Source organism: Gallinula chloropus (genome assembly GCF_964237585.1).
Source record: "Gallinula chloropus genome assembly, chromosome: Z".
NCBI classification, from domain to species: Eukaryota; Metazoa; Chordata; class Aves; order Gruiformes; family Rallidae; genus Gallinula; species Gallinula chloropus.
Genome location: NC_140089.1, coordinates 68,012,838 through 68,084,926, shown reverse-complemented (window position 1 = coordinate 68,084,926; position 72,089 = coordinate 68,012,838). Strand labels below are relative to the sequence as shown.

Below are 72,089 nucleotides of genomic sequence, written 5' to 3'. Positions count from 1 at the left end.
GGACAATGCCATTAATAACATGCTTTAATTTGGTCACTACTCTGAATTTGTCAGGCAGTTGCACTAGGTAAATACTGTAGGTTGCTTCCAACTGAAATATTTTATTCTGTTCTATAGCAGAGAGAGCAAGTTGGATTGCATGGAAACATCACTAGAAACAGCCAGCCATGAGTTAAGAATGGCTGGCCATGCATGTCACACCTAAGGACTTAGTCTGGGACCCTCTCCCACCCTGGCAATAGACAATGCCAATGGGAGAGTGAACATGTAAAAATGACTCTCCATAACACATTTGCAAATTTCAGCAAGCTGTGGATCAGCAATGCACTAAGCCGAAGTTGGCATCATGGCTTATAATAACTTCTAATTAATTATTTTTCTCCATTAATTTATTCAGTTATTTTTGGAACTCACATAAGAATTCAGCATTTGAATCATAGACACAAGGACTTTTCTTTCCAGCTGGAGGTAACTTTTAGTAACTTCATTTATTTCCCTTTCTAAGGTTGGACTAAGTCATTTAAAAGCTACATCATTATTGTTAATACTGGTGCTGAATCTGACCTTTTAGCAGTTATTAATTTTCACTACTTTTAATACTTTTTCCTATTAGAATAAGATTCGTTGGTTGGCAAGGTGGTAGGCTTAGTAATTGTATTTCTTGTGCTATCAGTTTTTGAATGGTTTTGTTTTCAAAGATTATTAACTTTCTATATCCAGTTTTGTTCACTTTTAGAGAGAGTGCACTTGCTAAACTCCTCAAAAAGTTTCACATTCTCTAAGATTTACTTATGTCATTGCTGAAACTAAAATCTGTTCATCCCATTTGAGAGACAGAATAATGACTAGTTTTGTTTTATTGTCACATACAATGAGAACTTGACCTTTGCATCTGAGCACAGGTTGAGTGGGATAAATTATTCTTCAGGGCATCTGTGTAATCAGACCCTAAATGAAATCTGAAGCTTTAGTAGTAAGGGAGACATTTGTCTAAGTCAGGTGCTAAACCTTTAACCCCATTTCACATCCAAATGCATGATAAGCTATTTGGCAGCAGACAACAAGAGAGCAGACACCAGTCTGACCTTTATAAAGTGGGATGAGTGAAATAATTACTAGTTCAGACCCTGTTATTGGAAGTTAAAGAGTAAACAAGTTGAGAGATGTGATGAAAACCCTTTAAATTTCATGTAATTAACACAAGGCATTAAACCCAATTTGAGACCATGAATTCACACGCATTCATTAAAAAAGCTAAGCTGTTGAGAAACAACTGCCAGTTAAAATAATTCTTTGTTCTTTAAGACCATATATCCGGCTGACCTGTTTAAGATGGCAACTATCCATTGTAAGTTCTCTCTTCTAGATAAATATACGTGAATAGTTCTCTTTCTCAAAAAAATAGGACACCTTTGGAATAGTTACCATTTCCTTATGCACATCTCTAAGCTTCATGTGATAAAAGCACTTGAGAAAAATTCCTGTCAAATGGTTACTCATAATGTTATGCCAGATCTCTGAAGGAAAGATCAAACATTCTAGTGGACAAAGTATATTTTCTAATTTAATAATGTCATGTTTCCTTGAAGTATTGTTACTGATGGAGAAGAGAAATAAATTTTATTTTCATAAATTATCAAAATACAAGTACAATTTTGGATTATTTTTTTGAAATCATCCCATAGTGAGACAGTCCTTTCAAGCCAGAACATACCTAAAGAATTGAAGAATGATGGAGGCAGTAATTTTTGTATTGGCAAAGTAAAATGACCCAGCCTCCCTGCTTAAAATATATTTGAGAGCCAAAACAAGTGCCCAGGATTTAAAAGCAGTTCAACAAAGTCCTGAAGCTGTCAGTCACATACAGATAGTCAGAAAGTGAACAAGGAGGAACAACAGACTAAAAATCACACCCTGTATAAAGTTGCAAACAAGACAATGCTTTAATGTGGTCTTGAAGGTGGCCTAAAGTTTCTGCGTGTATTGGATTTGCATGGCAAGGTTTTGGTAGTGGGCAGTCTAGAGGGGTGGCTCCAGTAAGAAGCTGCCAGAATCTGACCCCAGGTCCAACGTAGCCAATACCACCGAGCTCCAAGACAGATCCACTGCTGTCGGAGGCCAAGCCCAGGAGTAGTGTCTCTGAGGTAACACAGTTAAGAAGGAAAAAAAAAAATAACCAAGACTGATTTGAGCTGCAGAAGGGAGTGAGATGTGAGAGGCGCAGCTCTGCAGACATGCAGTTCAGTAAAGAAGGAGGGTCAGGATCTGCACCAGGCACCAGAGCAAGATTTCCTTGCAGTCTGTGGAGAAGACCACGGTGAGACAGGCTGTCCCCCTGCAGCCCATGGAGATCCATGGTGAATCAGATATCACTTGAAGTCTGTGGAGGACCTCACACCAGAGCACGTGGATGCACCCAAAGGAAGCTGTGACTACATGGGAAGCCCACACTGGAACAAGTTCCTGGTAGGACCTATGGCCCCATGGAGAGAGGGGCCCAGGCTGGAGCAGGTTTGCTGACAGGACTCGTGACCCTATGGGTGACCCACCCTGGAGCTGTCTGGTCCCGAAGGTTGGCACCCCATGGAAAGGAGCCATGCTGGAGCAGTTGCTGATGAACTGCAGCCTGTGGGAAGGACTCACATTGGAGAAGTTGATGGACTGTCTACTGTAGGAGGGACCTTGGCTTTTAGGAGAAGAGTGTGAGGAGTCCTCTCCCTGAACAGTACAGAGCATCTGAGGAAAGTGTAATGAACTGACCACATCCCCCATTCCCTATCCCCTTATGCTGACTGGGGGAGGAGGGAGAGAAATTGGGATTGAAATTGAACCTGGGAAGAAGGGGGGGATGAGGAGGAGGTGTTTTAAGATTTAGGTTTATTCCTCATTACTGTGATATGATTGGTAATAAATTTATTTTCCTCAGTGTATTCTGTTTGGCCCATGAGGGTAATTGCTGAGTGGTCTCTCCCTGTCCTTATCTTGACCCACGAGCCTTCTATTATTCTTTCTCCCCACTGTCCAGCTGAGTATGGGAGTGACAAAGCAGCTTTGGTGGGCATCTGGCCTGCAGCCTGGGTCAACCCACCACACTGGAGAACTACATGAAGCAACAGCAAGTAACATTTTGCTCATGAACTGAGCAGCAGCCATATGTTCTTGTTACTAAAAGACTGCTTCCTCATCTTCCTAACAGAGGAAATACTGTGCTGTATACACACAGAGAAGTAATATAGGGTACTGTAATTTCTGCAGTCTTAACATGAGGAGAAATGTTCACACTATTCTATCAATGCTAATTATCTTATATTATCATAACACAAATTTCAGTGATCACTGAAATGCTCAAGCATCTTTCTGTGGTGAGCTTTGTGTAGTAGCACGAGGAGACGCAAGAATACTACTATAGTCTCCTGGAGAATAAATGATACAGCAGGCAGAATGCCACTCAACTACCCTTAGGCAGTGCCTCGAGCACTTCAGCTACAATACCCACAGTGTCTGCAGGACTACATAAAAAGACTCCTTACTAACCTGACCACTCAAACTGAACATTTAAATTAAATGCAGAATTTATAATACATTTTAATCCACTATCTGCCCCAATGAAAACAACTGAAGATTGGAATAACAACGTTCAAAAGCCTAGACAATATGTCTTTCCTGTCTTCAGGCATTCAGTTTTTTTTGTTCTGAAAAATCAAACTGTTTCAAATCACTCCTGAGAAATGCCCTAGAATTCTGTTGTCTGCTAATTATGTCTTCATTCCACTAATCTGCGAACATTAATACTGAAAGAGGACAGCACTTGTAAACAGCCAGGACATTATTTAGGCTAACTAGACACATGAAGTTCCATACCATATTAGTCTGTAGCTTTTCAGTCATTTTAGTTATGTCACTATTAAACAGTTTTTAGATCCTGGGCATGAGTGGGCAGTGAGGAGGTATGGAGTCAGAAGAGTACAAAAGAAGGGTTACCAAAAAAAAAAAAACCACATGGGAAAGAAATGTATGGAAAAGAAATCTTTGGAAATCACACAGAAAAATTGTGTGATCTAGATTGTTAAACAGTTTCACATGTCATATAGATTTGTTTGACTAGTCAGGAAGCGACAAATGGGTAGCCTCAGGCAACAATGTCCACCCCCAGAGCTAACAGGAACAAAGACTTATATTTAAAACCCAAATACTATGACCATTTCTGAAATAAACTCTTTCCAAAATAAGGAATTTATTTAATTCTCTGTGCCATGTTTCTAGGAAAGCTACATTTGCAGAGCAAACTCTGATGAACACTGCTGAAACACCACAAGCCAGATTAAGTTTTATGATAGCTTGTGAAAATTATCCAACTTATCTACTGAATTTCATATTAGAGTTCAAAGTGGTTCACTGGAGACCACGTTGCCCGTGTAATATATTAGAAGCCACAGGTAAGGGCTTGCAAAACACCCACAAGGACCTCCCAGCATATTCTCCCCACAAGGAAAGTAAGCAAATCATCTTATCCCAACGGAGAGCAGCGTGTTACTGTGCCAACTGCCTTCTAAAGGCTCAGTCAGCCATGAACCAAAACCAGCTCGTGGTCACATCTGTGTATACTAAAAAGCTAACATCATGGCAACTTAATGAAATGATTGGCTCAAAATGTGTAAGCTGCCAAGTGTCAGAAAGAATGTTGTTTTTAGAAAATAACAGACTAGCAACTGAAAATGTTATAGTACTGCTTTATTTTCTCATCTCCTCAATTCTGATCACTCAGTATCCAAGAGGATACAGCATACATGGGAAATGGGAAAGCATTGCCAAAGTGCCTAGAGTCACTGAAAACCCTATATATATATATAAAAAAAAAAAAAAAAAAAAAAAAATCAAGACACAAGTTGTCTTTGGAAAAAAAGAAACATTTGCATCAAGAAAAAACAGAACCAGTGGGCATATACTGAAATTAAAAGGCAACAAACTGACCAAAAGTTGTTCTGTTTGCTATTGCATATTCAAAGTTAATACTTTGTAAGCACTAAATAGGTATATCAATAAAGTTACCCTATGCCCATAGTAAAAATTTGTATGCCTTTCCATTTTTTTAATTAAAGAAAACAGGCCTTCAAGCTATATCCAGGCAAGGAAGAGACTGCCTTTCCAGATATACCACGATGTAATGAATAGATTGGGAGTCTCTTTGCTATGGAGTGCTAGCTTTTTTGTTTGACATTATCTGTTCTCTTAAAAAAAAAGAGTGTGCAATATGCAATATCAGCAGTGTTTAATATGCTTCTGGGTATTTACATGAGATGAATACTGTAACCTTTTTAGGTGTCGCAATGGAACAGTACTAATTCCTTTCCTCTTTTAAAAAAACATTGTTCAAGTCACTTGACAAAAAAAAGTTAGACAGTCTGTATTCTAGCCAACTGACCTTTAAAATGTATTTGTTTGACTATCAAGCACTTTTTAATAAGTATGGATTTGGCACTAGACACATTCTTGCATAATTCCTGTTTTCATAATACATATGATGGAGTTCAGGAGCTATTAAAGAAAAAAATCCCTTACAAAGTAGTCTTTGTCAATAGCTTTCCAGTTACTGAGTTTCCTGCGTCCCACCTTTTTGCCAGCAAACATCAGCACAAAGAAGTCCTTCATTCTCCCAGGCTAACAATGCACTAGAGAAGGTACTGATTTTTTGAACCTACTGTCTTTTCACTCAAAAGGTCTTAACAGCTCAAACTTGTCTTGCCCTGCTAAGACAGTGTGTGCATGCATTGGGACATCAATAACATCTAAGTTATTAATATTATAGGTGGTCTAAATAAAGATATATTTATTTATACATTAAAAAATTCTATGAAAATTACCTATAAACTTTATAGACAAACAAATACTTTTATCAAATATATTTGTCAGTATATTGATTCCTGCAAAATCTATAAAAATCCAATTTGAGGACATTTGATACTGAATCTTACTAATGGTACGTGCAGTAGGAGGGGGGAAAGGCTTAAATTTCATTACAGTAAGGACCCTAGCCAATCCCACTATAGAAGGCAGTTCCCAATCTAAGTTAAAAAAAAAAATGTTTTAATTAAGGAAAATGTCTGACCACCTCCTGGGCAGGTAAAAGTAAGACAAATTCCAGAAAGGAATACCAAAACTTTATAGATTTTTTGAGTGCTACTCCATACTGATTTTAAGATTCTGACTGAAAATCCACTACAACACCTTTGCAAGAATTTTTAACAGTTAACTTTTTCTTCTGGTATAACAAATCAGTGGCTCCTAATTTCCAACCCAGATTGTCTGAATCAAGTTTCTAGTTGCTTTAGTCTGTTATGTTTCATCTCATAGACAACAAGGCTCCTATTGCTGAAATTTCTCTCTTCATAATGACGAAGGCATCTCTTAAAATACTCTGAGTGTTACGCAGACCTTTTGTTATGGGCATCATTAAAAACTACACTTGCAAATTAAAAGGACATGTCCTGTAGGAAACCATGACATTTAGACATTAGACAGAGTAGCTGAAAATTCTCAACTTTTATATAACACAGGAGACTATCATTTTAAACTTCGGTTCAAAGAACCTTTTGGACAAGCTACCCAGGTTGAAGTGAAATAACTGTAACTGTGTAAAGATGACAGCCCTTATCTGTGACAGTTTGTTGGGATTCCTAAATCTGCTTGCCAAGAAAAGAGTTAAAGAAGGCAGCAATTAGGAAGCAGTTATAAAGACAAAAGTGTTCACGGGAAAACAGGAAGGGTGAAATACCTCAAGAGGTTACAGTCAGAGAAGTAAAGACAGTTTTGGTTTTTAAAATGGGGGAGGCAAAGAATCCATGAGGTTTTAGGGAAACAGGACACTTATCTCAAGGTAACAGGTGAGGCACGCAGAGGTTGGTGCTGAATAGCTGGAGCTGATACAAGTGTTGATGCCTGGACATTAGCCTGGAAGAGGTATGGATCTCCCTGGTGTAAGGCTCCAGGGAAAAGCTCACCTATTAACTGAAAGAAATGCAGGCAGAAACAGAACCTGCAGATATGTTCTTGTGCTTTTCAAGAGGCGTGGTGCGAGCTTGGCACGTACAGGAGGTTTGGCAGCCCTGCAAAGGCAATTGCAGCACTCTGCACGGTGCCAGTTCAGTGAGATTCACGGGCAACTGGTCCAAGCAAAGGCAAACCAATGTCTCAGTGAAAACCCGAAGGATGATTAATGTGAGGCATTTTGAGCATTACTAGCAGGGTGTGTGTAAGATATTAAAAAAAAACCAAACCCAACATTATTCTTCTTTACTTTCTAGGGCAATGCCTCTGAAAAACTTCCTGCAGCATCAGGACAGCCTGCAGTGCAGCAGCAAAACTACCATTTTCTCAGCCCTAAATCCAAATGCCAGACCCCAAATATGCAGAGGCCCCAGAAGAGGAACTAAAGGAAGAAGATACAGTAAAACAGAATTACAAGTGTGATGTGTTTCAGCAGCATCAAACAGAGGAGAACTATACTAAATAACTAAATATAAGATTTCTAGGATCCTTCAAAACATAGGCAATGAAATAGGATCCCTGAGAGAAGCATCATTAATGTCTGCAAGGGAAGGAGCAGGTGCAATAGAGAAAAAAGAAGGGAAATAAAAAAGGAAAAGAAGGAAAAAGGAAGGAAAAGGGAAGGAAAAGGGAAGGGAAGGGAAGGGAAGGGAAGGGAAGGGAAGGGAAGGGAAGGGAAGGGAAGGGAAGGGAAGGGAAGGGAAGGGAAGGGAAGGGAAGGGAAGGGAAGGGAAGGGAAGGGAAGGGAAGGGAAGGGAAGGGAAGGGAAGGGAAGGGAAGGGAAGGGAAGGGAAGGGAAGGGAAGGGAAGGGAAGGGAAGGGAAGGGAAGGGAAGGGAAGGGAAGGGAAGGGAAGGGAAGGGAAGGGAAGGGAAGGGAAGGGAAGGGAAGGGAAGGGAAGGGAAGGGAAGGGAAGGGAAGGGAAGGGAAGGGAAGGGAAGGGAAGGGAAGGGAAGGGAAGGGAAGGGAAGGGAAGGGAAGGGAAGGGAAGGGAAGGGAAGGGAAGGGAAGGGAAGGGAAGGGAAGGGAAGGGAAGGGAAGGGAAGGGAAGGGAAGGGAAGGGAAGGGAAGGGAAGGGAAGGGAAGGGAAGGGAAGGGAAGGGAAGGGAAGGGAAGGGAAGGGAAGGGAAGGGAAGGGAAGGGTGCACCACACTGAGAGATTTCACCAGCTTTTTAATAATAATGCACATTTTAAAGAACAACTAAAGCACTAAAACATATGGAAGAATCCTGTGCAGTTTATTATTCACATTCAATTCATTCTAGTGATACTTTTTCATTAAAAAAATAAACAAAAATTACTGGTATTCCATACAGCTTGAACTCCTACCTATAGAAAAACATCATGCTCACATATTCCCTGCAAAAGAATGGCAATTAGAAGCTGGATTGATTTTTGTTTGTTTACAAGCATTAGTAATCACCAGTTACAATTATAGGTCTGAAAACCTTTAGAGCTTTTTGAACAAAGAATATAGTACTCTAGTCCAGATTCCAGGAACATGCCTTGGATTATCTACATTATATCATACCTATTCTCCATACTTTTTTTGAGGCAGCTGTGGAATAAAAGCAAAACACGCCTACAAGCTCCCCACAGACATTGACTGACAACTATGAAAAATAGATGATGACAAAGTTCCTAATTTAACCTACCAGTTTGTTCCTCCCAAGAGTAAAATAAAATAAAATAAAAATAAAGTGACTTCATGAAACCAAGATTGCAATTAGCACCTGTTAAGCTTTTATGGCAATCTGAGGAAATATCAGTCCTATTACTCTGAAGAGTCCTAAAATGGAGTCCAAAACAGAAGAGTATTTGTGCTTTTACAGAGGCATTGCAGATGCAGAAGCTTACCCATCCCATCAGCCTCCTTCCTGGAAACCGCAGCAGTTAACCACAATTTAAACTAGAGCACAGTATTGTGAAGCAAGCGCCCTTACAGAAAATGTTGTCTGCAATGTTTAGAGGGAAATACTAACAAGACTAAAGGCATTATTGATGACATATTACTATTTCAATTTTCCTTGGGTTCTTTAAATGGGGAAATGCTGGTGATGCTGGCAAGACCATAGCAAGTTTGCATCAGTGAAGATAAGCTTCTCATCCTAAAAGGTAATACAGAACAGTTCAGTTTCAGCTGAAGGTGTTTAGTTTTTTTCTAGTTCTCTCTTCAAGTAAACTTGCAAGGGGTTTTCTGAATGCAGAGCACCACATGGTTCTGTCATTGCTTATTGCAAATTAACAATCCTTTAAGAAATCTTGAAAGATCATTTTCTGCCTCCTGAGCCCATGTTGGCTTTCAGCATTTCTTCACATAGAACTGTTGGATACCTTTTCCCTCCCACAGTTTTATGTATCATTTTGGCAAAGATAAAAACTTGTCATCAGCAGAAAACAACTCAGCCAAATTCAAGCCTTCAAAGCGATCTATGGAAAGATCGCTGGTAAACCCCTATCCACCCACCAGTCACCATCTCTATTTTCCAAGCCTTCTCTTTATTTAATTTTAATTAAATAAACAGAATATAGAACTCAGCTAGCCTCTTTACAGAATCTTTTTATTACCTTCTTGTGTATTATTTTAATTTCTCTTGTTCATATGTTCATTTATAATGCAGAATGAAACCATATGAAGTACTAACAGGGTGCAACAATTCCCACAAGGCTGTAACAGGCATTTAGACAGCCAGAAAAGGTTCCACTTCCTTCCAATTACTCCACTGATTTTTCCCAAACAATATCTAATCTCATGGCTTGCCTTTCTCCACGCACTTCTCTTTTTGCCTCATCTTTTTTTTGTATTACTTTCAACAACTTAACTTACTCTGGTAAACTTGCATAATGGTCTTGTGTAACGTTAACACTAAAAAGGTCTTGCTACTCTTGGAGGCAATTAAATGCAATCATGACCATACTTGGAGAACAGCCTTCACAAGAGCTAGACTTGTGCAGATCATACTCTGGTAACAGAGAATGCCCAAGTGTTTGATACATCAGTATCAGAAAAAATTCCAAGAAAAGATGAATTTCTGCAGTAACATTCAGCCTCATTTGTTCAACACTTGTCTCAAGACAGTTTCTATTCTGTGCTAAGCCTTTAGAATGGTATCAGTAATGTTGCTTAAGTATACTTTTATCCAGTCATTGAGACAACCTACCTGTACCAACAGTGGTGGCCACTCTTCACTGCTACACCCATGACATGCTGCAGCACCACCACCATCAAGAAACATTATCCCCACAAGAATAAGGGCAATCCTTTGTCCAGGCTGGATAGCAGCAGATAATACACTTCTTTAATTTCTAAATAAAAATACAAATGAAGTATGACAGAAATTCCTCAAGTCACACACCAGAGATAACACAAAAAATGAGAGGTCCGCATGCTCTCTCTCCGTATTTAGCAATCAGTGTCATCAGACACCTGTCCCACCTACATGAGCACTATGTGGAGTGCCCTCAGATAGCATCACACTAGTCTCTGCTACTCTTAGGTGTCAATAAAATACCCCATGAGTCAAAGCTTTAGGGCAAAATTTTAATTGCATGCTATGAACATGCAGGGTTTTTTTTCAGTTTTCATTTTCTTTTTTTTTTTTTTTTTGTCTATTTAGGACAAGAAATTAAAGTTCTTCCCATGTCACTGTCCTCTCAGTGTAATTTATCCCCATCTCTGCTTTGACTTTCAATGTGTCAGGAATAAGGTAAAAAGGAACCCAAAACCAAAACCAAAACCAAAATTTTCCCCTGCATGTTAGACTTCTTATTCAAAAAGTTTTGAGGACAATGCCCCTCCTGCCTCCTTGACTGCCTAATGTCTCATATTTAAACATTTAGAGATTTTAGATAAATATTTATCCATTTTCTTTTCTTACTTCCCTTCAGTTACTTCATGGATGATTACCCCTCTTACAATTCCTGTGTCAAGTTGTTTTTCCCCTATCTTGAAGAGAATCTCTTCATGCATATATGTCACAGCATTTCTTTCAGAGATATACACTGAGAATCAGAAAATTTCAGAGCATAAAATTTCTTTTCAAGCCTTTAATTTTCCATATGTATATTTCTAAGGTTATAATTCATTGTAACACACTTTAAGATCAGAATATTTCTTCATTTATCTCATTAGTCATGTAGGATTTTCACTCCCTTAAATATATGTTTCCAGTTGAGTCTTACTAATATTTTTGCAGCTTAAATATACAAGCAAGCTCACCAAAATTGCTCAAGGTCATCTGTAACCTCTTTTTACCCCAATATGTTTTTCACACACCTACAATGAGGAGAAAGCCATAGCTTTGAGCTAAGCTAATGCTATTAACAGTCCTAGCAAAGATCATGAGAACAAGTAGTTCAGACTACATCTCCATGGCTCCTGGGAGGTTTGCAAGCTGCATTGAAAGCTACATTTCTTCACTGTTACCAGCCATACCACATCAAATTACATCTAGGATATTATAGAGTGCTGCAGTCTTACCTACATTTAGCTTCACAAACATGCAAAAAAATACCAGGCTCATTTATATCATGTAAAGTTTATCTACACGTTTTTCACATCAACACAGCAATACCCTCACATCCTAAAAACTGTTCAGTTCATTTCAGGAGAAAGGTAGTACCCTGAAAATGGGAATAGAAAGGGATTCAGCTGGGATTTAGCTTGCTGAAATTACATATAATGTTTCCCACCTTAAATAAGAAAAATAGGTCTGCCAAGTTTTCACAGTCACTCCACCTCTGAATTTAAATTTCTTTTTCATGGTTTCAGACATCAGGTTTTTTCCTTGATAGGAATCTGAAAAAAATTACAAAATCAGATGAAAAATACAATGAATATTGCAATATTTGGCAGTGAAATTGCCCTGATATTGCAAGCCTGACTTCCAACTGAATTTTATGGGGTGAGGAGAGTGAAATAACTGTATTTTATGCCAATATTACAAAACTGAAGTTACATCTAGGAATATTTTATTCCAGCTGGATTCAAGTGTCTAAATAAAGGTGTTTTCTTGATGGAAGTCAGGTACCATATTATTTCAATGTTGTATTGTTTTTCAAAATAATATTGGAATGTGTATGAATTTGATGAAGTTAAACTTTCTAGATAGGTAAAGAAAATTTCTTCAGATGTTATAAAGCAAGTTTATTGTCTTCTTTGATTCTATTTCCTGGTATAATAGGAAACAAAACCTACCAAAAATTATTTATGCTTTTAGATACCTGTGAAATGAGCAAACAGGCTGTCTAGAATAAATAAATCATTAGTTATTTTATATTAGTTAATATTTGGCAGATATTTTGATTGTATTCAGGCACAATACCAAACAAATACGCAGAATGGCTTGGGAATTCAGACAATAAAACAATGCCCAGCAGAAACCTTGAATCCTTTCCTAGCTCTAAGAACATGAGCTCTATCATGGTAAGCACACTCAGATAGTCAGCCCATCATCACAGAGCAATAGACAATCCTGTCGACAGAAAAACTCCATCCATTATTACTGAAAAGAAATATATGAGAGGAAGTCAACAAAGGAAATTTTAAGCCTATTTGACTAAGCAAGAAGTAGTCTGTCCTGTAACAAGACTATAACAAGACTGTCTTAAATTAACAAAACTCATGACAGGTCTTCCCCGTGTGAGTTTAAACAGGTGGCCCTGTACTTTCATTAAGTCATATAGTGCACTCCATGTCCCTAGTGTATTAAAAAAGTATTAAAAAAGTATTATTATTTATTATTTAGTGTATTAAAAGTATTAAAAAAGTATTAGATCTTTTATAAAATTGGAAGAGTGCACTAGAAATACATCACCTGAGTATATGGTGTCCCTTGCTCAGGTAGACATGGTGCAACTTTGCTGTGCAGATTTGTACAATTAGTCTTGCATTTGCTCAAGTTAGTTAAGCCTCTCTTAACCCTAAATTCAGAAAAAAAAAAAAAAGTTGTTTTCCAATAGTCGTGTTGTTTATCTGCCTCATAATCTGCTATCCTCAGTTTGAAAGCACAGAAATGGGCTGCTGTTGTTTCTGTTTAATCCAGATGTGTAGAAATTCGGAATATATACTGGAAAAAGCATTAAGATGTTTTGAAGCCTTAGGACAGGCTTTGTAGTCATTATCCCAGAAGCAGCTACACAGTGCTGTGTATTTCCATTTGCCTGAATTACTTGTTTGAGCTGAGTTTATGGATGAGGTAAGTTTATGTACTGCAAATGTCTAAAGTCTGGAGAGATCTCTAGCTGAGGCTCACGTACCTGCATGACACCTCAAGAAGAAGGCTTTTGTGTCAAAGCCAGACTAGTCATCTCTGCACTATGTTATGAAAAGATGGGCAGCACAGTTGCAAACATCCCATTGATTTTCTGCTTAGACAGCCTAAGTTTGGTTGGGTTTACTAGTTTCAGCACACCTGGAACCAAGCTCAGTTCAGAGCACCTGTCTCTGCACCTACCTTTCTTTCCATTTCTTGAAGGGGTGCTTATTAAAGAGTTGCTCACAAATCTGGGGTTTTTACATAATAACTGAAGTGCTGGGCAAAAGCCATTGTGCTAAGGACAAAACATGTTTTTCAGTGAAAAACTGCTAAGATAGCAGAGTCAAGTACTCAGGAGCTAGGAAACACTGCAAAATGATAGATACTCATGCAACATTAATTCACAATATCTTTTCTTTTGCAAAACCATTAGGTTGGGACCTAATTACGTAAGCATGTACTATTAAGTCCACAGGATGCCCAAAGCATTCAGCACTATTTTCATTTCAATAGAGGGAGTGGACAGGAACAAGGACAACATACACTGTTGCTGATTAACATTAAATAGAGTTCTTCATCTTAATACCTTGGCTTCCCTACTCTCCCACAAAGAATAAACATTAAGTGTCCTCAATAATATATTAAAAAATAACGTGTCACAGCTTTCTGTAACGTGTCACAGCTTTCTGGTCACAGCACACTAAGAAAAGGCTTCCATTTCAGGAAAGGCTTTCATTTAACAAAGCTCTTATTTTCTCTCTCTCTAATTCGAGAACTTGTTTATAAGACAATGATCTTTCTGGCACATTTTGGGTGGTTTGTAGCCATCTTTTGCAAAAGATAAAGAACAACATAGTAGCTGCTGTTGCTCCAAGCTCATCTTACCTCTGTGAAGGTGAATTAAGAGAAAAAGAGGGTTTAAAAGAAAAACAAGCATTAAAAAGCACCGTGTCTGTTCCTGAGGCTGATTTTGACTTTCAGCCTTGCTGCTACTGCAAGACACTATACTTTTATTAGCTACTCCAAAATCTCAGAATATTGTTCACATCACAGCATGTTCTTAATGTCTCAAATACAACTTCAGAGCATACAAATAAATGCAGTAACAATAAAGGAATAAAACATCTTTGCAAAGTTCAGAAAACAAACGGACTGAATGATATGTTTTCCCAGTTCCCAATGTCATGGTCAAGTCATTTAAGCATGTTCTATTGCAGAAGACTCAGCTGCAGCCTTGACAATGCTGTTATTACATATTCAGTCCTACTGTCAGACTGGAGAAAACTACTTTGTAGCTAGCTCAAGGTAGAGAGAAGATTGTGTTCAAGCAGAGCAGAGCATTTATGTCAGCTGCTGTTGAATTTGCCTGTTGAAACTGAATTTACCAGGTAGCCAGCCAATTTAAGACAGTACTGTCACTATTCTTGACGAGAATTATAATCTGTATCATCAACTTTATTAGCAATTAAGAGTGCTAACCTTATTAGCATCAATGAAACCACTGCTGACCGTTTCTGTTGTTGCAATACAACACAGGAATAGCATTTTACATTGCAAACAAATGATCTGTGTTCCTGAGCTGGTGTAGAGGATATTTTTTTTCCCTTCACTCCTCATCTTCCTATTTTCACGCATCACAAAGGAAATAAATGCCCTTTTTACGGAAAGGCAAGAAGACCTTTGTTCTCATAGACTCTGAGAAAGAAGTGACACAACACTTGCCCACTCTTCCCACCTCCATCCCCGCTTTTTCCTGCCCTGCCCCAGCCATAAATGTTACGCAGACATGCTGCTCCCAGACAACATTGCGAATCCGGAGCATCCAGCATCCAAACGACAGTTCCATGTGTTGCCTCTTGCTGCTGTTTCACTGAACTACAAAACCAGCTCTGGAAATACAGTACTCTTATCTAACCAGACCATAAGTGGGTATTTTACTATACCAAGGAGGCTAACAGTTGAGAAAATTTGTAACAATCTTACGAAACAATAAACATTCCTATTATATAAAGAGAAGTTGCACTGAGATACTTAAGCCACACATCCAGCTACAACACAGCAATATCACATCAAGTCTAATTTGCAGGAATATACTTTATAAAATGAATTCCAAATGCTTTTATAGTAAGAACTTTATCTCTACTTTTCTTTGAGCATGTGTTTTGAAAAATGTCACAAGGCTGACCTCTGCTGGGTCATAAATTACCGAACCTCTAAACTGACACACAGAGCACCAAATAATTATCAGGGAGGAGAAAGGGAAGGATTCTTTTTCATAGGATCGCAAAATATTTTGCATAGATTTAAAGAAAAAATGGACATATTCTCCACACGGTTTCTTGCATCAAGAATGTGAATATATTGCAAGTCATTATAACAAACAAGGAACTAACAATCCCACTACTCATCCTCTCACCAGCATTTGAATATAAAATTAGCTACAGGACAGAGATACTGTTTTAGCTAGCCCTGCATTAGAATTCACAAGCTTTGAAATCACATAGCAAATCTTAGTCATGCAGAAGGCCAAATCCTCACACAAATAAGCACTCAGATTAAACAAGGAAACAAAAGAAGGATTTGCAAACATACAAATATATTGCATTGTGGCTTTTATTCACCTTTGAAATCTGTCTAGAAGTGCCAAGGTCAGTCCATTCTCTCTTCAGCAGGCAGGCTCAGGAATCATTGCCAGAAGCTTCTCTCTCAGCCACCACTAAAGTTTCAGAGAGCCTTGCAGTGATTTCAAACTGCAATTATAGACAAAGTGTAAAAAATTCACAGGAAGAAGTACCTATAGACAGCCTTAAGCTAGTACTCAGACAAGAGACACCAGACTGCTTTGAACGTTCAAGAGCTGTCTTTCCTAGATATGACTATGATTAGTTCAGCACCACATAATCCCAGGCAAAAGAAAAAATACAACCCAGAAAAGCAAACAAACAAAAAACAAAACAAGACTAAGACATACATTTTAAAAACCTACTTAGATCATAAAGCAGCAACAACCGTATTACTATAATACATACAAGCCACCAGATCACATTTCTATGCCTCTTATACTCTCTCAATCCCAGACAAAGTAACTGCAGCACACCAAAGACATATCTCACCCTCCCTGGCCAGAGCATTTGGCAGAGCAGAACTGGTTTTCATTATTCCCTGAAGCATCTATGCCCTGGCAACTCAAATTCATCAGGTCTATATTCACTGGGCTTTGGTTGAAGAACAAAAGTAACAAGTGCCATTTTCTTTAATCACCTCAAAAGTCAAGAAAGAAATGACACTTTGAACAGATGTGTGACTCACATGTGAAAATCCATAGCATGCAAAGAATGAGAAGCCCTGAGATTTTGTCCAGTCTTCCACCCATCAGGAGTCATTATGCTTCCCCTCTCCCCACTCTGCCCTGAGTTCAATGACTTGGGTTTCCATAAGTGTCCACCAGGGACATCTTACTCCAAAGACACCAGGAAAAACAAAAAATCATCACATTCCCACCATTCAATAATCTCAACATAAAAAAGAAACCCACAACATATCCAGCTCAGTCTTCTGTCCACTGAGTAGTACTCTCTTCTTGACCCAAGTCTTTGCTGCTTACCAGTGTAAGTGCTTCTTTATCTGATTGTACTCCAGAAGGTAATCAAGTGACCTCCTGTTCTTGTTTCTCATAAATGAGAAAGTCTGGAGTAATGCAAAGCCTCGGTTTAAGGAGATAATTCCAAACAATCACTTTTCATCACCTACAGTTTTACAAAACTGCAAAAACTGCAATGTTTCAGTGTCAGTCAGTCAGTACTGAGTGTAGAGGTCACACAAGATGAGTCAGCTGATTTTATGTAACCACCTCCAATTTAGACCTTCAAGAACCACATTAGACCTTTGCCTCAGCATAATATCAGGAAGCCTTATTCACCATGGGAGCAATCTTTTAGAGATGTAGTTTCCAGAACACAGTCTTTCCTCCTCCGTCTTTTGTCCCCCCTGTTTTTAAATGACCTATATATCTTGCTCTCAGACGTGTAACTTTGAAGTGACCACATTTGAATTAATTTTCAACCTGCACTGTTCTGTATTAACACCGCTATTATTGCTGAACAGTCTGAAAATACTGATGAGATTAGCTGATAAGGCTGATGGTGATTTTTATTACTCTTTTCATATCCTCAAAGAAAACACTGGCTGATAGGAAAGTCTAGTACAGATTTCCTGCAAAAGCTCATAAAGAGTGTCTCCATCGTGATTCCCTAGTACCTACAATTAGGCAGCTCTTAATCACCTAAACATTTACTGACATTGTCAGGAAATAATTTTATCAGAAGCTACTAAATGAAATACCATAAAAGTCTGTTGTACCCAAAATTTTCCGCCATATCAGTGGCTCCATCAGAACTTCCAAAGAATCCATAAAAAAAAACAAAAAAAGAGCTAAGTCTATTGCCAGTTTACCTAAATCTTCCATATAAATACCCACCTTCATTTAAAAAAAAAAAGCAGTAGTAAAAAACTGACACACATCATAAAATAGACTGTTAATCTCCATCCCTAACAAAAGCAAGTTTGCCATACAAGACACTGTACTCTACATAAAAAATTAAAAGAATGTGTTGTTTATGCTTAACTCTCTTACTGTGCTCTGCGTTTTCCCACTAAAATTCTGTATCAGTTTTCCCTCTGTTTTGCTCGGGTTTGCCATCAGACCACTTTGCTGTCGGCTATTTGGATTATTCTCAATTATCCATAGTATAAGAGGGATATAAAAATATTGGACAGTGTTCAGGGGAGGGAAACAAGGATGGGGAAGGGTCTGGAGCGGGAGGCTTATGAGGAGAGGCTGAAGTCCCTTGGTTTGTGCAGCCTGGAGAAGAGGCTGAGGGGAGACCTCATCACAGTTTATGGCTGTCTGACGAGGGGGAACTAAGGGGCAGGCACTGATCTCTTCTCTTTGGTGACCAGAGATAGAAGTCAAGGGAAAGGCAGGGGAGGTTCAGGATGGATATTAGGAGGAGGTTCTTTACTGAGAGGGTGGTTGGGCACTGGCACAGGCTCTCCAAGGAAGTGGTCACAGCACCCACCCTGACTGAGCTCAAGAAACATCTGCACTCAGTCCCATGCTCTGACTTGACTGGCCCTGTGTGGAGCCAGGAGTTGGACTCAATGATCCTTGCAGGTCCCTTTCAACTCAGGATATTCTATGATTCCCTGATCCTCTTGAATAAGGGTATATTTGTCACTCTTCTGATGTTTTTCTGCTTTTGCCTGGACTAGCAGGAGATTTTTTGGCAGTCATCTTAAATACCCAAAGCTCCCAAAAAGCAATGAAATTGAAAACTAATGTCCCCGACAAATACTGCTTAAATATCTATTTCTAGAAAAGACCTTTGCAAACTTTTATCAGCTTCCTTATTTTTAAACACAAACTTAAGCATCTCCTCTATGTCATTTAATTATCTTGGTAAAATTGAATAGGAGTTAGGAAGTCAAATAGAAATTTATGAAAATTGACTTTGTCTAATTTTGTAAGTTTAAACTTAGCACAGTTGCCAACTTCTTTTACGTTAAACAGAATGCAGCAGTCACTTCTCAAACATTTTTTATATAGAAAGAGGAGATAAATAGTGTCCTGGATGTTTCACTATTCTATATAATCTGGGTTTCTGGGAAAAAAAATAACAAACACCAGCTAACCAGAACTGACATCTAACACAGAAAGAGATGTTGATATAAATACTATACAGCAGATACTTGAAAACTGAGCTAAAAACTTGTAAAAATTCTAATCCTATTCTGCAGGCTTTGTTTTCCTGAAAAGCTTGTTACCTCACACTTCAAGCCTGATAAATTTATGAAAATAGTCATGTCAACACGCTACAGCTAGTAGGAAGTATACCAGCTGTTCCAAATTGATAAAATTAATTAAAGTGCAGTTATATGCCTACATAATGGTATCTATCAGAAGTTGGTTTGTGAATCAAAAGTCTAAGAACTATGAATTTTACCACAGGTTAATCCAGCTAGAATCATAAACTCTGAGGCATTGGGAGACTTTAAAAACCGTGATCAAGAGATAAAGCAAGTCATTTGATTTAAAACACTCTCTGTGAAAGAAAGAGACACTCTTCTGAAGCAAAACACTTTCTGAAAAGAGGGGAAAAAGAGTCTGGGAGCAACAGCTTAAACAGCATGGTATATTAAGCTTCTGTGCTGGTTTTGGCTGGGGAGGGTAATTTTCTTCACAGTAGCTGCTATGGGGCTGTTTTGGATTTGTGCTGGAAACAGTGTTGGCAACGCAGAGATGTTTTCATTACTGCTGAACAGTGCTTACACAGAGCAAAAGTCTTCTCTGCTTCTCACCCCAGCCCACCAGTGAGGAGACAGGGTGAAGGGGTTGTGCAAGGAGCTGGGAGAGGACAAAGCTGGGACAGATATTTCGTATCAAATGGTGTCATGCTTAGCACATAGAGCTGTGGAAAAAGAAGGAAAGGGGTATATTTGGAGTGATGGTGTTTATCTTCCCAAATCACAACTACATGCAATGGAGCTCTGCTGTCCTAGAGAAGGCTGAGCACCTGCCTGCCCATGGAAGTGACGCATGAACTCCTTGTCTTGATTTGCTTGTATGCACAGCTTTGGCTTTACCTATTAAACCCACAGTTTTGCATTTTCACATCCCACCGGGGGAAGAGTGAGTGAGCACCTGCACAGGGCTTAGCTTCCGGCTAGGGCAAAAACATGACAAATACCTCCTTCATCTTACAATTATCAGAAAGGAAGATCAGATCACCCAGGTTTTGCTTAAGCTTCCCCTGAAATAATGAAATAGCAGCTTTTAAAAATATCAGAAAATAACAACTATTCTCTATAGCCTTAAGTATAAACAGCTGATACCACAATCCCAGAAAATTAGGTGAGTTAAGCATACTTCATACAAAATATGAGCAATTAAATAGTCTTTATGTATTAGCAACTAACAGTGGAACCTACTACTCAAAGAACTTTGGAGGATTAGAGCAGAATCAGAATCATGTGAACCAAAAGGTTTTCCAGGTGGCTGTTAATTTAAGAGCAGGAGCAAGCTGAGGTTCTGTAAGAAAAGGAAGAAATGCAACAGAGAGCAAGAGTGAGCAATGTTAAGCCAAGACACAACTCCATTCCCAAAAACAAATAAATACTATTCTTCCCTCTGCCAGGAAATGCTGGAGCAAAGTAGTGGCAGAAGTGGAACTAGGTACCTATGGGTCAGGATAGAGGTTATCCTTAAAATGGGGTGGGGCATGAGCGAAAAGGTTGATCTATTGGCAGCAAAGAATTTAGCAAAGACAAAAATAAAAACAAACAAACAAAAAAACCCACCAAAGCCCCCCCCCAAACAAACCCACCAAAAAAACATCAAAAACCCAAAGAAACCCTAAACTAATGACAGAAAAACCCAAACCCAAATAAACAAAATAAACCATTGTAAAGCCTAACAAAAACCTAATTCAAGTGGGCAGAATTTTATACCCAAAAGACCTTGTCCAAAAAAAAACCTAACAGTACCATGACAACTAATGGCATTACACTAGAAGTTTCAGTGCTAAGGAATTACATGACATTGTCCAAATTTAGCAGGAAATATCTCCTGCTTGCATACAAGCTTACAGGTATTTCAGGTGTTCCTCTTATATGACAAACATTGGTGTAAGCAGACTGAGAAAGCGGCTGAAACAAATCTTCTACCTTTATTGAGTCTTCCACCACACACGCTTTAAAAGAACGTCAGCTAGTACTACATTTACCGAGTCTCTTTGGAAAACAGCTACACAAGGTTAAACAAAAGAATGTTTAGTTTATGGTCCTCAAATTTCAAGGGAAATAAACCCAACAAGCCCAGGGTATTCAGTCTTGGCAACATCAAGACATTGCAGGACTTTAACACAGAAGTAAAGGTTAAATTCCTGAGAAGTTAGTATTGAAACTGAAGTTCTGGTTGACTGTAGTTTAGGGATACAGAAACTGTGGTTTCTAAGACACTTCAAGTCCACTCTGGCTTTCAAGATTTCTTTTTCTAACCTCCACCCTGAAAAGAATAGGCAAACATTTTTGGGTTCAAACCATATTCATCTTGCATATTTACAATGGATTCAGGTATGAGACAAGGAAGAGCTGTAAGAGGCAGCCATAGTCACCCATATTCTATTACTTAGATAAGCTTTCTTAAGTGTCTCCCAAGATAGAGCAACAGTTAAAACTCACTATGATCTCAGATAGTTTCCTCCTTACACAATGTTTTGGAGAGTATTCTGTAATGGTGTTTTCCACAGCTTGGGAATTATGTGCAGACTTGCTTTTACCACAGTAAGAGAAGCGATTGTTTGAAACAAAAGTAAAACTGATCCATAGAGATATATGACACATCTTCAACTTCTCATGTAAATTCATGAGTAAACCCTAATTACTGTTTAAAATAGGCTCAGGATGGCTACATATCTTTAAAAAATAATAATGGGGGAAAAGTTCAACATGACAGCAGAAAGCTTCTTGGCAGGCACTGAGATTATTTTCAAAGGCAAACAGACTAACTTCCACTTCTAGGGACTCTTGTCAGAGATCACTTAGGGTGTGTTTCCACTTTTGTGCGAGACTTGCTTTCCAATTTCCTTACTTATCATACTTCCTGGTAGTGCTATTAGTGCTGTATAGTATGTATAGTATGCATACTCATACTATGTATGAGTAGTCCAGTCACTGTCAAAGTTTGACTGCTTGTAAACGTACGCGGAATACTATGACACATCTAAAATATTATGTCACACTTGAAGACCTAGTACAGAAGGTAAGTAGGCTCAGATTATTTTTAATATTAATTTTAATATTTTCTTATTTTTTGAAAAGTATACCCTTTTGTATTACTTGTTCTTAAAAGATTATTAGTAAACAGATTATTAGTACAAAGATTATTAGTACAACGTGCAAGTATAACCAATGTGTGAAAACAGACCATGGAAACACAGTGCTCAAAAATCACATTGCTCAGAAAATATTCCAATCTATTAGACCAACAACCTAGTATGTACACCTTAAAGCTTATTGACTGTTTAGGAGGTTAGCAAAGTGACAATACTGCCAATGTTGCGTTACAGGAGTCACCATGTTGCTTACTATAGTGTCTGACAGAAATTTGTTGAGATGCCAGCTTTCTTTTCTTCTGCACAGACTACTCTGACATCCAATAAGGTATGAAATGCTGCTCTTTACATCTGTAATGGCTGAATGAAATCACCACTCTAAATATTGGGAAACGGTAATGCTTAAATAGGTCCAAAGTGCTGTCAGAATAAAGTATGTTATATGCACAGTCAAGGTGTATGTACAGTAGATTTTGCAATACAAAACAAATGAATTCATTAAATGCTTCAATGCCACTTCAATATCTAAAATTCCATTTCCAACAGAAATGCAAGTCTTCAGACTTTTCTGATAAAATTTGTTCTATTGTCAAGCATCCAATGTGATACGGAAATATTTAGTAAAGAGCATACAAGAAAAGACTTAAGAGACTGGATTGCTTAAAAGAACAGGTCTGCACTATAGAAGTTAATGTAATTTCAACAGTAGTTGATTCAAGCTGTAATGCATCATGTGAATGACAAAATTAAGAATGAGTTTTTACAGTTTTCCCAAATAAATTTAACATATCAAGAATACGAAGGTGTACAGCAGCAAAACAAAATCCAGTTTCATACTTATTCAAGCACGTACAACAAATTATTTCCTGAAGCTATATGAGGACAAAGTCTTGCGTATACAATAAAGACTCATACCATTGACTAGTTTCTAACAATACATTTAGATCTTGAAATGGTGACCAAATCAAGTTAGAGAAAGTATATTTTACCACCCATCTAGGTAAAACAACATGAGTCTGTTGGGTTTTGGTTTGGTTTTGTGGGGTTTCTTGCTGTGGTTTTTTGTTGATTTTTTTTTTTTAAATAACAGACATTTAAAAACATGATTTACAAAAATACTGCTAAAGGCTCACATTTCTACCACCTCAATACTTTCCTCTTCTTTTGACCATTCCTACCATCTTGACAGTATCCCCAGTAGTTTTTTTATTAACTACATGCTGTCTAGGCTCCTATTGCATAAGATCCATTGATAATATGCTCTGACTCAGTCCATTGATGTTTCAAACCATTTACATCCGAAAGCTTCTGGTTCTGTGAAATGGTTGAAAAGGCTTTTTCAAGGCCCACATCAGTATCGGTGTTTTCTGTTTATTTTTTTCTGGAAATAGCACCGCTTCAGTTTCGGGGGTAGGAAATCGTACTCTGTACACTTCAGGGTAAGACTTCTGAAACTAGAAAAATTTATCCATTTAAATAAAAAATTGACTCAAACTTGTAACATAAAAGGCTACTAAAGTGCAACCTCCACCTCTGGAGCAGGAAAATTATTATTTCTCTAATATAACTGTCTATAACTCTATACAGAAAATTATAACATTTTCTAATATAGCTTGATTAATCATAGCACCCCTCTTCTAAATGATTAAAAAATTAGAAATCTTCAAGAGCACCTACTATTTCATATTTTAATAGTTCTCTATAGGACTACACGTCTAAGGCTCAATAAAGTATAGTAAATGAAGTTAAAATTAAAACCGTGAAGGAATTTTTACTTACTTGCTTGAGCTGCTTCTTCTTATCTTTTGTTGATATTTCTTTATTCATAGCAATTTCTTCCAGTAAAGCTGCCAGTGGTTCTTGAGAACCAGTTGTCCTTTGGTATTCAAATTCATCCGTACTGATTTGGTGACAAAATGATGGAGGAGGAAAAGTTGCATCAGTATCAGCTCCAGCATATTTTATCTGAAGGAGTGAAAAAAGACTATGTTTTCTGCAATGAATTTACAAAATGGCTTAATCAAACTGACCACCTAAAGTCATCAAGTAGAGAAGATAAAGACACAAAATTCTACCTATCTCCTGTACTAATTGAATCAGTTCTAGTGAGTCAAAAAACATGATACAAAGGAAGCCTGTTCAACCCTTGCAAGAATTTAGAAGGGTTGGTTTTTTTCAGTACAAATTAAACAAGAAAGAAATAAAAGGGAGCTTTTAACAAAAAATACCATACCAGTAAGCAGAAAAAGAGCTGTGAAAAAGCTGAGGAAATAAGGACGGCTTTAAAAAAAAATCAGAACTTTAAATGACAGACTTTTTTTAACCATTCACAGTTTTTCTCATCACTACAGTTTGTCCATTCCATGGAGGAAATAGTGCTGAACAACAGAAAAACATATGGGTTCATGTTTCTAAAACATTCAAAATCTGTTTAGTTTCATTCAAATACATTTTGATGGTTAAATACAAGCAGTCAAAATTAATTAGTTCTTCATAAGTTAGCAGAGACAGAACAAAGTCTTTAAAGACCTGATGGGACTTTGGAGCAGAAGGGATAAAATTGATCTAGGAGCACAGGGACACAGGAGGTTTTTCATTAGATACCTACTTGAACTCTCTGGAGGTGTACAACATGTTCCTCTATAGAAGATTTTAAGGCAGAATGAACACTTAAGATCTCTTGATAATTGTCCATAAGAAAAGATACTAGTTTAGCAGCAAGCAGTTCATCCAAGTCTATTTCATCCTTTGAGCAGAGAATACAACGGGAAAATGCTTGAACCATCTGAGAAAAAAAAAAGTATATTTTCCGATTTGGGGGTGAGAGATGGCAAATCTGTATTTAAAAATTATCTTTTGAAAAAAAAATTATCAGCACAATACTTCACTGTGCTTCCAATATATCAATATATTTTAAACATACAGTGACATTACTTGAGCAGACTGAAGATGGTTCTTGCCTCACATACATAATCTAACCCTGATTTTATATGTAGCATGGCTGAAATCCATTTTATTCTCAGGAATTTGTTAAATAGCCTCTTCACATGGCTCTTTTAGTTAAACAGGGCACAAATATTTCAGAGATTTTAAAAATAACCCAGGAGTTTAATAGAAGTTAAGCAGCAAAAGGAAAACTTAATACCTTATTTTGAAATCATCCAACCATGTCCCTAAGTACTTCATCAAACCTTTCCTTAGACACCCTGAGGGATGATGACTCCACCACATCCCCGGGCAACCCATTCCAATGCCTAACCACTCCTAAGAAGAATTTCTCCTCATTTCTAACCTGATCCTCCCTTGGCACAACTTGCAGCCATTCCTTCTTGTCCTATTGCTTGTTATCTGCAAGAAGAGGCCAACCCTCAGCTTTTCACAACCTTTTTTCAGGTAATTGTAGAGAACAAGGTCTCCCCCCCAGTCTCCTCCAGACTAAACAGTTACAATTCCCTCAGCCACTCCTCATAAGACTTGGGTTCCAAACCCTTCACCAGCTTCATTGCCCATCTCTGGACACACTCCAGGGCCTCAATGTCTTTCCTGTAGGGAGGGGGCTAAAACTGAACACAGTATTCAAGGGATGGCCTCACCAGAGCTGAGAACAGGGGGATGATCACTTCCCTGGTCCTGCTGGCTATGCTATTCCTGATACAAGCCAGGTTGCCATTGGCCTTCTTGATCACCCGGGCACACTACTGGCTCACGTTCAGGCAAGTGGCAACCAACACCCCCAGCTCCTTTTCCTCAGCACAGCTTTCCAGCCACCCTGTCCCAAGCCTGTAGTGTTGCCTGGGGTTGTTATGACCAAAGTGCAGGACTATGGCATTTTGCCACATTGAACTTCTGGCCACATTGGCCACTGCCCATTCATTACAAGGGGTTTTTGTCTGTGCATCAGTCACTTCTAACATTGAAAGTACAGACAGCAATCAAGGTTCTGTAATTTACCATAGACTATATTGCTAAATTAAAACTTAGAACAAAATACTTGGACTGTAAAGGATTCACTTCTAAAAATAACATTTAAATTATAAAATAATTATTTTAATCAAAGACCATTTACAGTTAATTAAATTATAACCTCAGCAGTCAAGAATTTAATTATTTCAATCAAATATTATTCACAGTTAATTAAAAATTTAATTGCTATGGAACAAATTTAGATTCATGAATGCAACTGTAGGATTTTTATGGAATGGCTCTACAGCTGAGTTTTCTGTTACCCTTCTTGCAAAAGACTTGAACGTTAACCAGAAGAAGCATATGTTCTTGGCCAGTTGGAATTGCTAATACTTATGCCTAATACCTTCAAAATAATATGCTGTTGCAAATATCAGTCATAACTACAAATAGCCATACAGAAAGAACATGAGAAAAAAAGAAAAAGGCGTTATCAAAATCTATTAAAGTTACTTTCAGAGATTTCTGTAGTCTAGTGATGAAAAAATTAGTACTGGGAAACTAGTAGGCTTTTTTTTTTTTTTTGCATTGCTGAAAACAGGCAAATCAAAAAATTCATCTACATATTCCTAAATACGACTAAAATGGCCAGGCTTGCTCTCACACTATCTGAACCAGAGAATACTGGACACCCCCTCTCTACTGTACATTTTCTTCTTCTACTCAATAGTGAAATCAGTTGTGATTTAACTTTGAAAGATAAGGAAACCTCAAAATTCTGAACTCATTCTTCATTTGCTCATAACTTACCAAGAAATTCCTATTTATTCAAATTCAGAGTAGCTTTCCACATAGTTGGAAGAGACAAACTGTTCTTCAAACAAGCAAATTGTGTTTTGTAAGCACTTTACAGCAAGAATCTATGCTACTACTAGCTACTTCAAAAGCCACGCATAGAGGTTTTGCCTTACACTATACATACCAAGGTTCTGGTCCTCACTGATTCAGAAAGCGGTGGCAAATCCTTGTTAAAGCTAATTCTTGCCATCATCCTCACCAACAGCTGTAGTCTTTTCCGATTTTCTGGTGGCAGCAGAAGACAAGATATCTGAAGAGCTTCTACAGCCTTGCTGTGCTTTTGCAGCAGACCTGGTGCATAAAAGATCAGGAAATTGAACAACATCTCTCAGTTGTTACATTTCCATAAAATTTAACACTTCTAAATCTGTCTCTCCAAATTCCTTTCCTACTCATTCAAGACTTTCCAAAGAGTTTGGGAAGATATCCCTAGAACTGGCCTCATTTTCCACTGGGCACCTTGTTTAAATACAGTATTTCCTTCTAATGCACTGTTAGATATTAATAACCACAACAAACAACTTCAGACATGAAAAACTACAAGATTTCATTTCATTCTCTGCTCTTTTATAGCCCTCAGCTCTAAATAAAACTGATCTGTGCACACATGTATTAACCATAGTAAAAAAAAAAAACCCGGGACCATAATAAAAGAATCTAAAGAACCACGTGTTTAAGCACCAATGACAGCTTTGACAATACTGGCACATCCATCACGCCTATAGACATTAAATCTGACTAGTTCTTTTTATAAACTGTTGAGAAGACACAGAATTTGAGCATGTTAGAACTTAGCCAAGACCTTGCTACCAAAACTGCAAATTTGGCACCTCTGCCTTGTATCTGCTTGTTCATTTTCATATTACAGGCTTTAAGTACTTTTGAATACAAAAAGAAGGTTTCTGCTTCACCACAGGTATGCTGAATTGTCATCTTTAAGTCCCTCCACTGGCTAGATAGGGAGCATACTTCTGAACTATAAAAATAGTAGAAAAGACACCTGGAGATGATCTGGTACAAACCCATCTCCCAGTCAGTGAAGGTACCTAACTCAGATACCCCTAATCATCCCACTAAGGCCAAATGCAGCTTAGTAATCATTCAAATACCTGTGTCAGGTGTCTAGAGAAATGTGATATTTTCAAGCATATGCTGCCAATACTTTGAAGTAAATTGTCTAAGTATGAAGACAGAAAACAAACCAAGTAGTTCCTGAAAGTCTGTTTTCCCATGATTTTCTGTGCAAATCTATTTTTGTTAGTAAGAAACGATTCCATAGTAACACCTCATTTTTTGTGCAAGATCACAAAATTATTTTTTTTTACTTTTTCTTAAACAGTGCACAATTTATTTTCATTTCCACATAAACACTGGCTTGAATTCTTTCTTCTCATTTTCACACCTGTGAACTACTGCATAATAAAACTGTCTTAGAACCTGAAAGATATGAAATACAATGGAAAAGCGAACAGAGTACGGAGAGAGAGGAAAAAAAATTCAATATTATCGAGAATATCTGTTGCCAAAGAAAAAGAAGTCAAAAAAGGAACTATATTTGACGAAAGTAAGATTGTCAATTAACAAAGTAAAAAAAATACTAAATCCCAGAAATATGTGTTATTCTGAATTTCTTTCTCATCCCAATAATTTATTAAAAGCAATGCTGTTCCCACTTGAAGAACCTCAGAAAAAAGGGATATGCTACAAAGCATGCTTACTATAGAACTTGATTGTTCTTTTTTGAAATGTAAACATAAAATGTAATAACATATTTTCACATTTATTGTCTTCCAATGGGCCATCTGTAGCTAAAGAATAGATGGCTTCCATATAGCATGAACCCTTAAAAAGGTAGAGTTAACAATTAAACTATTGCTTCTCTAAAACACAAGATTAGCTAACGTCTATTCTACATTCAAGCAATGAAGGATTTAAATTTCCTTCAGATGTCATATTGCCAAGGTTAAAAACAGTCCTTACAGCCCTAAGCCTTTTTTAGTCTAGACTTCAGTCAAGCAATGTCTAAAAGCTTATGTGAGTTAAGAGACAAGCATTTGTTAAAAAAAAAAAAAAAGAAAGAAAAATCCATTAAAATCCATCTGTTAGGTGTGGCAGTGTTAAACCATGAACAGAGAGCTTTAAAAATTCTAACGACAAGCAATGAAAACTAACGTGATTGAAAAGACACAGGAATAAAACTATCTTGGAATATGAAATACATTTAAGTATTAACCTGTTCTCTATGTATAATGTACAGAACGGAATCTAAAGAAACTAACTGTGACACTATTTGTATAGAATAAATTAATTCCAACCCAAACTACTTACCTAACACACTAACAAAGACATCAAAAAAATGAAATGTGAGAAGAGGTTCTTTGATCTGGCCAAAGTAGTCCACTATAGTTTTGAAGACATCTCTTTCAAAGCCTGAGTATGTAGGCTGCTTCAATTCTGAGCAGCTGGGCCCTAGAAAAAAAAAAAAATTGCAGACACCAACCAAACTGTAGTTTCAAAATCAGCCAATAAAAATGCAACTTCAAGAAAAAAAAAAAAAAAAAAAACCACCACAGAACACCAAAACTTAATATCATTCTCGTTCTTCAAGATATGTGTAATTGTAGTGATTTTTTAAATTCATCTATTTAAAAAAGGTCTAGTGAAAACACAGTAGTGTGTTTTTCCTCTAGTAAAAGAAAAATACAGATATTAAACCTTCATATATTCCATTAAATAAGCTGCACTTGCAGAGTAACATAAACTGGCTGATATTTTCCAACTTCACTTAAAGCAATAATCAGAAAAAGAATTAACTATGAATATAAAAGGGATTTGATGAAATGGTAAAGACACAGGCAAATTCAATTGATTTTTATGGGAATGTGTTTTTTTCCCCCATTCTCTATTTACTTACAGTTTGCCAGACATTTCATTGCTGATAATATCCAGTGAGGTAGTTCCTCTGCACAGGGAAGAAACAGACAGAAATTAAAAGGAGAAAAATGGTTGACTCTAAAAAGTGAACCTGGAAATTCTCAAAGAAGCTCCCCCTATATAGTAGGTCAATGGATTAAAAAGGAAAGAAGTATTTTTATCTAGGACCTAGCTTGAATTACATCTATAGTTTAGTACCTGCAGTGTTCAGTGTCAACTAGTTACACCTACTGCTTTTACATCTCAATTAGGAAAACATCACATCACAAATCCTTAACCCGTCCTGCAAAAATCAGACAAACTAGTTCAAGCTACACCTTCACTAGTGTGTTACAGAGTTCATTTTGCTTTGAGGAGTATGGAAAACACCCCAGACATTCAATTCTGTCATTTATACAAAAAAAAAAATAAGTTTATATCTAGAAGTACACCAATGGTCTTCAAAATGAACATGCTTGTGCTCCAGAAGAGGTTTCATTCAACTATCAAACAAGGTGGCAATCTTATATTTCACTTATCTACAAATCCTGTGGAAAATATGGTGGCAATAATACTATAACATATCACAGCAGTGAAGATGCTTTATTTTCTCCTGACGCACAAAGCCATTTTCAGCTTGGTACTAGTTTCAAAACACATTGACTGAAAACTCAAAACTGAGACATTTTAAACATCTCCCAGAATATATTTTGATACTCTCCCAATTCTTAATATATATTTTCCTCATATTAACACTCCAGGCAGTTAAATGCCAGCTGACAAAGCCAGCTTGAAGTGAGTAATACCACATCTTCATAAAAGTTGCTGCTCTTTCACCTTCATCTTTCAAGCAGGCTAAAGCATTAATACGATTAAGAGAGTAAATATGGAACGAATACAAATTTGTGGTCAGAAGACAACAATAGCATACTTTCTAAAAACTCTAGTATAGATACTAAACTACAATATAAAAATTAAAGGGAAGCTTCTAAAATACTCACTTGATTTGTCTTCCAAAATGACAATGCCTTGCTTATTGACATTGTATACATTTTGGACTATATGCTTTGAATTCACAAGTTTTGTGTCTAACACTTCATCCAGAGAATCCAAACCCAAGACCTTCTGTAACCTGCAAAAACACATAAACACTAGTTCATATATCATCTAATCTGAAAAAGGCTAACATCAAGTAAATAAACAAATATGATTCTGATAATTAATAAATAAATATTCTGAAAAGGGATATCTCCATTTCATAGAATACCTTCAGTTGGAAGGGTACATAATGATCATTGAGTCCAACCCCCTGCTTCTGTCAGGACTAAACCACATGACTACAAGCATTATCCAGACACTCCCTGAACTCTCACAGGCTTACTAATGTGATCACTTCCCTGGGAGCCTGTTCTCCTTCTTCAGGGCTGTTCTCCAGCATCTTACCCTCCAATTAGTACATATAATCGGAATTACCCCACTCCAGGCACAGTACTGGTGACACTTGCTCTTGCTAAATTTCATATGGCTGGTGTTTGCCCAGCTCTCTAGTCTATACAGTTCTCTCTGTAAGCCTTGCTACTCTTGAGGGAGTCCACAGTTCCTCCTAATTTGGTATCTTCAGCAAACTTACTTAATGTGCATTCAACTCCCATTTCCAGATCATTTATAAAAACATTAACAAGCTCAAGATCTAGCATCAATCCCTAGGAAACCCCACTGCGTACTGGCCACCAGCCAGATGTAACCTTGTTTACTACAACCCTTTGAGCCCAACCTGTCAGCCAACTGCTAATCTAATGCATTAGGGATGTGTTTAGCTGTGTGCTAGACATTTTGTCCAGAAGGATATTGTGAAAGATAATATCAAGAGCTTTGCTAAAATCCAAAACAACCACATCTACTAGCTTCCCTTGGTCAACCAGGTTGGTGATTTTTGCCATGAAAGGGAATTTAGTTAAGCAGGACTTTCACCTCATGAACCTGTGTTGGCTATGACCAATGACTGCTTTGTCTCTCAAGTGTTTTTCAGTAACTCCCAGAATAAGTTTCTCGATAACTTTACCAGGCACTGAAGTGAGACTGACAGGCCTGCAATTACCAGGGTCTTACTTCTTACCCTTCTTCAAAACTGGGACATTTACCAGACTCCAATCAACTGGGACCTCTCCAGGCTCCCAACATCATTGAAAAACAATATATAGAGGTCCTGAGATTACATTAGCCAGCTCCTTTTATGTATTTTGTTTTGAATCCTATCAAGCCCCATAGATTTATGCATCCAGCTGGAGCAACAAGTCTCAAAAAAGTTCAAGGTCATATGGGAACTGACCATGCCCCCACTCAGTCATCCAACACAAGGCTTTAGGGATCACAGGGCCCATCATCAGTGCTGAAGACAGAAGTGAAGAAGCCATTAAACATCTCTGTTTTCTCTACATCCCTATTTGTGATGTGACCAACTTTGTCAAGCAATGAACCAATGTTATCACTGATTACCCTTTTGCTATTAACATATTTTTAAAAGCCCTTTTTGGTGTCCTTCAAAGCTTGAACTCTAATCAAGCTTTGGCCACATGATTTTTCTCCATACTGTGGCAAGCAGCATCTGTGTAGTACACACATCCTGCCTGTCCTTGTTTCCAATGTTCTTCTTTTCTGCTTAAGTTCTACAAGTGTCCTACTTAGCCCAGCCAGCTGTCTGCTTGACTTCTAACATTTCAAAATCGTCTGTTCCTGCACTTTTGAGACACAGCGCTTAAAAAGTCACTAGTATTCACAAACCCCAATATCTTCAAAAGCAGACTTCCAGGGATCTTATTAACTAGATCCTTCATCAACCAAAAGTCTACCCTCCCTATATCCAGAGTCAGTGTCTTGCTGGCAGTTTTCTTTTATCACCATTTTTTGTGGTAACTGTCACCATGACAGCTACCAATCACCACTTGGCCCAAAAGTCCCTCTTTGCAAACAAAAATCTGGGAGGGCATTTTTCCTAGTCAACTCCATTAGTACCTGCACCAAGAAATTATCTTCAATATGCTACAGAAATTTCCTGGAGTTGTTTGTTTCTACTTTATGATATTCCCAGTTGATGTCTGGGAATTTAAAATCACGTATAAGGAAAAGAGCAGTTGATCTAAAAACATTCCTTAATTCTTTGTAGAATAATTCATCACTGCCGTTGTCCTGGCTGAGTGGTCAATAGCAGACTCCCACAACATCTGTTTTATTTCCTGTTATCCTTACTCAGAGGCTGTCAACTGAGTCATCACAAATCGTAGGCATAATAAAATCCACCCCCTCCCATACGTAGTGCCACCCCCAACCCACCAGCCTTACCTGCCCTGACTACATTTCCTGAAGAGCCTCTAACTGTCTATCATGGAATCCCAGTCAGTGTTAACTTATGCCAAATAAGCTCCTCTTGCTTATTCCTCATGCTGCGCACAGTAGTACAAAGACATTTCAAATGTACTTCAGTGCACACAGCATTATGGAGCAGACTGAAGGACCTTGATAACATACCATTCCTTAAATATTGACATGCCCTCCCCAGGCTTCTCTCTAGTGAGCCTGGTTTTATCCCTTACCCTTTTCAAATCAAGTTTAAAGCTCATTCACTGAGCCGTGCTAACTCATGTACAAAGATCCTTTTCACCCTTTGAGATAGATGTACCCTGTGTGCCACCAGCAAGCCTGTTATTTAGAAAAAACCCCTAACACACCAACAAAACAAAATTCTGGTTATTCATCTTAAAGCCTGGCAAAGATCTGCTCGGTCTTCCTGCTCCTTACCTCATCATTCCCTCTATCTGGAAAGAGAATGCTTCTTGTGTTCCTTAACCCTTAATCAGTCATCCCAAGACCCTAAAGTCTCTCCTCCTTGCCCTTGACATTCTTAATGAAACCATCACTGTCTACATGAAAAAAAAAAAAATCAATAATGGATGACAATGAGTGCTGCACCAGGCTAGGAAGCTTTCTCTTAGAACACAGGCCCCAGGGAGACAGCAGACTTCACCAAGAAGTGGGCCTGATCTGCATATTGGATCTTCTGTTCCCGTCATAAGAATGAGTCTTTTATGACAATGACCCCTCTTTTTTCTTTTTCTTTTTTTTTCTCCCATGTAGAAGTGGTTTTGACATAGGGCATAGGCTGACTATCTTGTCCACATGCAGGTATTCATACTGACTATGCAAGGCCACCTGGGAAGGTTGGATAGTCACAGAGGAGATGCTCTTGCTACACTAGGAACTTGTTGCCATTGCCTCCTATCCTTTATGTCAGGATGTTCTGCCAGGTGGACAAAGGACAGGGAATCCTACATATAACACGTCCCTGCCAGACAGGCCTTCACCGTGGAAGGTAGGGTGTAGTTCCAGTAACCTACCTCCCTCACACTCTGTAATACTCCTCAACCTATTCACCTTCTGACAGAACTCTGCCACTAAGTGCCACTACCTGAACACAGCTGCCATAGCTATACTGACTACAGCAAGCCACTACTGGTATAAGAGTAGGGCACACCCTGCCACATGACACCTGTGTGGTTTCATGTTCTTGTTAGAGCTCTGTCTAGGTAGCTGTCCCAGCTGTGGTGGGTGCAGAGTCTACAGAGTCCATGGCTTTCTGCAGGATGAGTAGCATGACTCCATGGTCAAGCTGGCAGAAATACAATGCCCTCTCTGTGTGCCCTTCCATACAAACTGCTTCAGTCTGTTTGCCCTCCCTGGTCACAACGGTCCAGGTTGCTAGTGCTCTGTAAGCACTTCTGTATATGCTGGGAAGGCCTTGGCCACCATTGCTCCTGGCCCATCCAAGGTCTCATGTGAGCTGCAGACTCTTAGCAGGTTTCTCCACTCATGGAGATTTTCTGGTGCAAACACCAAAGCGGCTTGCCTCGGCAGCAACTTTATTACATGGAGATAATGTGCCAGGTTTAGATAAAGTGATCATTAGTAAGGCCTCAAATGTGCTGTAAAAGTAGCTAATTCTTTTAGGCATAGCCTAAAGCGATGCCTTTAATTTTACATTGGATGTTTCTTTTGGAAATAGTAACAAATATCTGAATCCCAAAGTCATCTGCAATCAATTAGCTATTCCGTTTCTTATCCCATATGAAAATTTTCAATGTCAAGTACAATACTTCATGTTATTTCATTTCAGAACTGCTTCTATTTCATAACAACAAGAAAAAAGAGAATGACAGAAAAAGTGATTAAACATGACAAAGCCCACACAACAAAAGGACTCGCATAACACAACAAAAATCAGACACAAGGTATTAAGCACAACAAAGTTTCTTTGCAAACTTTATTTGAATAACGAATTCAGGAAATAACAAGCAGTATAGTTAGTCTAGCCACTATGGCTTTGATGGCAGCAATGAAAAGCAAGTGGGTGAAATTACAAGCATTACTAGAGAAGACTAGTATCTACTAGACAGTTTTAGTCTAATAGCAAATGAGTCACAAGTATACTTACTGTGACAAAGTCATGGATTTCCATATTTCTTCTATGTTTGTTTGTGTTAGCTCTCTGCGAAACACAAGTTTGCATGCTGGTACCTCCCCTATAGCTATACTGTGTCGCTTGTACCACATCTCAGAGTTCTGAAAAAAAACATTCTTCATAAGTATATAATACAGCATGCTCTCTATTACAAGTACTTGAAATATTCCTAAATTCCAATAGTCTACAGGATACACCTGACTGTTTAGGTTCACAGATAGGCCGCGTCTTTTCTCAGTTGTGTGACTCGTCCAAAGCTGAAAAAATTATGAGTTTTATGAGCCATTAAAACTCAGTAGGCTCTAGTCTTATGTTCAGACTCTTTCTATGATTACAATAAATTCAACTGAATAACTCACTTGTTTTCAACTCCCATTTTAAGACCAAACATCTGCTTACGGAAAAATATCAGAGAACTATTAGACAAGATATCAAAGACTGATATTCATCCTAGCTCAGCATATACTGATAGCAAACAACATGAAGTTCATTAGCAGGTTCTATACATGAAGAAAGCAAAAGCAAATAGATACAGCAAAAGACACCCATCTAGTCCACCATTAGAATAAAGTAAAACAGAGAATGCAAGATACTATCTTTTATGCAACTTTCACATCCAAGCTTTAAGATTGTGATCAATGTGTCAGTGGGTGAACATACAACAGAATTTGTGTCACCAGCAGGTTTTAAGGCAAAATTCGTAATCATTCCCAGTTCTTTGATTGACATCTCAGAGAAGTCCTAAAGCATGTTCACAGTATTTCTTGTGATCACAACCAAACAAAAAAAAGTACTCCAGGAATGCTATTAATTATTCCAATCACCTGTCATTCCATGGCACTAGACTAAGCTAGTGTGAAACAAATAGCACCCTCTGAAATTAGTGTCTGGTCTTATCAGGCCAAGATGCTTGTATGGAAACCTAGGGACAACAGTTGGAGGTTGTAACATGTTAAAACTTCAGCAGATAATTGCTTAGTAACTAAAGTACTCGCTTCTCTTTACATGTCTTTGGCACTGTCTTTTACTTCTTCCCTCTTAATCTTCTACCTATTATTAAAATTCCAAGGACCTTCTTTTTCCTCTCAGAAGCCTGCTTAACTTGAAAGGTGCATTCAAGGTGTACAGAAGTAATTGGATTACAAATATGAAATAACTATTTATTTGGAATATATAGTCCTGCAAAATGCCAAGAGATACTTTTTCCAAACAGGCTATCGTGGGAATTCCAGGAGGTTAAAAACACAAGTGTCTACTTATCCCTTGTACAGTGATTGTAGATGGAGATTGACAATGTTGGTATGAGAAGCAGCCAAAGGACAGAATCTTAGGGCAGCAAGGCTGCCATATATATGATGTTATCTATAAATTTATTAGAAATGTGTACAACTTTACCCTCGCTAAAACTTATTGGTGTAAAGCAGAACTGCCTGCCAGCAGCAACACATTTGGGCACTAACAGGGTAGTAGGAGATTTGGAAAAAAGAGGTATTATCACTTGCACACAGTCTCCCTATAATTCTCCTGTCTGGCCACTAAAAAAGTCAGACAATCATGACTTCAAACTTATTACACACAATTGAAGGCAAATACTGCAGCTTTTAGCAGCAGCTGTACCAAACATTGCAGAATTGGTAAACCAAAGTTGGAAAATGAATGATAGCTCTGGAAAAACTCCCATCAGTACTAGGTCGACAGTACCCACCTTTTAATTTAACATCTGTCAATCATATGACCAGGCATTTTTCCTCTTTTTCATATAACAGGAATGCTGATGACAAGAAATTGTACATAGGACAACAGGCTATCCTACACTGAACTGGTGTGTCCTCAAGAATTATTAATTTGTATGGTTGAAGTTATTGTGTTATTTATATTTATAATAATTTGGAAACCAAAATTCTAACATGGAGACAGCCATGTGGATTCTCATGATCATGTTAATAATGGCTTCACTTGGAGAACAAGAAACTCCAAATCTCAGATTGCAATTTATTCAAGCTTTCAGACTCATGCATAATATTAGTCAGATCACAGCATCCCTAACTTTTCCTCAACCTGCTTCTTCACCAGTTACCTGCAGAGTATTGGCCATGGGTCTGACCCAAACTTGGAAGGCTATGTGGGAAATAAAATCACACCAGTCTAATGTGGCATGCTGGGGGTGGGGAATACGTGCTACAAAGGACCCCTAGGGCAAATGGAACTTAGACAACTGCATTATTTCCTAACCACCACTAATGTTTGAGACTGTTTGTAAAACAGCTGGGACAAACTATGGTCCTTCTGGGGACCAGTGCACCAACACAACATAGGGAATGCATATACCCAGGGCATGGGGAGCACTCCCAACATGGTGACTGTGATTACATGCAGACTACTCACTAGTGCACTGATTGGAATGGGACCACTGGATTACCAGACAATTCCACACATGTCCATATCCAAAAATTATTGAACACATCTCAGGAGTTCACAAAATATGAGAACACTCACATACAAGATACACTGGAGTAAAGGTTCATAATATACATAACCCCAGAAGCCTAGGCTTTTAAGGCAAAAGTTATTACAGCTTCAGTTTACTAATAAAAGCAACAAGTTGGGGTTTTTTTAATACATCTGCAAAGGCTGCACCAATCCAGGTAGGCATGGGGCAGAATGATTCTCCAAGCTCATGAAGGGTAATAGTGAAAACAGGACCACTTATCCGTAGCCACAACATACTCCATATGAAAAAGGAAATGGAATCACTAACAACCTCAAAGCAGCTAGAAACAAAGTAATATTGTATATACACATATTCTGCTACATGAAGTGTCTGAACAAGCCACACAATGTAAGTGGCAATAAAGTAACAATTTTGCCTCATACTATATTAAACACCCTACCGGAATTTGAGCAAACTGTAATGCAAACATACTGGCAAATACAGTCTTGCTGAACTCAGGACGCTGAAGACATCATAATCCAAAGTAGAAAGAGCCCCTAAAGCCAACATCCCATACAAAACAACCTTTATTTTATACCTAAGGGAACTAAAGTATTAAGCATTTAGTTTTATAACCAAGTATTTTGTGCCACAACAGAGATCATTAGTTCAGTTTTACTTTCCAAATATGCTCACATCTGAGTACATGAAAACTTGATATCTTACCATGGTGACTGACTTCACTGGGATGTGTTCTTGAGAAGTGCCAGCCTTCGCTTCATCCCAGCCTGGAAATTTAATGACTTCCTTTCCACATGACAGTTTCTTTGGATATGGCCTCAGTGGTGAGGAAGGAGGAAATCTACAATTAGAGAACACCTTTAAAGCCTCTGAACTCCACCTTATTCCGTATTTACCAATGCAAAACTGTAGTAGGCCTTCACATGCAAACTACAATAAATGCCTTGGACATTCATAGAGCAACTTAGCTACCTGAAGACTGGGGTTGAGTAACACGCAAAACATCCTAAGGTGTCTTGTTTGGACTCCATCTGCTGTTCTAGAACAGGTGAGGTCCTTTGTGCTTCTCATGACATAGCTGAAAGGAATGTCTGATATACTAGTGCATCTCAGATAGCACTACCTGGCTGTGCATAGAAATTGGCTCAGGTCTTCACTGGAAAACTTTGATTCTGCTGAGGAAGCTGTGGAACATTTTCCCCATGTTAACTGCACAGCAGTTCTTTTCTGGAATCTTTTTTCAGCTGGTTGTGCAGTCAAGTCATTCAGTTTTTAAGGCATTTCAAGAAGTGCGTTAAAGAAATTAGCCAAAAATCCCCAAACTGGCCCCCCACAAAACATGGGAAACAAATTAGATGACATTCAGCTCAGTCTTATGTCCAGCTTGACCAGAATTCAATTACTGGCAAACCTAGGTTAGAGCGTGTACAAAGGAATTAACGGCAGCACATCAGAAAGACAAACTGGTTTGATGGCAACATATTAACAGCCTGGCCCAGATCAGATCTTGTTTACCTCCACTCCTAGGTTTTACATGCTGAGATTCCTGATGCTTCAAGAAATTGTTTCAGCCTTACTCACTCTTTTAATGATATATGTAAATATAGTTATATCTCTGACCATGCAACAAGAGCTTGTACACTGCTGGACAACATACATTTATATCCTACCAGAAAGATTCTCATGCTCAAGAAATCATCGGATTTCTTCTAAATTCTCAAGGCAATTCCAGCATTTCATTAGTTTTTAAATTAGTCTTGCAGTGTAGTTGTTAACTCAGTAGTGTTATACTGCAAGGGTTCAACACATTATGCTTTTGAGCACACGCACTGAGACCATTTGGTTAATTCCACAACGCTCTTCAACAAAATCTCTGAAATACTGTGAAATATCACTTCCTTTGAACAAACCCAGAAAAATAATAAACACTGTGCACCAATCCTACAACACTTACTCTGACTTTTACAAGTAACTCCAATTACACTATAGATGATCAGGGGCTAGGTGTTCTTATTTTTCAGCTACTCATTATTTTTAGAGCTTAATGTTATATCACCTGCAGTCTTAAATTTTGCCTGAGCGTATTCTCAACTGTTCCTCATTTTTCCTCCAGTTCTTCAAAAATTTTTGCTTTCTTATTTGCTATTCTGATGATCAACAAACCACTAGATTAATGAGTTCTTAAAAGCAGAACAATAAGACACGCTTCCCTTTTTCAGGCAGCATTAGAGGAAGATCTAGACAGAACAAAGTTATTGGATGAACAACAAAAAGCCTCTGATTTTGTGATGAGCAGAAAAATTTTACCTAAATCTAACAATTGCAGAGTATTTTAAGGTAGACATGTCAAAATTAAGACAGCTCACAACCAGCAACACTAATTTTAGGAGTTTATATATGGAGAAAATGGAGATACCCATTTGTGTTGAGGGTAACGCATAAAGGACAGAGTCAACTAACTTTGGTATCAATAATATAGCAAGTACCACAGCTGAACTCCCTGCAGTTTACCAGCAGTGCAAGAGTACTAACCTTTTTGCTCTTAATAAAATTGCTTAGACTCCAAAAAAATGTAAATCCTGACAGCTTCCAAAACTGTAACTTCTCGTTTATTGTTGTAGGCTACCCTGAGCCAGTAAGTCAGGACACATTGAGAGACAGAATTTGCTATTTTTAGCAACCATACCGGTTCTCACCTTCACATTTGATACTTGCCCAATACTCTCAGGCAAATTAACATTTGGTAACATCTCTTTTGCACACTCTGAGGAGTTAATAAGATCAGACAACTACACTTACAAGCGAAGTTAATGAATGACACGACTGTCCACCACAGTATGCAGTTATACTAAATTAACACAAGAATTTATGAAAAAGGTATAAAGCATATCAAAGTTTCCGAGTAAGCACTGCCAGTGGCATTAAAAGCAACGTGTGCAGCTGCCTGTACGAACACTGTAAGCAAAGCTTTTGTAAAGCAGCATTAGGAAAGTCCACCAGAGGGAGCTGCCAGGACATTAAATACATGAATAAAGGGCAGGCTGGAAAACACGTTTGCCTCCATGAATAGGAGAAAATCATGTCTTAATACTTGAAGCTAAACACCAAAACTATGAGCTGCATGCATGTTTATGTGCCAAGCCGGGGGGGGGGGGGCGGAGGAGGCAGGAAGCTGGCTCCAATCCAAGATGCCTAAAAGCACTGCAGTTTTTATAAGACCTGTGTTCAATTAGTAACTTGGTTATCTTTTTAACGGGAGGTGGAGAAAGAAGGTGGTCGTTAAGATAGCTATACTTGTCCAATAGCAGATCATTAGGCAGAGGACACAGAAAATCAAAAGCACAGAAATATTTCACCCAACTAACTTCCACAGCCTGCGGCTTCCCACAGCCTGGATCTCAGTAATGCCATGGCTGAAAACACAAAGGAGAAAAGAATAAAACAGTTTGAATGTGTCACACCTTGCCGATGCAACACAAACCCAACTTGCAATAACACGAACAGAAAGATTTATAGTTCAAAACGCCTTTCTCTTCTCTCAGGCATGGAAAAAACATCCCAAATAGTCAGGGAGTTAGGGGAGAGCGAGGGCAATTTAAGTTGGATGCTCAATGGCATCCTCACTTCCATCAAAGTCTCCTTGATATGCATGATTCCAACAACATCAAACAGATTGGCTGCTACAGCTCTTGTTAGTATTTATACAGATGCAAAAAAACCCCATTTGTAACGCCAATGCACAGGTGTTATTACTCCCCATTTCCAAAACCCACATTTTTTCAGTCAGTGTGTTTACCTATACAAATGGCCATCATCTTGAAAGTCTTCTTTGCCCCATCTTCCTTTAATATCTTCAATAACATGATTTTTCAGGAATTTTTTAAGCAGCTTAACCGTTTGATTGCGAGTCACTTCTGGTCCAAAGTTTTGATTAGAGCCAAGCAGCTCATGTAAACAGTCCACTGCCTCCGAGGCTTTGAAGCAACGCTCATAGCTTTTGAAGCGACACCGGTGCTTCCGTAAAGGCATCCCAGCTCGAAAAAGCTCTATTATCTCGTTCCACTAGGGAAGAACAAAGCAAACCGTTAAGGGGGCTCTTCTTGCGGAAGCACTTTAGCTGTGCAAACCAAGATCAGAATGCGGACAGATCCGAACGCAGAACTGCATGCTTTTTTGATCCTCTGCACGTATAAGCGCACTGAAACGTAAAACTGCCATTTAAAGACACGAAATTTGAGAACAAAGACCGGATTTAGGAAGGTGAAAGACCTAGAGTCCCATACTACCTACGACTCTTCAGATACAGCTTTAACCGCCCCTTCCTTGGGTTTTAACTTGACAAAGGGCTAGACTAAAGCTCCACTCTGCCGAGCTCCGCTGCCGCCCTGGTCACGCTTGTCTCAGGGGTCCAGCCGACACACACAGACTCAGCGTGGGGAGGACGAGCACGCGGACGGCGGATGAAGTCTGCCTCGCCGGGTCCTGACCCGCGACCGGCTGCCCGGCTCAGGCCCAGGGCCGGACCGGCCCTCAGGCCCCGCAGACAGCCTCAAGGAAGCCGGCCGGCACACAAGGAGGCTCTAGAGGGTCGCCGCCGGGCACGGAGTCCTTCCCGCTGGAGGCAAGGCTACACGAGAGGCAAAGCTGGGGACGCGGCAGCCCAGCCCAGGGGGACACTCACCAGCCGGGTGGCGCGGTAGGGCCCGGGGCCGACCAGCCTGGGCTCCATAGACGCGGCCAGGCCTCACCGTCTCCACGGAAACCAGCAGCCGCACGCGCCGCGACCGCCGACCGTTTGAATCCGGGCCCGAGAGGCGTTGCTTTCTTCTATTGGATGGCTGCCGCAGCACGTGACCGGCTCCCCGCCGCTCCCGATTGGCGAGAGGACCTGTTGTCCTGCCCCGCGGCAGGCCGTGCGGCGGCCCCGCCCCACCCCGGACCGCCCCCTGCGCAGCGTGGGGGTCTCACAGTCTGCCTCAGCCCTCCCTTCCCTAGGCCCGGGTGCCACTGCCTCATGGGTTTCTCCTTGCGCGCCCTCGCTTCCCGGCCGTAGGACGATGGACAGGGCACAGGAGTGCCGGAGGAGAGAGACGCCTGCTCTCTCGATCAGGCACCCGGCTGCCCGGGGCCGTGTTGGCCGACCAGCAGCTTTCCCACGCGTTAACTGCGTTAGTGTTTGTGCTGCCTCGGTCAGGAAGCGATTCAGGAGCGGGGCCCAGGCTCAAGCCCTGCCAGTGAAATACCCACCCTTGATTTGCCATCTTGGTAACGGGAAGACAGCCTTTCCATTAACCTACCAAAAATAAAGATTAGGTCTTGGTGAAGCTGACAATAGCAGTATTCCAGCTCCACGGAATCTAAGGGATACAGAATTCCAACCCCATTCTGCTCGTTATCAATAAAACCTCATTATAACATGAACAGCTTTGCACTCCCCCTGCCACCATCTTGCTTAACAGGTAATATGTTAACACAGGTAAGTGGCATCATTTTTAGGTCACGAACAATAGATCTCCAGCTGATGCTTGTGTGGCTCTCACAGGCTGCAACACTGCTATTAAACCCCATCTTCTGCACATCCTGCACTGACGTTACTAGCACAGTCACGCTCTCTGGAAACCATTATCCATTCATACCACTTGCATTCTTTTTCTCCACATGCTTCATAACTTACATAAAACTTAAACAGCATGCAAGAAATTATGCAGCAGGAATCTGAAATGGCACTTGCTGACAGGTCACTGAAGGATTGAGCAGCTCCAGTCTCTGCTCCTGCTTCAAAATTCTTGATCTCAAACAACTGACACTGGAGGCAGTTGGCTACAGTACAGCTGCTGGACTTGGAAGTTCTTCCTTTCCCTTCACCACCTGCTCAGGTGCAGAGCTGCATAGTTTTGAGAGCATATTATCTCAGCTGGTAGTTATACCCATATGAGTTTGAAGAATCAGTTGCACAGCTGGTTCTCAAGCTGACAAGTTATTTGGCCCCTCACCAACAGCCATAGGATGTGTTTCTCTATGCAAAATTGTTGGGCTAGGGGAGGGGAGGACTGCAAAAATCGGAGGCCAGAACTAGGATTTCCCTTACTAGCAAAGGAGACTAGAGAACAATGTCTGCTTCCTTCTAGAACAAGGAAGGAGCAGCAGCAGCCAGCTCGTACTACAGAGCAGCTATTACAGCCTTTCCCCAAAGGCCTGCACTTCCCAAACACGTTTCAACCTGTGGGCTCACAAAGGCCTAATTGAACCACCGAATTGTCCCACTTTTTTCACCTGTATGTAGTTAATAAATTATTACGTTAAAAAATATGCACAATTCAAGCTTTAAAAGTAAACCAGAGGCAAATCCTTTCCAGCTGTTTGAAAAAAAAAAAAAAAAAAAAAAGAGGAGTAGGTCTCTGTCCTTAGTAGGTAAGCCCCTGCTTTGAAAGCCAAGGGCATACACACAGGCTGGAGGCTTGCAGGGTTTGAGTCAGCAATTCCATTTCCCACTGAAAACGCACATGTCCCCTGAGCAGCACCTAGGCTGTCTTGGATTCTGTGCTAAAGCACCTCTCTGCACACACTGCCAGGGAGCAGACACCCAGCACTGAGGAGTCTGAGATTAAGCATCTAAAATTCAGGGGATACAATATACCTTTCTGGGACCTAATTTCAATCTGCCATGACACTTGATAGCTACAGGGAGTAAATAGTGGAAAGAAAATATATTTTTTTTTATTTGTTTGATAAAGACGGCTTTAATAATCTCATATGAAATCATTTGCATCATCTGCATGTCCAAGATAAAGTTTAAATTCTTTCAGCATTAACAATGTACCATAAATGTCAGTATTCCCATAAAAGTACTCAGGTAACAAGACTTAGTTTCTTGGAATTGTACAACAGGGAAGCAATTAAAACCTGCACCAGAGTTTTGGGTATTTGAAAATTGCACAGATCAGATCAAGCACAAAGCAAGCATCTCAAGCTTCTTTTCTGTTGGTAGTGAACATAATATAGAACAGTACTTTTAAAGATAAAACACCTTTAACTCCTCATTCACAGGTCTGTGGCATGCACCAATTCCTTAAAGATATACAGTACAAATGCAAATTCCATACAAATAGCTATGTCTTTCAATTTATATACATGTGTGATCCTAACAATCTGCCAAACCCTGGAAAACAACATACTGGTTAATTCCACATGGACTTGAGTCATCCCCGGTCACCACTGCCTGCCCAGCTCTCAGCAGCTCAGAGAATGGTACATGCCTTTTTGCCTCGTTCAGGACCAGCTAACTAGTGCTATTAATAGTGAAATTTTAACCCTGAGTTGTTAAAAACAAACAATAATAATAATGAAAAAAAAACAACAGAAAATCTTTATAGGCATATATTTCAATAGATAATAGAACAGGAAGAATATAGAGCACAGTACAGTCATGCTAGGTGACATTTAGGCTTCAATCAAAATATATTTTTTTAAACCTGAGAACTAAGATTTTCGCTACTGCATTAGAAGATATCCCCCCCACTCCTAACAGCCTAGCCTATCAAAATATATCCATAGATTCATTGAATAAGTACAGTAGGCTACTTTGGTGAACAAATCAGTAAGATGTTTTGATTATTACACTACAAGACAGTTCAGATAATCCTCAAATTAGTAGGTTTCTGACATTGAGAATAATGTTCAAGTGAGTAGAATATGAAATGAATTAAGTTCTTAGTGAAAGACCGTATCTCCAAAAATTTATGATCTTCAAATGAAACTCCATACCTTGATAGATTAACACGTTTTTTCTTTGAAGTAACATAGTTTGTAAACACATGTAACAATGTTTATGTATTAACTATATTAATAATAAATTTTAGACTTTATAACAGTACTTCTCAAAGTTTCATTCTTTTAATAAAATGGAGCTGACAGTGTTAGCAACTTTCAACTCAAGGTGAAGTGATTTTTTCCCCTCAGTGTTCAAAGTACTCAGTACTCATCATGCACATTTTAATTTTTTCAAATTGTATCCTCATTTTCATGTATCTTCCAGATAGACATTATTTATCCATTAATTTTTTTATAGGACAGACATGAACAAGTTTTTGAAAAAAATGCCTTTTTTTTTTTTTTTAATGCATGCTGCTCCCTCCACCCCCCAAATTCTGAATCCCAAATAACTTACGGTAAATATACAAATTCTGTTTTGGATGAAAACATACAAAATATACACCATGTAGTGTGTGCACCTAAATATCTCGATTGTCATGTAGTGCAAGTTTCCATTTTGACATTTACTCTTTTTTGGTTTTAGAGACAAGAAGTTTTCACTGATCTTTGTTGATTCCATTTCTTGACACCTTTGGTAGTCTTTGTCCTTTTGTGTAAGCGTGGTACCAGAAGTGGAGAAACAAGACTAAAAACATCGAGCCGTACAGCCAAATAATGAACATGAAAATCGGATACTGGTACGGACAATCATCCATGATGTAGATTTGTCCTATATGAGCTGTAATTATAAGAAACTGGACCTGGAGAAAAAAAAAAGATGAAGAAAAGAAATTCTTTTAAATAATTAACAAACTTACAACAGAAGTTTGAAGTGGAGTGGAGAGGATAAAAGAGCACAGATGCATCTTCAAAGCCCCTCTCCCAAAACGTTATTCCACTGAAAAACACTTTCATAGAGTACAGACAGAAAAGTCCTGGGAGAAACTAAATTATAACCAGCACTGCCTTGGCCAGTTCAGAGAAGAAAGATGGAGGAAGACAGTGTCTGACAAATAGGATGGATAAACCAGAAAAAAATCCAAAAAGGCAACCATTATAGGACTGGTGACATAAATTGCCACCTTCCCGGCACACTAGCATGTGACAAAACTCCACGTCCCAAAAAAACCAATTTAATGGAGGATTTTAAGAAAACCCAAAAATTCCACATAAACTCCAAGTTAATAATCCACTGGTAGTGCCTCCAAGACAAAATTACTTTAAGTTATAAATATTCAAGCTAAATTGTCCTGGGTTACACACGAACTACTCTATTAACACTAGACCTTGTGCAAGAAGCCAGCCATGGCTACTTCTCCCTGCTCCTTCCCCTCCTCCATCAACACCCATACTCGAGCCAAACTAATTTGCCAGCAGCTAAATTTTGAAAATTCATCTATTAAAAAAGCCAAGACTGAAACAAGCATCCAGAGCAGTAACCTTCTGAAAGTGATCTAAGGCTGGTAAATCATAATGTAATTACTGCAAGAGTGATTTTTTTTAATGCTCTGAGAGGGGTAAATTCTCTAAACGTAGCATTTGCTATGAAAGAACAGATATGAAATTCTAGGGAAATACTTACTCCCTTTCCTCAGAACTAGTCATGTTGTGTATTCCCTATATCAATTATGCTTTCTCATAAGTTTACATTCCAATATTTTTTATAAAAGCAATGAGTTCTGTAAATATATTTAACAAGCACTGTATAACTGAATAGCTCGCATATCTAAATCTGGGATTATAGTAAATGCTGAAGTCAGCAGTTTTAAGCATAGAGCTGAGGGAAGCTCACAACATTTCGTTTTACTCTATTAAAACATGAGTAAACCTTGTACCTACAGTGAGCTACACACAAGAACATCACTAGAATTACAAATGTGTTGCATTACATCTGTTAGCCACACTCAGCTTTGGGAGTTTGTGTACGTAAAACAGAAAATCACTCACAAGTTGTATAGTTGTCATGTATTTTTTCCACCACAAGTATTTATGATAGGCTGGTCCCAAAGAACAGATTCCGTAATACGTGTACATAACAACATGGACAATGCAGTTCAGCAAAGCATGAAATGTTCCTAAACCACCTGTAGGAAAAAAAAAAAAAAACACCACATCTATGCATCAGGTTACTTGGGAAAGCTACCTCAGGTTTGTTTTGAGTGAGGGTAGAAATAACACATACCACAAAAAACCCAGCATTTTAATTAACCCTCAAGGTATTTAACCGGAATTGGGTTGCAACCAATTAGGTTGCAACCAATTCTGATTATATCAGCTTACTTTCTCAGAAAAGGCTTATCTAAGCATTTCCAAACCAGCTACAAAACCTAGCTGATCTAATTATCTGTAAAGGTTTCAGTGGAATTTTTTGTTCTTTGGGTCTTTTTTTTTTAATTATTAAAACACATACATAATGGAGATACAGAGAATTAAGTAGAAACTATGTTCCTCCTGTTTTACACCTCTTTTCTAGACATGATGACAAACTTGAAAACCTCTGGAGGATAAGTAATAATTCTCTCCACAACACAGATTCCCAGGGAAAGAACCACAGTTTCAGACAGTAAGTTTTTGGAATCATGTCCTAAGTGAGGGTCTCATGCGTCCACAGTCCATCTCAAAAGCATGCCTACAATGAAAAGGAAATTTAAGGCAATGTACCCCCATCTGGGGCAAACTCATGACTGGAACTGGAAAGATACACACATTTCACAAAACAAGGAAATTCATCCTTTTCCACTGGATCAACTACAGAGTTAGATTACCCTGCTCAAAGCAATTTTATTTTAATGAACACGGGAAATTATAGGAAAAATTGATCCAAGCAGTGGCAGGCAAAAAGTATTTTTAAGAGACATATGAACAGGAAAATACTTAACACCAGGAAGAAAACAGGGTGACATGAAAGCAGACATTTAGCAAGGAGGAAAAAAAAATAAAAAATGAAGGAGGCAGATTTCCATGAAGAATCATTCAAGTTAAAAATAAACCATACTTTGTGATTTTAGTAGCTTCCACTAATCTTCCAGCTTGATAAGTAGATAACTCCTCCAGCTGTGATTGCAAACTGTCTTTGAACCTTAGCTATTTGTATTTTTTAAAATAATTGGAGTGTTCTTACAGTTCAAATGTACATACTTTTTTTGGCTTGCGCAGTGAATAGTCAAAAGAAAAAACAAATAGTTAAAAGCAAATAAAGAAGAAAAATAAAACTAAACAACAGTACAAAAATATGCTCCAAAAAGCAACACCAGGCATAAGAACCATTTCACAATTCTCTGTTTATAACAGATCAGAGAAAAAACAGCATCTCCATTCAAAGCCCTTGTATTTTTTACAAACAAGTTGAAAACTTGATCAGTGACACTATTTAGAAGGACAAACAGTGATGAAACTGAATACAAGGTAATCATCAGCAGGACTGAAGTTCTTGGAAAAAAAATTAAGTTATCAAACAGAACTATATTTGAAAAGATTAGTATAAAGATAGCCAATAGAGTTGTAGGAATGAACAGAGCTCTGCAGGAATGTGGGGGCTATTATTAGCAGAGGACAAAACAGTTCCTGCACACTTTGCTGAAAGTATTTGTCAAATTATCACATGGGAAATTTGAATCTGATGCAAAATCAGAAGCCTGTAGCTGGTATACAGATCTGATGTCAAGATAACAGGAAGAAGGTTAATCACATATAAATGGAAACTTTTCAAGGTTGAAGAGGGACTATTAGTTGCTGGGTTTTTTTGTTGTTGTTGGGTTTTTTTGTTAGGGTTTAGGTTTTTTTCCAAATCTATAAACACACTGAAATGTACGCTGAGAAAACTATTCACAATGTCATCATTAACTTAAAATGCCAGCAACATTTGAGAGAGACATGAGCAAGACACCAGCTTACTAAAACAGAAACTCAAAAAATACAGCAGAAGCATATCCTGTTACACACTAGGAAAATCTGCACACTGGACACATTCAAATGACCCCATCTACCAATTGTCTGGACTGCTTACAGGTCTTATTTTTGTTTTCATACAACAGACACTAAAAGATCTGACTTTATAAGCAGTGTTTCTTTTTATAAATTTGGCATCAATATTCTGGGAGGAAAAAAAAAGTGCCAGAGAACACAAGAAAAAACTCCTAACAACCTCCCTCCCCTCCCCGACCCCAACCCCATTTCTCAATAGAAGCTTCTAACCCACCTCTCCCCAATCCCACCTAGAGATGGGCTAATAAATGATTGGGCCTTTCTCTACTCTGTGCTTATCAGGCTATTCTCACAGCACGCTATACTCACTAGTGGTGCACACTAGTAGTATAGCATAGGAAGGTGCATACATAGACACAGAGAGCATGGAGAAGTGAAAGTAAGCTAGAAATGGACACAGCCTTTCAATTCAGTACAACTCAGTTTCTGTAGTAAGTAAGGTCCAGTTTTGTGAAAGCTAAAGTATTATATATAAATAAACCAAAATTATGATACTTAAAGCCATTAAAAATAACTGCAACAAAACCTGAATAATTTCTTACACAGGCAAAACAAACCCCCCAGAAAACCCCAAAGTCTTCCCCTCCAACTCAGTTGTTAACATTGCAAGACAACAAGTGGCTTTGAAGTAGTTCAAACAGTTACCTACCTCATAGGTCTCCCCTACCACTTCTGATTTTGCAGTCATATCTTTTTCAGGTAATAATGAATGCTCTTTGCTTACACACAGCTTTCTCCCCTGCACTTTCACCCCCTCATGCAAAACCAACACCACACAAAATGCTGTCAAATAGAGAAAATGTGTACTCCCCAGCCATTTAAATAATTATGGTCAATTCAGACGTTCCATGGAATACTGAAGACAGCTAAATTTAAAAACACTGATGTCTGCAAAATTTTACTTCTGTTCAGCTTTTTTTATCTAGTATAATTAGCTTTTATCACCAGAAGACATGAACAACTCAAACTCTCTCTCCACTACCTGGAGCAAATTTGACTCCAAACCACCAGGTCCATGGCATGATGGAATGATGAAAGACATGCAGGAATGTAACTTGGTTGTTTTTCTTACGCAGCACAAAAAATATCTGAAACAGATTTTTAATGAACAGAATGTTACAGAAGACAATCAAGCCCAACATACAGAAAACTCTGCTGGTTGCTCACTAGTATACACTTTAAAACTCTTCACAGTTGCAATCTTGGAAGAAGAAGGGAAACTGAGGCTCTGGATATGCAGGATATTTACAATAGATGAATAGATAAATCCACCTCAAAACTCAGGACAAGCTTTGAAAGCAATCATCCACATTTGAGGCATCATCTACATGTACAACTGACACTGTAAAGTGGACTAGCTTGGATTGAGAGGTATCTAAAAGCATCAGACTTTTAAGTCTCCTGAAGTACTAATGCAAGGCCAGTGAGAAAATAAACTAAAGGACTAGAAACAACAGAGGCAGTGGAAAATATCAAGTTAGAGAAATAGCACATTATTAGGAACACAGACTTGGCTACCCTTGGAAAAAAGGAAAATTTGGACAGAATATATGTAGTTATTCTTAATATTGGTGGGACACATTTTAAAGAACAAACATTGAGGGAAGTATCAAGGGAAAGACATAGCAAGAAAACTGTGTAGAGAGAGGTCAGGTCATGCAAGAAGTAGTATCAGATGGCAGGCAAAGGAACATAGAAGAAGTCTGGTGTGCCAGGAAAAGCATTTGGAAACAACTGACTTAAATACAGCTGAGAAATTACCTTTGCAATAAAATGAAAAAGCTGCTAAGAAACAGGCACCTGATTGGGTGGATTCAAACAACCGAAAAATAAATTTAGGACCAGGACTAATTAAGAAGGACCAGTCTAACCAAAGTAACAAAGGTAAATAGAGGGCTAAATTTGTCAGGCTTTTCCAGTTCTAGCATTCCTGGCCCTTCCCTTACCATTCCTTTTCACTCAGTCAGTAAGATCTTCCTGTGCTGAATCATGAGTGTTTGCAGATGAAAGTTTCAAGGCTAACTTTGCTTGCGGGGTGTAGAACATCCTAACTGCTCCTGAGTCAGTTCCTGAATCACTACTGTTGTGCCTCAAACAACGGGGCAAATTAAATCACAGCTGATTCCCAAAGCTGGTTTGAAAACAGCTGCTGGGTGTCAGTCTAGGAAGAGGGGAAGGCAGATAGCTTCAGGTGGTGAGCAAGGCCTTCCTTCTGCTTCAATACACTGGCACTCAGACTTCCTTTGAAACAGGTTGGAATGCCAACCTGAGATCAAACACATCTATAGTCATGACCCCCACGGCATGCACAGGCGTTTAGAGCAGGTAGGCATGGCAATGTATGCTGTATTCAGACATGCTGATGCAAATGTTCCAAATGCAGAAGATAAAAATCTGAAGATGATGTGGAAAAAAAAAAATGCAGCACAATCAACACTGTTTTTTATCTGCAGTGTTAAGTATTGCCAGAGCACTACAGGTCAGTGTATTCAGCTGTTAAACAGACACAGTTATCAGGGCTTCCTAAGTTTTTAAAGGTGTGTTCCCTCATTAACAATTTTCTGATAATCAAACAACAACAGTATAATGGGACAATGAGTAGAGATAATAAGGGTAAACATCTTGATGGTATTCCAATAATTGAAGGTTGGAGAGCTAAACAAAAAAGCAATTTATGCCCCTAGCCCCCAACATCACCAGTTCTTCTAATGTAAAAAGGAAATATCACTACTACTTTTATTAGGCTACAAATACTTACAGTATCCAGTAATTCGATGAACTTGGAAAAGTAGTAAAGCCAACAAGTTCGTACCATCTGCAAGAGTGAAAACCAGAAATCGTCAAATCAAATTGTCAAATTGTAAGTCGTAAATAACTAAGCAGTTGCAGGAAAAAATAAGTAACTACACAAAGGAGTACTGGGATGAATAAGTGGTATCACAAGGTTGACAGGAATATTTAAGTGTATGTTGTATGTTTTGTTTGGTTTTTCTTTAAAAAAAAAAAAAGAAAGAACATTTTTTTAATCCTGAAGGATTTTTAACACCAAGAACAAGCCAAGAAATTTACTGCCTCTTCCCTTCTCCCAAACAATCAACCCCTCCAGTTAACTCAGGTGCTCTACATTATGCAAGAAGGCATTTCCATTTAGTGCATTCCACTCTACAGCAGTGCATGTGGGTTGTTCAAAAAGCACTTCTAAAAATAAAGTCAGTGTAGCATAACAATTCAGCTTTGTGTTTGGCAACTTACTCTTAGAGCTGTAGGTGACCTGGAGTAGTCAACAATATCACACCGAAATGAGTATCCTGTTGCCCAGCCTGACATGAGAAACTGGAACAAAGAACAGAGAAAGGGCAAAGATTTAACTTTATGACTTCTGAAAAAATTCATTAATTTAGGATTACTTTTGCAACACTAAGCAGGAGGTGAAAGCAATATTAAAAACATGTTGAATCAGCAACCTTGTCAATCATCTACCTTCATATGAGCTAGCTATCATAAAATCCTTTGCTGTTGCAGATTAAGGATTTTCTAATTCCAGGACCACACCTACAGACAAGAACTTTCTTCCTGCATCTATTATTTCAGCATTAGTGGCCAAAGAGGAAACAGCTGCATCTCAAAACCAATGTTAAAAAAGGAACTTACTCTGTAAACCAGACCACAAAAGCAAATCAAACATTTTGAACTCTTCTGAAAAATGCTATCACAGCCAACTATCTTAATATTGAAAAGAAACCAGCACAACATTGTAATACTGAAAGAAATCCAGCACAACAGAAAAATATGGCTTATTAGCATTGGAGACAAGGAATGAATCAACATGCATTGTATTTTTAGTATCTTAATTTCTAAAATTTTACATAGTTAGACTGTATGATTCAATCAGCCTTTCACTGATACGATGAAAAGAGTGTATGTAATAAATACAATTTTGTCTTTTCTCCTGGACTATATTAAAGCTCAGACAAGAACACTTGGGTCACTTCTCTACCAGCCACTAGTTCTACTGTATCTTATATGTTTATAAAGTGCTTCTCATACATTCCTCATCATCATAGACTTAGTTTAGCATAGGATGGGAACAGTTGGACTTGATCTCAAAGGTCTTTTCCAGCCTTGTAATTCTGTGATTCATGCATGAATGAAGGTTAAGCTCCTTTAAAAGACAGTCTGTTTAACTTCTATAAGAATCAGTTGCTGGAATAAAACACTATTTGATACACCACCAAGACAGCATAATACTAAAGCACCCACCAAAGGACTCGGTTCCAAAGAAGGAAAGAACTGGGTTTTGCTGAGCACAAGACAATAGCAGAAATACAGTCTGCTACCCTCTACCCATTCGTTCTTACATGGAATTCTAACATGGAAGTCTTGACAGCAGATTCATTGAATATTGTGTCAGATACTAACAGAAGTTTAATATTTTGTCTGTTGAGGGTTGTAATTAAAACAAAACTGGCACTATTTCACAAAAGGAAGTTTGGTAATTTAAACAAAAAATAGTCTAAATAGTGAATGTGAGCATCTTGCCAATGCTTTCCTCACAACTGTCATGATACAAAGTAGCTGCTGCTGCAGGGCTTTAGAGTGCTGCTAAAAGTCAAGCAGCTCACTTGCAGAAATTTATGCAAACTGGCTAACAAAAAAGTATCCTGCCAATTTGGCACAATGATCTGAAACAGCCAAATAGCCAGATTTAATACAGAGAGGGTCAGCACTAGCTACCATCACGATGGTTTGCCAAACGTGCACAAGGTGGTCATTCACACAGTACTGTTAAATAGCTACACTTTAAAAAACAACCAAAAAGACCACACAAAGGAAAACCGTAACAACCAACCAACCAAATCCCAAACAACAACAGAAAACCCCAGCCAACCAACAAAAAAACCCAAACCCCAGTAAACTCAGACATTAGTTATCACAGTTTATTTCTTACGTTTTATGTATATTTCTACATAGTCTATACCATTTATGGTTAAGGATTTTTAGGTCATTCTGCACATTACACTATACATCAGACTTTCCAGTCTTAAAGTCTAACATTTGCTTAAACTGTGGAGTACAGCAAAATCTCAACATACCTTTTGAGTATTTGCTACTCAGAAGTCTAACATTTACTATTTTGGGATTGGTGTGTGGAGGAAGGAAAATGAACAGTAAAGATTTTCATAGTTTGAGTTTTGGATGGTTTTGTTGTGTTTTTGTTTTTTTTTTAAAAGGATGAAGATCCCAAAAGTTTATTAACATTTGTAATTTAAAAGGCAGGTCTAACTCAAGACTGCTCCATAGTAAACATATTCTGTATAGTGTTTGAAACAGTGTTGACTGACACATAGTAGGACAGAAAATATTACAACAAACTATGAAAAACACGTAGTCTGCTTTACCTGCTACAGCCCAGGGAAATTAAATAAGCTATGAGAATTTATTATTTTGAAGTTTATATATAATGACATATAAAATGTTTTATGATCTTTCTTTCCAGGTATGACTTATTCCCTTTTTTAAAATATCAGCTCATTGATTTAGCATACTGCTTAGAGGAATGTAATTACAACAATCAGAATAATAGCTTTTTGAGGATTGCAGAGTAGGAATTATATTAATAAATTCACTAAAAGTTAGTATTTAGAGACACAAAATAATACACGTATTGCAAATAAAAGTAGCACTTACTTCATAAGTCATATATAAAGAGAGGGCTACCACACTAAAATTATAAAATGCCATTATCTGCCTGAGTTCAAAAGGCTTTTTATTTTCCATGAGTTTGGGTCCCAGGGAAGTAACAAAATAAATGTAGGTTCCAATGATAAAGGTTGTTGGAAAAGGTGAAGACATAAGCGGCCAGCCTTCCAGTCTTGGATCTAGAGGAGAGAAGGAAAGAAAAGAAATCGGCTATTTCCAGTACTTACTAAATCCTAAAATGGCTACAGAAAGGTAATTAATTCTTAATGGTTTAAGCCTATCACATTTCTGTGTCCATTGACCTCAGATCCATACCAACTGGATAACAAGATTTAGCAAGCTGTAGGATTCAATGCCTCTTTCTGTATCACTGCATACGACGTGAGGAGCGGACACAGAATCATGAGTGACGTGCTTTGCTGCCTAGAGCTCTCCTTCCTGAGAAGTCTGTGTTTGCAAACCTGAACAGGGCTCAGAGGCAGCAGGGGAAGGCAGTGCACAAGCAGAGATCACTGACGCTGCCTTTCCACATGAGACTTCATTCTTCTGGAAAAGCATTAACCTGATTTCACAAGTTCAAGTCACAGGTGCGGAGTAACCCTGCTTTTCAAGGTCCCTGAGGAATACAGTGTTACACCTAAGTACAGGGATTTTAAAGTTAGATGACCTCCTGTCCCACCAGTTGGTATTCATTGCTTAGTAATTGAGGCATGTTCTTGTTCAGATACATCACTGCTTTCACAGCACCATAAAACACACACTTTCATATTACAAGACCCCAGACAGTAAAAGTGCTGCAAGTTTCTCTCCAGTAACCACACATGTAAGTATTGAGGAGACCTCTTCCTATGCATGCTTCGCTCCCTCCTGCTGCTGCTGAGGGGGACAGGCTCTCCCTCTGAGCTTCACCAGGATGCCACTGCACCCTTCTGTGGTTCATCACCAAGCTCCAGCTCATCAAAGACTTCCACAATTCTCCATAAGCAGGGGAACAGAGATGAACTTAATTTACTTTTTCAGTTTATTTTTATTAACTGACTTTTAGAAGATTTCTTTCTGAATTGCCTCAAACTTAACTACTTACTCAGAAAACTGCTGCTTTCACTGTTTGCTGCTACATTTTGGGGCTGAAATTATACCACTGCAATTTTTCTCAAGTGTTTAATTCATGACCAAAGGTCTTAAATCAGCAATTGGCAATCCACAGCATTCAAGCAACCCAGCACCCATGAGACCCTCTGATGTTATTTACAGCTAATGGAAGTTTGAGGAGGAAACCACATTACAATGATGCTCACGGCAGGTAATATGCCCAGTGCTGCTGCCCATGGACTGACAAGGACTGTCAACTACAGCCCTAGGCACCTTGCGCTGCAAGAGGATCACCAGCTCTTCACAACTGACGGCTTTTTCTTCACCCAGCCCTTTTACTGGTACTTCCCCACTGGTCTTCCCAGCTTGATCCTGAGGAAACCATGTCCCACTGCTAGAAGTATGCTACAGAATGCCAGTTACAAGCACTGGTAGGCAGGAAGAGAAGGAATTCTGTAGTCATGGACACTGCAGCAGAAATTCTCCATCACCCAGCTCCATCCCAAACCACTTCGCCCCATGAGTCACACTGATAAAAAACCCTTCTCACTTGCACGCTGTAGTACTACAGAACAAGATAAAAGGTTCTCAGCTATGCTTGAAAAAGATAAATTAGTAATTTTATTGAATAAAACTTAACAGCTTCTCAAGTTTTTTCCCCAGGAATCAAGTAATTCCTGTCACTATGTGCCTATCAGACTGCAGAGCACCGCAACAGATGGGTCTTAACCCCAAACTTCAGATCTTCTCTTGTCATTTTTTGGTAAGCATGCAGAACTGGAGAGCAATGACACTGAAGCCAAGCATGTTTCATATCGTCATATCAGCTCATATCCGCATACCAGCTGCAACAAGAGACTGCCATTCCTCTTCAAAACAGAACTGTGACAGAATTAATTACTCTGAAGGTTAATTTTAAGTTCCTGTAACTTTTCACTTCGCAAAAGCAAAATACTGTAGCAACATGCATCAAGCTCAATTAACTCATAAAACACTATTGTTGGGTAATGAAAGAGGGTTAAAGTTTTACATTCAGCAGCACATGAAAAACAAACTATATATTCAGGCAAGCCAGAAACTTTACAGAGGAATCACTGTCTGCACTTGATTTAGCCTGAGATAAGCCATCTGAGTTTTGGGGTTTTTTTCCCCTTTTTTAAAATGCAGAAACTAGACTGTTCTTTATAGTCAAAAATGTCAATAGGTAACCCAGTAAGTTGTACAAACATTTACCTGAAGACAAACCTACTTGAAGTTGATAAACAATACCCCTAGAAGAGCTACACATTGCTATTCAAAATCACCGAAAGTTAGTAAGCTTGAGATTTAAATGACTCACCAGCATCTTTAATCCATTCATCATACAGCAGTACAGCCTTTGATGTCAGATTGCTGAAGGCCATTTTCCCTTGATTAAGATTTTACAATGCTGCCTGCAAGAAAAAAAAATGCAACAGAAATATGAATTTTTGTAATTAATAAAGTCAGTGAAGTGTTCTGGGAAAGATTTTCAGGAAACAAGAATGTAAAATATATAGGAGATGGCTAACAGAGCAGCACACACGTTAAACACAGAACAGAGAGCACTAGCTGACCACATCGCATTGTGCTTGGGGCTAATTTATAGTTGAGCTGTTACGCACAACAATATGATTTTGTAATCTTTACATACCAAACAAGGTGCTTCCATGCCATAAAGCGTTATCTCAAGGAACCATGCTGTCATTGACCGTTACAGTCAAGGGGAAAATATAAATAAGGAGCAGCTGCTTAAATTAATTTTTATTACCTTTTCCACTTAAAGTCCAAGTCACTGATACATGAAGACGTTCAGCTCTGCAGCATTTACTATTAAAAAACTAAGAAGTATTTCTAAGGTAGGTGGCAAGGAGGAAAGGTGCTAATTTGTCTGCATACTCTTTTTAAATACAATAATTAGCCATGTTATAATTAGCATGCAAATCACACTCTGATGAATCAACTGTTTCCACAGCAAGATCATGAAGTGTCATTGTACCACCAGTAATACCATTAACTCACAAAAATTATCCAGCACATCCAGTTTGCATGCAGCACCACCTACACATGTAAGACTTTTCAAAGAAGTATGCTTATATGAATACTAATTTTTGCTCCAAAATCAAGTAGTCATCAGCCCTTCCCTTGTCTCATTTCCTCTAGAAAATAGCTTTTAAAAATCCCAATGCATTTGAAGGTGCTCTCTCCTATTGCCACTCAGCATCTCACTTCGCTATACAATTTCTCTCTCAACCCCAGTGCAATGTTCCCACAGTATTCACCTTTGTTAGTCCAGCCTGCAGCACACCTTGATAACCAGCTCCTTTCCTCTGGCTGCCCTTCTGCATCTCCTCCAGGCTAAATTAGCTGCAGGTTTGGAGAGAGAGTTCTGCCCTAATGATGGTAATGTCTCTATTTTCTCATTTCTTAATACTCCTAAAAAATAATGTCACCCTTATCTCCATTTCTACAAGTACATCCTGCTAATTCACTGCTATTTCACAGGAGTTTTTAGGCACCTCAGAGTACAATACACCCACCCTTCATCACAAGATGCCACACAGACAGGCCTGTCTTCATTAGAGTGCACCTGATCAACCTCTTTCCAATTTTCATTTTGCTACCCATTTATTTTCCTGCTTGCACTTCTGTCCTGTGTGTCTGAATATCCAGGACCATCAATTTCATGTGGAGAAACTAATCCTTCTGCTAGTCTCTTTAAAGTTCACATTTTCCGGAAATATCACTCTTCAGCATCAGCGTTTCCCAACACAATGTCACTGCCTTTATGATGACCATTTCCACATGCCCAGTGTTCATATTACAATGTTTGCTACAAAGGTCAATATTTATTAAGGTGCTGGCAAAAATCAGAAGAAACTGGGAACATCCTTTTGTAATGGAAACGTGAGAGGCCTTCTTCCTTTTGGCACGACCAGTGACAAAAAAGAAAAGATGTTATGGTCAGATACAAATTATAAATATCCCTGTCATCTTGCTCCATATAGATGACATCAAACATACGTAAACCAAACACTGTTTTGAACATTAGGTACTTCAGATTGCCTTACTATGACTGCCAGGCAACTCAGCCGTAAGTGGTGCTGGAGTAAAGTGTTAAAAATCTGCATTTTATGATTTTTTAATTAAAATAGATCAATTATGTTGAGTTGTCCTTAAAGTCCAATATTCTTCCCATTCCAATCTCACAACAGCAATCTATCAAGACACATAAGGTACTCCATTCAGCAGTTTTTCTACCAAAGCTTACAGACACCTTGTGCACAGTGTGGCTCAATACTGGAATAAATATATTCACAAATAATCACATTATATTGAAACAATTCTTCAATAAGTAAAAGAGTTTACCAATTTCACTGGCAGACAGTTTTCCTGCTCTCACTCTGATGAAGATGTTACCGAAACTCACACTGATGAGCTCAACACGCTGACCAAAGCCTCAGCTAAACCCATACCCTAATGCTTCAAAACACGCTCTCAAAAATCCAGAAAATTCTGTGTGGCTGCTGGCTTAAAATGTATTGCCACATCTTATGGCCTTGGGGGCCCTGCCTGACTTGTCCTCCCTCTTACAGTGCAAACCTCTCATCCTAACAACTGCAAGCTCACAAATAGACAATCCTTCACACTTACCCACTTGAGTTGTCAACATCACTTTCACACAAACCTGCTGCCAGTGTTTACATGGCAACTCTTACCCTAGTAGGCATCAGGACCAAAGGCAAGCTTTTTATCTGGAACCTGAATAGGTTGCTTCAGCTGACAGCAGAAAGACAGCAGACTGAAACAGCGGCTGCTCATCTTTCCCAGCCCCTGCCTACTGAGGGGAAGGCATGTGTCCCACCTCACTCGACTCCAGCACTCACAGCTCTTCTCTCCTCAAAACATTTCACAGTGGCTAAGACAGCAGTGGGTCTTAGCCTTTGAAGTTTCCTTTGTGCTCATAACCAAGCAAGCCAGACAAAAATCCACAGCAGTTGCTCAACTTACTCTGAAAGTTTCTGCAGTTCAGTTACTATCCTTGAGAGAAGGCTGTACCAGCCAGAGCGCTGCCACAGCCTCATGACACAGACATACCGGATGATCTATTACCGTGAACCTGAAGGTAAGTACAATAAATTAAAACTAATTATTTTAGGAGTAGGAATAATGTCTGCAAGAAAAACAAGGGTGTTCAGAACTTTTCTACGGTCAAAGGACTTACTTAGAATCAACTTTCCTATATGATGCTACTACTTTATTTCAATGTGCTTTACAATTCTACTTATTTTCTTAACAAGCTACCTACTTTTCCTTGCATAGTTACATTTTTCAGGATTTTTTGTTTGTTAACAACCTACAACTAGGGTTAATGTCAGCACAGAAGGTATTTTGTCTTGTCCAGTTATGCTTTTTTCATACACAAATTCATGCATACTGGAAAATAAAATAACCAAGGCTTCTTTTTTTTTTTTTAAGAAGAGTAAAAAACTACACATATCCACACACAAGATAAACAACTAGCTCTTGCTTCAGAAAAAAAAGAAAAAAAAAAAAGACTGCTTTTTTACCATTAACTGCATTGTTAAGAAATAAATGGATAACACATTGACCATCATATCTTCTTCCATAACATGTAGCAGTCTTTAAGTCTACAGAACTTATCCTCTGTGTGTGAGGCTGAAAATATTTCACCTGAAGGAACAAAGACTTGGGGGCAGAGAAGGTAATTTGTTAAATACACAGCTTTAGTTCTTCCTGCTGTAAACACATCTGCACATTAAGCATTTGTAGAGCCACAGTTGAGTGGGGGGCGGGAGATAAATATATTTACTTTACATACCTGCTGATGTACTTACAGAATCAGTACATCAGCATTTTTATTTCCAATGTTCCAGTTTCTGCTTGTAGCAGAATTAAAAATGCAATTAAAATGCACTAACAGTAGAGAATTTCCTTGTGTGTCTATATTGTATTAAACTGTCCCAAAAATTAGAAAAGTCACACATGCAGACTCATTTTCAAAATTAGGTTGTTTTAAATGACATATAGGAAGCAATTTATGTAAACATTTTTAAAAAATTAAGTCCTGTAAGTTCAGTCTATCCAGCTTGCAAAGTTCTAAAGAGCATAGAGGCAGTCCTCTCAAGCATGCGCATTTGGAAAACAAGCACTGAAGTCACCTCAAAAACACATGTGAGGTACTGAGCTCTTACAAAGGAATAAGCACTGCTTTTCTTTCTTTTCCCCCCCCCTTTCTATTTAAAAATGTCGATGGAAGTAATATTGTGCACCTAGGTTCAGGCCAGCTGTATTAATATTATTTCTGAAGGCATGTTTAAACAAATGTGTCTTCACAGCTATAAAAATAGGGGGTGTAAGTGAAGCAAAGGAGGAAAAGGGGCTGTGTTTAAAGAGCAAAGCCATTTGCTGGCCTCTGGTCCCCTGCAGCTCAGCAGACAGCTGAAAAAGCCCAGGAACTGCAGCCAAGTTAAAGCACCAGGCTTGGCAGAACCCATTTCAAGTTGGACCATTACCTTTCTTTGGAGAAACAAGTGTAGCTGATAAGATCTTTTTCACCAGCTAAAAACACCACAAATACCAGGTCAAGCCATATGAGAATGCCTCATGATGACAAGTGGTAGGTAATATGTTGTTGGAAGTACTCAAGTTTTGTTAGCACACAAAACTATTAGTGATTCTTGTAATGGGAATTACTGGTATGCCTCCAACATTCCTTATTTTTAAATATGAACGAGAAGTTTCTTACATTCCTTTGTTTAGCCCACATGAGAAATATTTGTCATTCTTAATGCTCATTAATTCCCCCCTGCATAGTTTTTATGTTAAAACATGTAAAATTACTATTTAGAAGCAAATCTTGATAAGTATTTTATGTTGATGACTACTGAACAAAACAAACAAAAGAATTTGACAGAAAGCAGAGCAACATGAAAATCTAATGTAAGCTCTGTCACTCCAGAAAACAAATTCTAAAACTTGTTAAAACCCTTAAGAATTTGCTGTAGAGAGCAAAGCTAATTATTAGCAAGCAGACATGAGACTTTTACGGGTACCTCTTAGTGAAAGACTGGAAAAAAATACAATAAAGGGCAAAATCCAGATGGATAATTTCCACCCAAGGTAGATCCAAAACGTAAAGGTTCTGGAGTATCATCCCCTGGCCTAGCAAGCACATGATGATGAGCGACCCTCCACCCTGAAGAGCTTGCAGGAAGACAGGGAGAGCCTGTAGAAAGCACGGACCCACGCAAATCTGATTTCAAAATGATAGCTTAAGAAATGACAGTAATACTGGCTTACATATTCAGGCACAATTATGAAACTTTCATGTTTCAGAATCACTTGGTGTACTGTTGTCAACTCTGCTCTTGAAGTTCAGAAGGTAATTAAATCAAGATGTTTCACAGATGCTATCTTAGGCTTTACCTGGGAAATACCAGCTCTGCCCTTCCTATTTCCCAAGGCTGTGTGCTTACATAATTGCAGTTATTTTAACTGCATTACTCCCTTATGCCTCATGGCAAACAAATACAAACTGCCTATTACATTAGACGAATTACTCACCTATATTCTGCAACAAAGTTTAAAACTTTAGCCAGGTGTCGCCTGTTGTTACGTATTTCCCCAAGAGGAGTTTCCATCACCTTCCCCATCCTTTACGCCTTCTCTCAGCCACCCAACCCATTTTTTGAAAGATGAATCTCACGGGCAAGTTGGTTACATCCTGCTAGGCATTAGGCGGCCCTTTCTTTTTCATAATATTGCCTGTAAAGTGTGTTCCTGTTAGATGGCAGTTCTGTGCTAGGGAGTGACAGAAGTCTATACTACAGGGATACTTGGAGAAGTTTCCACGTTTTGAGAGATGCATTAGTTGTTACTTTGATTAAATTTCAAACTTTGTCTTTCAAGCCAGTCCATTTTAAAATGGAAATCCTAACTCCTTAGAGTGCATCAGCAATCTCCACAGGAACATTTTAGAGTAGACATTGGGGATATAATAGAAAAATTCAAAACAAATAAAAATTCCTTTTAAAAAAGTGGACATCCTAAAAACAGATGAAAGAGGTTTAGAAACTGTATTAGAACGCCTACTTGTAAAATTCCCCATTGGCAGTGTTCCATAAGAGATCTAATTCTTACCCTGTGTAGTCACCCCTAATGAATTATTTACACGGTACCTTTTTAGTTAATGCTTTGCTTTTCAAGCTATCGTCAAATCTGCCGTTCACCTACCTGAATCAAGTAGTCTGTGAGCAGCAGAACTAGTGAAAATATGTTTTGTTTCAATCACACTTCAGATTGGTTTTCTGCCAGACTAATGGATTTTCCATTCTAATGTTGCGTAAAATAAAGACCAATTTATATTTCCTTCCACACCTGCCTATAAATTGTTAAAAGAACTGATACAGGCTACGCAGCAAGGCTGAACTCTGGTAACAGTCACATTAGAGCCCCTTCCTATGGGAACTACTTTGGGGATATAGCCCAGTTTTACGCCCAACTCCCAGCCAGAAACAGATGGCCATTCTCCTGGTCCACGTACACTGATCCTGTCGCTGGGGACAGCTGGATGGGGAAGCCCCAGTGTGCAGTCCCGCAGCATCACTGCAGATGGACAGCAGTTCATTTACCCAACTGATAGACTTTTGAGAAGGAAACAAAAAAAAAAAAAAAAAAAAAAAAAGTTATTTTCCAGACAACTCAGACCTGAAAGGCTGAACAGGTCTGTGCAAAGGAAACATTGAGACACACAAACTGGGATGCCACAGGCAGGGAGAACGGTGGGAGTAGCCGCCCTGTCATAGATCCCTTGAAGCTGATAGTGAAATCATGTAGGGAGGACACAGGATTATCATGTCCAGTCCTGCACACTCGTAGGCAATCATGTACTAGATCCATAGTCAAATTCACACACCGCGCCTTAGCAAGTCATCACTCTTCCTCACAAGCCAGTAGGAACACACTACAACACAAGAACCAAAGCCACACAAATTACATGCTACAATAGGGCAGGAAAGGATCTGGTATCATCACTGTTTTAAGTATCTTAAACGCATCACCTGGAATTGCAATGATGCATGTGAAAGTGATCCTAGGGACTAATAAAGCACATCACATACAAAGACACATCAAGCCCAAAGAGTCCCTGTAATCATAGCCTGGAAGGAAGTTTCTTTACAAGTCTGAACCCAGTTACCAGTTTAACTCAAGCACGAGAAAGACTGAGCAAGCCTCTGAAAAGATTCCCAGTTTCACTTGGGAAGCAAATACACTGATGTCCATGGTGTCTTCCTTAGTTTTCTCTCCCCACATTCCCAATGTTTTAGAGAAAGGCAAAAAACACCCAGGGGAGAAAGCTCCTAGAATCTGAACTTGTTATCAGTGAGCCCTTGCCCTTACCAAAAACTTTACTTGAGCATTCACATGTCAGCTGTCCTGCAGCCAGCTAGTTTCACCCACCTACTCCTTCACTGTGGTGAGTGGCTCCTGCACCCATCTTAGGACAGAAACTCTTCTCAATTGGTCCCTCAATGCATGACATGCACCAGGCTCCTTTAAGTTTGAGTCTGGCCTAGTGACATCAGCTCACAGCATCATCTAGCCCTGCCTACATGGTGAGTATGGCACACGTTGCATGACAACTTTCACCTATAAGTCAAAACAAGATTCACCTATAATGTAATTACAGTTATTAATGCACCCTCACTTCCATTTGATGATGATGTGTCTTTACCCTTATCAAAGGCCTTTGAAAAAGTATTGGTTTAGTAATTGGGCCATATCCAAATCCGGTTAACCTCCTCCTTACCCAAAGGACTTAACAGCTTCTCCTTTTCCTCCTTGCTAATTATGTCATTAGAAAACTTTCTGCTGCATTTCAATTTTTCTTTCAAGACCAGATCAACCAAGCTTTGGGTCACTTTTAACATGCTTTCACAAAACAAGGACCAGGGGCTAGACAGCAGTAATACAATCTAGTATTTTCAATCACACTTTGCAGTCATGCCAAGTCATACCCAGAGCTTCCCACTCGCTCCTCTACAAGCCCACATCTTGGTAATATTCTTAGCTTTTACCCACTCTGGTCTTTTCCTCTACAGTAGGGACAGTTCTGATCAATATATGGTAGAATTATTTACAGTCATGGTGTTTCTAAAGTGCATGCACATCATCAGTGGCCAAGTAAGCCAGAACATAAAACTGTACTTAACTAGAGCTAAAGGAGTAAGGAGTGGTATTTATCTGCACTGCAAAGACAACTCAGTCTGTTTTTTTAACCTCCATAGGAGGTTAAAAACACTGTTTTTAAGATAATTTATAGGTAAGCTCTAAAAAGGTATAGGGAGTGCAAGTGCTAGCTAAATACTTTGAAAGGGACAAAAGATACACGATCACATCAAAAGTTTGCATTTTATAAGACTAAAATGAAGGGGCTTTGCGGACACATCCACAAAATAGGACCAGTTACATTTATTTTCCTCTCATTGTGGTGATGAAGATTGCTTGCTTGGAGTAGACACTGTAGTTATTTGAATGCTTTGGTAAGAGTTTTCCAACTTTCTACTTGACACGGTGAAGCATATGGAATGAGGTAAGAACATCCTCTTATCAGTTAGCAACGTTTTACCAATGTACCTGACAAAAGGCAGGCTGAAAGCAAAACAGACTCGGCTAACGTTACAAAGATTTGCCATCAGTCTCAAACCACCATCCTCCTCTCCTATGATTCCGCCACCCAAAGACTGTATCATTCTTGAACCTTCAGGTAGGATGGCATAGAATTGACTCTGTTTTGAGCACTATCGCTTGCATCCACCTGCTTGATGAAAGTTACTCATGTAAAAATATAAGGTGGAACATGAGTGAGACCGTCCCCTTCCTTTAACAGCAAGGTGAGCAATTAAGTTGGCTCCATCACATCATTTATCCTCATTAACAGTTAAGTCATATGAGTTAACTGCGTATGAAAATCTCATTCATCCAATTTATTACAATAGAAGCAGTTTGCTACCCAGGACCCAAAAAGAACTTAGTTTGTGTTTACCCATCACTTAACAGAGCAATGACGTAAATGGTCATTAAATAGTCACAGTGGGAGGCACTCCATGAAAACTAAACAAAAAGAGAAAAGCAGAACTAGACTTCAGTTTCCAGAGAAGATTCCTTACAACAAATGAGAACAGGACCTGTTACACTGGTAAATCTTGCTAATCTAGCCAATACCAATGGAACAAAAAGCAGACACGCCACCTTATTTCCAAAGACATCTATCTTGTAACAAAGTAATTGATGAGATTGCACCTGCAGCTAGTCAGCACTAATGAAAAATAAATACTGAAAAATTAGACTACAAATTTCCACGTGGTAGACAAAGAGAAGCACGCAGGTCTGTTGTTTGTAACACGACAATACAGCAGAAAGGAGTTTCGCAGTAAGGGGAGATTTTATATATATATATATATATATAGTTATAGTTATAGTTATACATATAGATACATAATTACCTCAAGAACACAACATTAATCTCGAGAAAGAAGAGGTGAGCAAGCAACCTGAAAAGTATTCCTCATTACCAAAGGAAGAAGTATTTTTTCTACAGCATGCATTCAAGTCAGCTGCTGTAACTGCAGTTGCCGTGGCAAAAAGACGTTGCAAAGTCACTGACTGCCATTTTATGGAACTTTTATTGCACCTGCTGTAATCTCATTGGGTTCAGAGTATTAGTAACACTGATAACACCGGTGTGGAGTTGCAACACGTTATTTTTTTCATTCTTAGACACAGCACTTTACAAAAGCCAACCTGCTCCCACACCACTCTCTCATGCTGACACAGGCCAGTTTCTTCACCATTGTTTCTCACCGCCTTGCACTCGCTCAGCCTACCCACTCTCCGGGTCCTAGGCCGATATCCTAGGCAGCAAAATAACGCATTCCTTCTGCTCCGATTTTGCTTGCCTTGCATTAGGCAGGCATAAATTTTGAAGGCAACTGACCTAGAACTGACACCATCCCTTCCCTCCCCTCCTTTCCGAAGCTATCATCCAGCATAGCGGATATGCTCTTGAGCTCTGTAAACATCAGCAACTGCACCCTCTCTTGGAGTCTCTTTCAAAAGAAATCTGTAGCCAGCCCCGCACCTTCTGCAACGACCCACACAGCGCCACCTGAACTTTGGGGAGGTGATGGTAGAAATTTGGGGTGACAAAAGCCATTTTAAAGGAAATCTGTGCAAAGTGTTTTTCAGAGCACTCCCCCTCCTACCCAAGGAAGCACACTGACCATATCACCAAAAACAAAATGCTGCTGCTCCTGTGTTCAGTCTTGGCAAATCAACTGTTGTTGTGAATGTGCTTTTTGGAGTACAGGAAGCTACGACACTGCCGTATGCCTAAATCTTTCCACACAGAGCTGGTAATTTGTACAGCTGCAGCAGGAGGTTTCAGATCACTGAGGAATACCCAATGAGATACAAAAGTTTTAGGTTTGGGGTTGTTTCTGTTGATGTTTAAGTCCCTATTCTTCAACATCACTAAAAAACACACCCATGAGTACTAGTGTCAGGCAACCCAGGAAGATACGCTATACCATCATCTGGAGAACAAAGCGTCACAGCCACAACAACTAAGCAGAGCAGTAAGAATATGAGCAGACTTCTGATTTCTCCTGACACTCCTGTGTTTTCTCCCACAGCCCAAAAATCTCTACTTTAAAAAAAAAAGAGAATTATTTTATCCTTCAACGAGGTGACTGCAGAAGTGAAATAGTTTCAGAAATGGAGGTGAGGTGGAAGAGCCAAATGTTTCCCACGAAGTGCCTGTTGTGCTCTGTACCCAAAGGAGGTATCACAGAGGAAAGGAGTTGTCTGAACATTAGGGACAGCTGGAGGAAGTGACCCTGCAGACTCATCCTGTGCTCAAAGCCACTTCTCAAGGGTGCACTGCGCTTATACTTTGAGTACAGAGATGAATGCATGTAAATTGATTCAAATGCATTTGATTCTGTTTTAAATCTGAGTAAGCTTTTTGGTACCACTCAAGCCATCCAGAATGCCATCTACACTACTTCATGGTCAATAACTTTCCACAGCACCCTCCCCTTTTGAGGCAACTGCACCCCTTGGAGGATGATCCAGCTTGACCGAGGTTGGGACCTGCAGCATGAACACAAGAATGGGAGCATCTTTGCTTTGACTCAGCACTAATGGAAGTTACAGAAACATTATTTTCCACTTGCTGTGCAGGTACCCTTCTCTAAGGGCTACAGAAGTATGGGAATTGAACGGGTTCCTGTGAAACCCCTGAGGGTCAGGGCTCAACAAACAGTATGGAATAGGAACATTCCTAGCTGCCGACAACCACAAGAGGAAACATCCAGTCAAGGTCACTCAGAGCATTTTACTGCCTGAGTGACAAAATAAAAAAGTTGCTCCCAGGGCAAAGTAATGTTACACAGGACGGTATTCAGATGACAACCTAACCTCAAAAGCTTCCATGAAAATAAAAACATTAACTGGCTTGATCAGGAAAAGTGTCTTATAAGCTTTTTTAAACCTGATCTTGTTATAAAAATCCAACTTTAAAAAATATATCAGTTCTTTGTTCAATTTCCAAGCAATCAACATGCAGGAGTTTGCCTAATGTAAAATGCAAAGTTGAGGCTAATGTTATGACCAAAATATATTTAGGACATTACACAGCTTTTTTTGAAGATCTACTTCCCCTTCCAGATCTAGTTACCTTGACCTTAGTTCCTTACCTAAAAGGAAGTTTTAAGTCTTATTCACTGTTCTTGAGCTTTCTGAAAGTGCAAAATAATGAAAGCAGCGTTATGCAGGCTGTGAGTTTGTAACAATAGAGCTTTTTAAAATCATCTTAAACACACCTAACAATAACTTCAGAAGAACAGAATCAAACATGACATTAATATACAAGTTTAATCACAAACCTGTATGTTATAAAGATTTTCCACTTTCTATCAGTATTCTCCGCTACTACAGTAGAATGTAGTTTTAACCAGTTTTCCAAGCATTCAGAGACCACCCAGGACCACAAAGACATCTCTACAGTTTAAAATAGATCAGTTCAGCCAAACAGTGAGTAGGGACAAACCAGCTACATCTGGCAGAGTCAACTGCACTTTCTTTTTTTTTTTTTTCTTTCTTCTTTCAGACCCTGAAATATTGCCAAATACAAATAGCTGAAAAAAAATTGTATCCCATCAAAGTACATTAGGCAATGGATGTGCCACATCAGAATAACACAGGAGACAATAATACTTCCAGTGCAGAAGCTTGGCAAGCAGCAGAGTACTCAGCCTAATACTAATGTTCCTGTAAAACACCAGTATACAAGAAACAGACAAGTGTCTAATAGTCTACTCAGCATGCAACAGCAGTAAGAGAGAAGAAAAATGGACTGTCTCCAGTACAAAAAAAGATTAGGCTTATATATATAACTACACATTTAAGTTCTGAAAAAAAACCCTTAGATATAATTTTTCACATACAGGTTTCAGTGCTTTGCAGAAGAGGTCAGTGTATTTGGTTCACTCTTTGAATGGAGCACTCAGCCACCAGAGAAAAAGGGGTGCCTTTTTCACCAGATAGCACTGACACTCTGTGAACAAAACCAGAGTGCTGGGTACCAGTTCCATATTCCAGTCACTATGCAAAACTACCAGGCCACACACCACTTTCCAAACCTAAAGCAACACCACAGCTGTCATCAGTCCAGCAGGTTTCTTCTTCCACCTTGCTTCAGGAGGATTTTACTCTCCACAGTCAGACCAAGGAATTTGTTTTCACCCACACTCACTGTATTCCATACACACTACATGGCTGCAGGTTCACCCAACAGACTTTATCCAAAAAGCACAATGCTTTCCCACACACTGAAATGGAGGTCTGGACCTCTTCGCATTGCTGTTGTCTCAACAAGCGAGCCAAGGTCATATAATTTCACCATCTGTGAAAGCAGCTCCTTTGCCTGTCACAAAAGTCTGTCTAGATTCTTGTCTGATGCTCCAGCAGCTTGGATGAAAGCAACCAACCACATGCGAGCACACCTCACAAGGATACATGTAAACTCTCTACAGGATAAAAGCAAGAACACTAAATTGCACAATCTCCACAACTCCACAGGCAATTTTCCATGCCACACTTTTAAAAGTTCAAAAATACAGAGGCCGCCTCATTTCATCAGACTGAGAGAAAACTCCAGATCAAACCACAACTTGGCATGATCCGGCCCATGCTTTTCAGATAAGTTTCCCTAACTGACCATGTGGATCACTTCAGTTTGTGAGGAGCAGTTTCAGGATTATCTGAAATTCAGCTGAGAGATTTTTCCACCCTGTAGAATTTCAAACACTTACTATGGACTTGCTGAAGGAAGGCACAGAGAGCTCTAAAGGCTCTTCTGTTTTCCAGTCTCTCCCCCAAACCCTCTCCCTTCTCCGAAATTTGTCATGTTCATGGTTAGAAGTTAAAATCAGTGATTTTCCTGAACACCAGCGCTATGCATAGAGCTCTTTACAGCCTTACCATACAGTTTTCTTACTTGCTCACTTAAAAACAAACTCCACCAGACCAGCAACAGAACTCAGTGGAGAACAAAAAAGATGCTACAGAAACCACGTTGCTGGCACAACATTGATAACGGATGTGACCCAGAGGATTAATGTCTGCAACAAAGTACTTCTGAGGAACACAGCTCAAGTAGTTTTGTGAAAGGTTTAACTTCAAAGGTGACAGCGAACACTGAACCTACTCCATCAGCCTCTTGGCCTTTGTACAGAGCGCCTTCTACACATCTCAGTCACAAGAGACAAATGTGGACAGGGCACTTCCACAGCACATTACAGTAACTTCATTACGCTGGTCAGACCCATTCTGTAGGGCTAAGGTTTCAAAAGGAATCTTTTTATTTCAGTACTGAAAAGACAAGGCACAGAACTCTGACTGCAAAAGTGATTAAAAAAATTAATTTAGTCCAGACATTTCCAACTGTATGTCTGAGCAAACAGTAGAGGTATTGTCATGGATGTTAAAATGCAAATACTGTAAAATATACTATTCACTTGTAGCATACCTGAATCTAAGTCAAGTTCACCTTTACAGGAGAAGGCAGCATTGCCAACTACTACTTCTCTGAAAAGACTATAGGCATTTCCATGTTGCCCACCCCTTTCTATTTGTAATGCCACATTGTAAATAAATACCACAGTATTTACGTAACAGAATAAATGAACACTTTTGACCAATAACCCTGATACTCTCGAGGCTTCAGCCAATGTCTTTTCATTACTATAAAAAGAAAACATTTTAAATATTTACAATATAAACATATATATATTTTTGACAAATATTGTATTTTAAAATTCAACTAAACAGAAACACTTCCCCCACTCCCAAAAGATCTTTTCTAATCAGTGACAACATTTCCAAACCAAGAAGTTTTTCCTTCCCATCCACCTTGCACTCTGCTCAGGTGAACTTCAAAAAACCATTGGCTTCAACTCCTGCTGAGGACTTCCAGGCTCTTTACTTTTTAACAGATGGGACAAAACACAATTAAAAAAAATAAAAACAACCTACTTCTCACTTCAAATAGCTTTCCTGAAAAAAAGGGCACAGTACAAACATGAACTGTACCCGTACTCTAAAACCATACAGAGAAGCACTGAATT

At 38.9% G+C, this 72,089-nt stretch overlaps 2 protein-coding genes across 3 annotated transcripts; both read right to left on the bottom strand.

Moving 5' to 3' along the window:
• Positions 1-23,484: 23,484 nt before the first annotated feature.
• Positions 23,485-42,559, bottom strand: DEPDC1B (DEP domain containing 1B; the record flags this gene model as incomplete). Of its 2 annotated transcripts, XM_084278018.1 has the most annotated exons (11): positions 23,485-23,646; positions 23,972-24,157; positions 24,801-24,977; positions 27,078-27,244; positions 29,282-29,422; positions 29,868-29,915; positions 30,868-30,998; positions 35,352-35,479; positions 38,536-38,671; positions 41,627-41,892; positions 42,512-42,559. In XM_084278018.1, the coding sequence occupies 11 exons, from the start codon at positions 42,557-42,559 to the stop codon at positions 23,485-23,487; spliced, it is 1,590 nt and encodes a 529-aa protein (XP_084134144.1). The 2 variants fall into 2 exon arrangements, with proteins under 2 accessions (XP_084134144.1, XP_084134145.1); XM_084278019.1 differs by lacking the exon at positions 23,972-24,157.
• Positions 42,560-46,139: 3,580 nt separating this feature from the next.
• Positions 46,140-57,761, bottom strand: ELOVL7 (ELOVL fatty acid elongase 7; the record flags this gene model as incomplete). The annotated part of the gene is made up of 7 exons (XM_084278615.1): positions 46,140-46,343; positions 47,530-47,666; positions 50,549-50,654; positions 52,325-52,381; positions 52,819-52,899; positions 55,255-55,445; positions 57,698-57,761. The coding sequence occupies 7 exons, from the start codon at positions 57,759-57,761 to the stop codon at positions 46,140-46,142; spliced, it is 840 nt and encodes a 279-aa protein (XP_084134741.1).
• Positions 57,762-72,089: the final 14,328 nt, after the last annotated feature.